The following is a 66,305-nucleotide window of genomic DNA, read 5'->3' as shown; positions in this document are numbered from 1 at the left end:
GCCAAAAAGATCATCAAGGACAACAACCATCCAAGCCACTGCCTGTTCACCCCGCTTTAATCCAGAAGGCGAGGTCAGTACAGGTGCATCAAAGCTAGGACCGAGAGACTAAAAAACAGCTTCTATCTCAAGACCATCAGACTGTTAAACAGCCATCACTAGCATCTTAGAGGCTGCTGCCCTATATATATAGACTTGAAATCACTGGCCACTTTAATAATTGGATCACTAGTCACTTTAATAATGTTTACATATTTTGCATTACTCATCTCATATGTACATACTGTTTTCTTTCCTATTCTACTGTATCTTCTTAGTCTATGCCACTCTGACATTACTCATCTCATATGTATATACTGTATTCCGACTATTCCCAAACTGGGGTGTGCGCAATGCCGTCGGGGTTACGCCAAATAAAAATGAAATGAAACCTTCACTCTTGTGCAGACATTTAGAAACGCAACATGCCAATTTGAAAAATAAGCCACGGTAGTTTTTTGAGAATTAAGACAACTTTCGAGTAGTAAGACATGTATAAAAGCAACAGATACCATTAATAAGAAGGGTCTCGAAGCGTCTTATATGGTGAGCTACCGAGTGGCTAGGACAGACAAGCCACATACTATTGTAGAGGATTTAATTCTTCCTGCTGCTGGGACAATGCTGGGGGAAAAGGCCAAAGAAACTATACAGACAATGGCTCCATCAAACAACACTATTTCATGACGCATCAGTGACATGGCAGATGTTTTGAAACAATTACTGCTTCGCATATAAGCCAGTGAATTATATGCGTTACAGCTGGATGAGTCAACAGACGTGGCGGGCCTGGCACAGCTCCTGGTATATGTCTGTTATGTTTATGGGGGGTCAATTAAGGAAGACATCCTCTTCTGCAAACCACTGGAAACCAGAACAACAGGACAGCTTTGTGACATTAAATGGACTTTGGTGGTAAAGATGTTTTGGTATTGTACTGATGGAGCAAAAGCCATGACAGGGAGATATAGTGGAGTGGTAATGAGCGTGCAAGCAGTTGCTCCCGACGCCACTTGGGTACACTGCAGCATCCACCGTGAGGCTCTTGCTGCCAAGGGAATGTCTGACAGCTTGAAATATGTTTTGGACACTACAGTGAAAATGGTTAACTTTGTTAAATTAAGGCCCCTGAACTGTCGTTTATTTTCGGCATTATGCAATGATACGGGCAGCGACCATTTAATGCTTTTACAACATACAGAAGTGCGCTGGTTATTAAGGGCCAAAGTATTGACACGTTTTTTTTAAATTGAGAGACGAGCTTAAAGTTGTCTTTACTGACCATAATTTTCACTTGTCTGACCGCTTGCATGATGAGGAGTTTCTCACACGACTGGCCTATCTGGGTGATGTTTTTTCTCGCCTGAATGATCTGAATCTAGGATTACAGGGACTCTCCGCAACTATATTCAATGTGCGGGACAAAATTGAGGCAATGATTAAGAAGTTGGAGCTCTTCTCTGTCTGCATTAACAAGGACAACACACAGGTCTTTCCATCATTGTATGATTTTTTGTGTGAAAACTCAAGCTTACAGACAATGTCGAATGTGATTTAGCGAAGCACCTGAGTGAGTTGGGTGCGCAATTACACAGGTACTTTCCTGAAACGGATGACACAAACAAATGGATTCGTTATCCCTTTCATGCCCTGCCTCCAGTCCACTTACCGATATCTGAACAAGAGAGTCTCATCGAAATTGCAACAAGCGATTCTGTGAAAATGTAATTTAATCAGAAGCCACCGGCAGATTTCTGGATAGGGCTGTGCTCAGAGTATCCTGCCTTGGCAAATCGTGCTGTCAAGACAATGATGCCCTTTGCGACCACGTACCTATGTGAGAGTGGATTCTCGGTACACACTAGCATGAAAACAAAATACAGGCACAGTCTGTGTGTGGGAAATGATTTAAGACTGAGACTCTCTCCAATACAACCCAACATTGCAGAGTTATGTGCATCCTTTGAAGAACACCCTTCTCATTAACCTGTGGTGAGCTATTCTCAATTTTTGATGAACAAATAATGTTTTATATGTAAGATGGTTAAATAAAGAGCTAGATTATTGATTATTATATTATTATTTGTGCTCTGGTCCAATAAGAGCTCTTTGTCACTTCCCACGAGCCGGGTTGTGACAAAAACTCACACTCATTCTTATGTTTAATAAATGTATTGTATAGTGTGTGTTTGGCAGGCTTACAATGATGGCAAAAAACAACATTTGAGAGTGCGCTGACCCTGGTGCAAGAGGGGGTACAGCTGGAGGTTGAATGTTTGAAGGGGTACTGGACTATAACAAGTTTGGGAAGCACTGCTGTATTCTATACAGATGTAGATGTACAGAAGGAGTGTAATTTGATCATTTGTATAAAGATAAGCATTATATATTGTTAGATTACAGGAGTAACTCTGGTAGGTTTGAAACAGTCTTCCTCACCTCAAGTTCAACTGTCGGAGTCAGTTGGAGCACCAGGGCCACACTGCCTTCATATCATAGGCCTGCAGTAGCTAAAGCTTAATAACAGCCACACCAAACCTTCCCAAACATTTCTTACCTTCATTAGGGTAATATCAGAAGTAAGTCAAGACGTTGTTTAAAGGGAAAATATGAGCAGAAGAGCGAATGTAACCAGGAGGAAAACTCACTACTCTCCCCACAGCAACAACAACAACAAAAAGATTTGACAACCCTCACTTATTTTGGACCACCCCTTCCCCCGCAGGAAATTTCAATCTGTCTTTTACTGCGCCCAACTGAACTATAGTATAAATCCATTACACTTTGTGATATAAAATGGGAAAAGGGGAAATGAGGAAAAATAAAATCATATTTTGAATTACCCTTCCAACTAACTCTACACTAATTAAAAACCCACTACCCCATTCCACTACTTTGACCCTATCAATCAATCAATGAATCAAATGTATTTATGAAGCCCTTTTTACATCAGCCGATGTCACAAAGTGCTGTACAGAAACCCAGCCTAAAACCCCAAACAGCAAGCAATGCAGGTGTAGAAGCACAGACCCGATCTGCTCCTGCACCAACTCTTCTGAAGTCAAATCTCGTATACCCAAATTCTACCACAACAATTATTTTCTGTGATTTACGTTCCATTTCTGCAGTTCAGTTGATAACCATTGCTAAGAAGCCAATCTTACTGAAGCATATATCACTCGTTAGCCTTTCCCTCTGTGCTGGTACAGATCTACTACCCACTGGGATCCTCTCAGGAACCCTTGACCCAATTATTTATATATAATATATTTTTTAACCTTTATTTAACTAGGCCAGTCAGTTAACAACAAATTCTTACTTACAATGACGATGTCCTACCCATCTTCCTCTACTTTCTTCACTGCCTCAGCATACAGCTTCTGCACTACTCTGACTCTTGCCACCTCAACCTGCCTCTCTCACACCAGACAATTCCAATCCCCAGCAACATGGGCACCCCTACAGTTGGCATACACTTTATCCACCAAAACAACACAATCCTCTGTCCAATGCCTTTTATTTTTAACCTTTAATTAACTAGGCAAGTCAGATAAGAACAAATTGTTATTTACAATGACGGCCTACCCCGGCCAAACCCAGACGACGCTGGGCCAAGTGTGCGCCGCCCTATGGGACTCCCAATCACGGCCTGGATTACTGGGTTCGTTTTTGGAATTATCGGACAGTGAAACTAAAATAGATTGGTAGCTAGCTGATTTATTTATTTCCCAAATAATTTGGTGCTAGCTTAACCAGACGGCTGTAGTAAGTAAGTAAGTAAAGTAGAGCATTTGTGTGACGTCACGTGCTCAAGAAAGCTCAACCAATCACCCAATGGGTTATTTACGACTCATGAATATTCATGAAATAATTGTATTTTTATTTTAAACAATAAAGTCTTGTTAACTTTCAAACCCACCCCAGTGCCTGGACCCACTCCAGTGCCTTGACCCACCCCAGTGCCTGGATCCACCCCAGTGCCTGGACCCACCCCTGTGGCTGGACCCACCCCAGTGCCTGGACCCACCCCAGTGCCTGGACCCACCCTAGTGCCTGGACCCACCCCAGTGCCTGGACCCACCCTAGTGCCTGGACCCACCCCAGTGCCTGGACCCACCCCAGTGCCTGGACCCACCCCAGTGCCTGGACTTTGATTTTTTTTATGCCACTTAGCACCCATTTGTGGTTATAATTTTTCCTTTTTCTTTTCAAACATGAAGGAAAATCACACAGCTAAAAACGTCACCATCACCTCACAGAGAACACCTCACAGAGAACACCTCACAGAGAACACCGCACAGAGAACACCGCACAGAGAACACCTCACAGAGAACACCGCACAGAGAACACCGCACAGAGAACACCTCACAGAGAACACCTCACAGAGAACACCTCACAGAGAACACCTCACAGAGAACACCTCACAGAGAACACCTCACAGAGAACACCTCAGAGAACACCTCAGAGAACACCTCAGAGAACACCGCACAGAGAACACCTCACAGAGAACACCACACAGAGAACACCTCACAGAGAACACCACACAGAGAACACCTCACAGAGAACACCTCAGAGAACACCTCAGAGAACACCGCACAGAGAACACCGCACAGAGAACACCGCACAGAGAACACCTCACAGAGAACACCTCACAGAGAACACCTCAGAGAACACCTCAGAGAACACCGCACAGAGAACACCGCACAGAGAACACCTCACAGAGAACACCACACAGAGAACACCTCACAGAGAACACCACACAGAGAACACCTCACAGAGAACACCACACAGAGAACACCTCACAGAGAACACCTCACAGAGAACACCTCAGAGAACACCTCAGAGAACACCGCACAGAGAACACCGCACAGAGAACACCGCACAGAGAACACCGCACAGAGAACACCTCACAGAGAACACTTCACAGAGAACACCTCAGAGAACACCTCACAGAGAACACCTCACAGAGAACACCTCACAGAGAACACCTCACAGAGAACACTTCACAGAGAACACTTCACAGAGAACACCTCACAGAGAACACTTCACAGAGAACACTTCACAGAGAACACCTCAGAGAACACCTCACAGAGAACACCTCACAGAGAACACCTCACAGAGAACACTTCACAGAGAACACCTCACAGAGAACACCAGACAGATATGTTTTTACATGTATTTATATTTTCAATATATTTTCATTTATTTCTTAATTTATTTAATATTTTAAAAAACAGTTATGTATTATATTTTTTCTTATTGAATTAATTTAATACATTTTTTTGGTAACCTTTACTTAATTAGGCAAGTCAGTTAAGAACAAATTCTTATTTACAATGACGGCCTACACCGGCTAAACCCAGACGATGCTGGGTTCCTTGGGCTCCTGAGTGGCGCAGTGGTCTAAGGCACTGCATCTCAGTGCAAGAGGCATCACTACAGTCTCTGGTTCAAATCCAGGCTGTATCACATCTGGCTGTGATTGGGAGTCCCATAGGGCGGCGCACAATTGGCCCAGCGTCGTCTGGGTTTGGCCGGGGTAGGCCGTCATTGTAAATAAGAATTTGTTCTTAACTGACTTGCCTAGTTAAATAACGGTTCAATTTGAAAAATATATATATAAATAAATTGTGCGCCGCCCTATGGGAGTCCCAGTAACGGCCAGATGTGATATAGCCAGGGACTGTAGTGACTCCTCTTGCACTGAGATGCAGTGCCTTAGACCGCTGTGCCACTCGGGAGCCCAAACACAATCCTCACTCCTGCTCTGACTCTATTTGAAGGACCTGATCAAAGCCATTGATTATTAAATAATTAGGTTCATGATATCATTAGTTACTGTACGCTATTGCAGATATTTATGTTTAATTCATTGACACAACACAGCACATTATCTTTACTTTATTGAAGCTACCTGATGGTGCTAAGAAACCTGATGACTGGCAGCAGTAGCATACCTACATCATGTGAAGACAGTCAGTGTGATCTTCCGCACAAGGTATTTGATTGAATAAATAATCATTGCAACAACTTGCTTCTCTACTCTATCAATTCAACAAACCGTTCAGTACCTACTTGGAAATTCACCAGTTTTACGTCCTGTCTGTCTTCACACTCCAGTACAGTAGGTGGCGGTAATGCGCATTTCAATTGGTTTGCAAACATTACAAAAAAAAATACAACCCTAAATTAGAATCAAAAAGGTGAAGAACAAAATAGGAAGTAGTTGACGAGAAGCTAGCTAGCATGGTTAATATTTAGCTAGCTGCTTCACTTCAGAATACTGTACTAACTAATTAACAATATGTTTAACGGAGTGAAGCTGTCTTGCCATTGACTACATTTTTGTTGGTACGTAGGTAGGACAATATGAGCGGAGAGAGGGAAACGTTGTTGGATGGAATCGAACAGAGTTTGTGGAATTTAACCGAGAACAATTTACGTTACCTGTGTGAACGTTGTGGAATAGCTGGCCAAGATGGCTCCGACGTTAAAGGGAAGAATTATCGCTCGTTGCGTCGTAAAATAGAAGAATATTGTGAAAGTGATGATTTAATGAAATTAGAGGACCAGGGAATGTCTTGGTTACTCCAACTGCAAAACGACATCAAAACAATACAGCAAGATGCTAGCCCCAGCCAGTCAGCGCAAGTGGACACACTGGACGGCACCGAACCAAGCAGAACCAAGAACGAGGGGGGCGCTGAGAGGTTGACAGACCCAGCTCCAGAGAGACACATACCACCAGAACGGAGGGAGAAAGTGAGTGACGTGAGTATTAAATCCCAGTCACAGAGACTTCACAGTTACTTGCCAGATAATTATAGTAGATCGGAAACAGATACAGATTAGCTCAGCTTCAGCAGCCTAGAATCGCAGGCTATTTAGCCCGATCTAGGATCAGTTTAGCCTTTTCGGATCATAACAAATGAATTATGTAGATAGGGGGGTGGGACCTGATCCTAGATCAGCACCCACACTCTGAGACGCTTTATTAATATATAGGCCCAGATCCTTATCACTTTGTTAAGACTACACTGACACACTCTCTATTTTGTATCATAGGACTCAGAAGACCCATCTAGACAGTCCCCAGCCAGTTCTTCGGAGCCCCAGCGCTCGGCGTCATCACCGGGTCCTGACAGGAACCATGGTGACCAGAGGTCAAAACTGGGTAGTCTGCGGATAGTTCTACAAAAAGTTGTCGTCGTCAAGGACGAGGAAGATGACTGGGATTGTTGTGTTACAGGTAAGTGATTAAATGTGTTAAGATGAGATGTACTTTAATGTCCATTAACTTAGAGCACTTTGTGTTAGTTGTTGTGTTAGTGCTGGATTGAACGAAAGACTGCACAGTCTGTAGGTAATTAAGCAAGCCTAGGTGCAGGAGCCTATCTCTTGTTTCTGTAACGGAAGGCAGCTTGATGTACAAGCCTTGGGACAGAATGTACAAGTACACCCACTGGACAGGAGACTATTTCCCCCAGGGCCAAATGAAGAATAACAACATGAGCTGGACTCACTTGCCTCTGTTCCTTATTCTCTCCTGTCTCTGTCCCACAGGTAAGAGTCCCAACCAACCATCTGCCAGTGAATATAGTCCCTCTTCATCGGAAGAACCAGAACATTCCGAATCTGAAGATCCTGAACATTCCGAATACGAAGATCCTGAACATTCCGAAGCAGAAGATCCTGAACATTCCGAAGCAGAAGAACCTGAACAACGACGAGTGAAACGCAAAACTAAGACTCACAGCTGCCTAGCGTGTGGGAGGAAGTTTGTCTCCTTGTACACACTAAGGAGACACCAGAACAGGACACACGCAGGAGAGGAGACAGACAACAGGACACACACAGGAGAGGAGACAGACAACAGGACACACACAGGAGAGGAGACAGACAACAGGACACACACAGGAGAGGAGACAGACAACAGGACACACACAGGAGAGGAGACGGAGAAGAGTAAAGGACAGAGTCCCGCTTCAGGAGAACCTGAACAACAGAAGAGGAAATGGGGAGTCAGGAAGACCCACTCCTGCCCCGAGTGTGGGAGACACTGCCCATCCTTATCAGCACTGAAGGTCCACCAGAGAATTCACACTGGAGAGAAGCCTTACCTCTGCTCTGAGTGTGGGAAAGGCTTCACTTATCAAAGTAGCTTGAGATTACACCAGAAGAAAGACTCAGCTGACAAGGTGACCTGCTGCTGTGGACAAGAGTTCTCCTCAAAGTGCGTTCTGGAGGTTCACTTGAAGACAGACACTGGAGCCAAGCCTTACACCTGCTGTGTGTGTGGCAAGAGGTTCGGTAAAAAAGAACGGCTAAAGGAACACCAGCGATCCCACACAGGAGAGATGCCTTACTCTTGCTCTTTCTGTGGCAAGGGTTACTACCACAAACCGGCTTGGAAAGCCCACGAGCGAACACACACCGAGGAGAAGCCCCTGTGCTCTGTGTGTGGACGGACCTTCTCTAATAAGACTACATTAAAAGTCCACCAACGAACACACACAGGAGAGAAGCCTTTCCTCTGCTCTGAGTGTGGCAAGGGCTTCCTCAGTAAAGCATACCTGACGACCCACCAGCGATTCAACTGTTCTGGGGGAGAGGAACGACGGCGAGCAAAGAGATTTCACAAGTGTCCGGACTGTGGGAAGGAGTTCACACAAGCAAACAAACTGGAGAGACACATGAGAACACACACAGGAGAGAGGCCTTACCAGTGCTCTGTGTGTGGGATGACGTTCAACCAGAAAGGGAATCTCAAAACGCATTTTAAAGTGCACACAGGTGAGTGTCCTCTACCATTAATACATCCTGATGGACTACTAGCAAGCTGTCAGTGATCAAAACCATGTTGTTTTAAAAACAATAATCTCATCCACACCTTAACAATAACATTGTTGCATGTTGCATTGGTTGAGTCCCGAATGGCACTCTATTCATCTATAGTGCACTACTTTTGACCAGGGCCCATATGGGCCCACTGAGTGTCCGTGTGTCTGTCTATACAGGAGGGGATCCCAGTTTAGTGGCTGACATGGAGACTCCCTCTGAACAACCTCGGGACAACAGACGTAAAGCTGGGAGACCACAACGCTGCCTCCATCAGCATGACGAGGAGGGAACCCAAAACCTACCGGCACCACAAACCCACCACCTCCCGGCACCACAGAAGGAGGAAACCCACCACCTCCCGGCACCACAGAGGGAGGGAACCCACCACCTCCCGGCACCGCAGAGGGAGGGAACCCACCACCTCCCGGCACCGCAGAGGGAGGGAACCCACCACCACCTCCCGGCACCACAGAAGGATGGAACAAACCACCACCTCCCGGCACCACAGAGGGAGGAAACGTCCCACCACCTCCTGGCACCACAGAAACCCACCATGTCCCCCAGGGGAGAAAAACACTATCTCTGCCCTGAATGTGGCAAGACTTACACCCGGGAATACGACCTCCGGGTCCACCTCAGAACGCACACAGGAGAGAGACCGTACCAGTGTGATGAATGCGGAAAGACCTTTGTTCGGAAACAAGGGCTCCGTCAACACCGGCGGTCACATGCTCCCAAGCCCATGGGACCGACCCGTCAGTTAGGCCGGCCCGTCAGCATGGGCTCCAGTAGCAGAAGACCTAACCAATCACCCAGGATGGGAAGCTCTAAGCAGCAGTTGTCCAGGGTTGATAAACCCATGCCTCCGTTCTCTAGTGTAGAGAGGCCCATGCCGTTCCATACAGTGGAGAGACCCATGCCTTTACATCGAGTGGAAAGACCGATGCCGTTACCAGACATGGAGAGAGAACACTGGCAGTACTGGCACCTTTAAACTCCATGGCTATGTCTGCATCCTATTCCTTATATAATGCACTACTTTTGACCAGGGCTCATGGGGTTCTGGACAAATGTAGTGCACTATAAATGGAATAGGGTGCCATTTTGGACACACAATGTCTCCCATGACTAAACAGAACTGTTCTTCTTGCTTCCGTGTGTGTGTGTGTGTGTGTGTGTGTGTGTGTGTGTGTGTGTGTGTGTGTGTGTGTGTGTGTGTGTGTGTGTGTGTGTGTGTGTGTGTGTGTGTGTGTGTGTTGTTGTTGTTGCTTCCTCATTTATGATCAGTATAATAATTGTTACCACTGTGCAAGATAATCTTGCCAACTGTAGTTATAGTAATGTACATATTTTTAATCAACAAAAATTAAGCGATTGCTTTTTTGTCCATTCTAGTGTTTAAAAAAGAAATAAAAAATATCTTATTTTACTTATTGAAGCTGTAATGATACAAAACAAATCCACAGTGACGTACATGTCATAATGCCAGTATCAAACGTTGGCCTTTTTGTATATGCCTTAGAACATTTTGATTTCATTGACAGTATAAGCAGAGATGGCTAAGTTGTAAGATATGTCATCTGTTGTCTTTAGACTTCAGCCCGGATGGTGGTGATGTGTGTGTGTTGCTTCCTCGTCTGTGATCAGTACAATAAAGTCTGCTGTATTGTGTAAGATAAGCATTCCGACTATAGTTGTCATCCTGTGCATATTTTAATCAACAAAAATTAAGTGTTTGCATTTTAGCCCTTGTGTTTTTTATATCTTATGTTACTTATTGAAGCTGTCATGAGACTAAGAAATCCACAGTGACTTGCATGTCATAATACCATGGACCAATAAATTAACATTGGGAGGGGGGAAAAACGTATTTCTCTCTTTATTACCTTGATCTATAAAAACATTTGACTTCAGAAACGGTCAGAGAACTACGTTGCAAGAGACTTGTCCTCTATTGTCTTTGTTCTCCAGACCGCATAGGGGCGCTAAAGCACAAACAAAAGACAACCTCATACCAGAAGTAAAAAGCCAAACGGAGTTCGACAGTTTACCGAACTTCACTTATAACATCTCATCGTTCAAAACACTTTTGCAGAAAAATGTAATGAAAGGAAGACCGCAGCTTTTGATTAAATAGCCTCGGGCGTTGGTATTTCCCAGCCTCCATCCAACGAGACTCGAGGTTACGACCAACAACATTGCCAGTCATCATTGTACATTTGAAACTAAATGAGCTTTGTAATTAGTTAGCTCGGGGATTCATTGCATATGCTATGGACGAGGTAAGACTCTGAATGTGTGCTAGCCACATCTCTTTTCTGCAGTCTGCACGGCGGTTGCGATACCAAATGTTGTGGCTAGCTAGCAAATCAAGTTGCTCAGTATTCTATAGAGTACAGTGAATGGTAGCAACATCAGTAACGTTACTAGCTAACTGTGTCGTAGCTCGCTGATATGATGTCGTTTTCTAGTAAGGTAACGTAGCTAGTTAACTGGCCAGCTAGCTAGATGAATGACAATACAATCAACAGTAGCTGGTGTGTTTTGGTTTGCATTGATTGATATCAAATCAAATGTTATTGGTCATATACACATATTTAAAATATTCTATTGCGGGTGTAGCGAAATGCTTGTGTTCCTGGCTCCAACAGTGCATTAGTCTCTAAAACTCTAAAAGTAAATTAATGGAATTAAGAAATATATAAATATTAGGACGAGCAATGTCGGAGTGGCATAGACTAAAATACAGTAGAATAGAAAACAGTATGTACATATGAGTAAAGCAGTATGTAAACATTTTTAAAGTAACTAGTGTTCCATTATTAAAGTGACCAGTGATTCCATGTCTATGTACATTGGGCAGCAGCCTGTAAGGTGCAGGGTTGAGTAACCAGGTGGAAGTTATCTAGTGATGGCTATTTAACAGTCTGATGGCCTTGAGATAGAAGCTGTTTTTCAGCCTACCTGTCCAACTTTGATGCACCTGTACTGATTTCGCCTTCTGGATGATATGGGGGTGAACAGGCTGTGGCTCGGGTGGTTGATGTCCTTGATGATATTTTTGGCCTTCCTGTGACATCGGGTGTTGTAGGTGACCTGGAGAGCAGGCAGTGTGACCCTGGTGATGTGTTGGGCAGACCGCACCACCCTCTGGAGAGCCCTGCGGTTGCGGGCGGTGCAGTTTCGGTACCAGGCGGTGATACAGCTCGACAGGATGCTCTCAATTGTGCATCTGTAAAAGTTTGTGAGGGTCTTCGGGGCCAAGACACATTTCTTCAGCCTCCTGAGGTTGAAGAGGCGCTGTTGTGCCTTCTTCACCACGCTGTCTGTGTGGGTGGACCATTTCAGATCGTCAGGGATGTGTACGCCGAGGAACTTGAAGCTTTCCACCTTCTCCACTGATAGTTCCTAAACCAGTTATACTTAGCTGGAAAGGTTTATTTCAAAGAGAAGTTGTCTTTTTCCATAACAAGCAAACAAAAATTGCCTTGCTATTTAGGATGGTGTCATATTGCTAAATCTACATATTAATAGTGTAACTAGCTAGTGTGCTGTTAAAACTGCACTGTCACTCTTCATCATATAGGATTCTGAAGACCCGTCCAGCCCGTCTCCATCCTGCTCCACTGAACCCCAACCCATGGTGTCCCCGGGTCCTGACAACAACCATGGTGACCAGGAGGACAGTAACCATGGTGATCAGAAAGACACACCGCAGGGTCAGGAGAGGGTTACTGTGAGTCTGGACATCAACAGTGAAACACCAACATTTAATATCGTAGTCAAAGAAGAAGAAGACTGGGAACTTGATAATACAGGTGGGTAGCTGGAGCCAGGCTCACTTGAGATGGGTCCCAAAGGGTATGCTATTCCCTTTATATATAGTGCACTACTGTAGACCAGAATGGCACCCTATTCCCTATATAGTGCACTACTGTAGACCAGAATGGCACCCTATTCCCTATATAGTGCACTACTGTAGACCAGAATGGAACCCTATTCCCTATATAGTGCACTACTGTTGACCAGAATGGCATGCTATTCCCTATCTAGTCCACTACTTTTGACCAGAACCCTATGGCTATGGTCAAAATTAGTGCACTTTATAGGGTGCCATTTGGGGAGCTTTCTTGGATAGCTTTGCCATAAATTCTATAACAGGAGAAGCACAGGAGATGTTGTAAAATAAGGGAGAGACCCTCTACATCAGGAGAACCTGAGTCTGACTCAGTCTCACTGACTATATCTGTCCTGTCTCATCCCCACAGGAGAGAGTCCCAGCCATCACTCTGCAGCCGGGGAGAGACCCTCTACATCAGGAGAACCTGAGTCTGGCTCAGTCTCACTGACTATATCTGTCCTGTCTCATCCCCACAGGAGAGAGTCCCAGCCATCACTCTGCAGCCGGGGAGAGACCCTCTACATCAGGAGAACCTGAACAACACCAGATAAAACGCAGAACGAGGAAGAAAAAGACCCACCCATGCCCAGATTGTGGGAAACACTGCCAGACATTATCGGCACTACAAATACACATGAGAACCCACACAGGAGAGAAGCCTTACGCTTGCTTTGTGTGTGAGAAAACGTTCATTATTAGACAAGCTTTGAAAACACACCAGCGAACACACACAGGAGAGAAGCCTTATACCTGCTCTGAGTGTGGGAAGGGCTTCGCTCATCAATGTAGTTTGAGATACCACCAAAAGAGGAATTCTGAACAGATTAAAACAGACCCAAATGAGAAGATAACCTGCTGCTGTGGACAAGAGTTCTCCTCAAAGTGCGTTCTGGAGGTTCACTTGAAGACAGACACTGGAGCCAAGCCTTACACCTGCTGTGTGTGTGGCAAGAGGTTCAATAAAGAATCATTAAAAGAACACCAGCGATCCCACACAGGAGAGATGCCTTACTCTTGCTCTTTCTGTGGCAAGGGTTACTACCACAAACCGGCTTGGAAAGCCCACGAGCGAACACACACTGAGGAGAAGCCCCTGTGCTCTGTGTGTGGACGGACCTGCTCTAGTAAGTATACGTTAAAAGTCCACCAGCGAACACACACAGGAGAGATGCCTTTCCTCTGCTCTGAGTGTGGCAAGGGCTTCATCAGTAAAGGACTCCTGATGACCCACGAGCGATTCAACTGTTCTGGGGGAGAGGAACGACGGCGAGCAAAGAGATTTCACAAGTGTCCAGACTGTGGGAAGGAGTTCACACAAGCAAACAAACTGGAGAGACACATGAGAACACACACAGGAGAGAGGCCTTACCAGTGCTCTGTGTGTGGGATGACGTTCAACCAGAAAGGGAATCTCAAAACGCATTTTAAAGTGCACACAGGTGAGTGTCCTCTACCATTAATACCTCCTGATGGACTACTAGCAAGCTGTCAGTGATCAAAACCATGTTGTTTTAAAAACAATCTCATCCACACCTTAACAATAACATTGTTGCATTGTGTCTGTCTCTCCTTTCTCTCTGTCTGTTTGTCATGCAGGCAGGGATCCCAGTTTCCTGCCTGACATGGACATGAGGACGACTTCTTCAGAAGCAGTGAAACAACTTCCGGACAACAGACATAATGTTGGGAAACCACAACGATGCCTGAATCAGATTGGCAAGGAGGGAACCCACAACCTTCCGGCACCACAAACCCACAACCTACCGGCACCACAAACCCACAACCATCCGGCACCACAAACCCACCACCTCCCGGCACCGCAAACCCACCACCTCCCGGCACCACAGAGGGAGGGAAGCCACCACCTCCCGGCACCGCAGAGGGAGGGAAGCCACCACCTCCCGGCACCGCAGAGGGAGGGAAGCCACCACCTCCCGGCACCGCAGAGGGAGGGAAGCCACCACCTCCCGGCACCGCAGAGGGAGGGAAGCCACCACCTCCCGGCACCGCAGAGGGAGGGAAGCCACCACCTCCCGGCACCGCAGAGGGAGGGAAGCCACCACCTCCCGGCACCGCAGAGGGAGGGAAGCCACCACCTCCCGGCACCGCAGAGGGAAGGAAGCCACTACCTCCCGGCACCGCAGAGGGAAGGAAGCCACCACCTTCCGGCACCACAGAAACCCACCATGTCCCCCAGGGGAGAAAAACACTATCTCTGCCCTGAATGTGGCAAGACTTACACCAGGGAATACGACCTCCGGGTCCACCTCAGAACGCACACAGGAGAGAGACCGTACAAGTGCTATGACTGCGGGAAGGCCTACGTCCGGAAAAACAATCTCCAACAACACCGGCGGTCACATGCTCCCAAGCCCATGGGACCGACCCGCCATTTAGGCAGACCACCCAGGGTGGGCTCTAGTAGTGGAAGGTCCAACCAATCACCCAGGGTAGGAAGAGCTAAGCAAAAAATACATACATCAATGTAAATATGAGAGACTCATGCCCTTACCGCAGATGGAGAGAGGACACTGGCAGTACTGGCACCTTTAAACATGGGGCTGAGTCCATATCTTCATCCCAAATGGCACCCTATTCCCTATATAGTGCACTACTTTTGACCAGGGCCCATATGGGAACCTTGAGGGCTCTGCTGAAATGTAGTGCATTATATAGGGAATAGGGTGCTATTTTGGACACCCACCATGCCTCTTATGACTACAGAATCGTTCTTCTTTCTGGTGTGTGCGCGCGTCTGTATGCGCGCACGTATTTGTGTGTGTTGTAGAGGTCGGCCGATTAATCGGAATGGCCGATTAATTAGGGACGATTTCAAGTTTTCATAACAATCGGAAATCGGTATTTTTGGATGCCGATTTGGCAGATTTTTTTATTTTTTAAATTTTTTTTAGACCTTTTATTTAACTAGGCAAGTCAGTTAAGAACACATTCTTATTTTCAGTGACGGCCTAGGAACGGTGGGTTAACTGCCTTGTTCAGGGGCAAAACGACAGATTTTTACCTTGTCAAATCGGGGATTCAATCTTGCAACCTTACGGTTAACTAGTCCAACGCTCTAACCACCTGCTTTACATTGCGCGAAGCAGTAAGAAGCCAAGGTAAGTTGCTAGCTAGCATTAAACTTATCTTATAAAAAACAATCAATCAATCATAATCACTAGTTAACTACACATGGTTGATGATATTACTAGTTTATCTAGCCTGTCCTGCGTTGCATATAATCGCTTAGGTACACGTTGCTTCAACGTGTACCTAACCATAAACATCAATGCCTTTCTTAAAATCAATACACAGAAGTATATATTTTTAAACCTGCATATTTAGCTAAAAGAAATCCAGGTTAGCAGGCAATATTAACCAGGTGAAATTGTGTCATTTTGCGTTCATTGCACACAGTCAGGGTATATGCAACAGTTTGGGCCGCCTGGCTCGTTGCAAACTAATTTGCCAGAATTTTACGTAATTATGACATAACATTGAAGGTTGTGCAATGTAACAGCAATATTTAGACATAGGGATGCCACCCATTAGATAAAATACGGAATGGTTCCGTATTTCACTGACAGGAAAAACGTTTTGTTTTCGAGATGATAGTTTCCGGATTCGACCATATTAATGACCTAAGGCTCATATTTCTGTGTGTTATTATGTTATAATTAAGTCTATGATTTGATAGAGCAGTCTGACTGAGCGATGGTAGGCAGCAGCAGGCTCGTAAGAATTCATTCAAACAGCCCTTCGCAATGCATTGCGCTGTTTATGACTTCAAGCCTATCAACTCCCAAGATGAGGCTGGTGTAACCGATGTGAAATGGCTAGCTAGTTAGCCGGGTGCGCGCTAATAGCGTTTCAAACGTCACTCGCTCTGAGACTTGGAGTAGTTGTTTCCCTTGCTCTACATGGGTAACGCTGCTTCGAGGGTGGCTGTTGTCGATGTGTTCCTGGTTTGAGCCCAGGTAGGAGCGAGGAGAGGGACGGAAGCTATACTGTTACACTGGCAATACTAAAGTGCCTATAAGAACATCCAATAGTCAAAGGTATATGAAATACAAATCTTATAGAGAGAAATAGTCCTATAATTTCTTTAACTACAACCTAAAACTTCTTACCTGGGAATATTGAAGACTCATGTTAAAAGGAACCACCAGCTTTCATATGTTCTCATGTACTGAGCAAGGAACTTAAACGTTAGCTTTTTTACATGGCACATATTGCACTTTTACTTTCTTCTCCAACACTTTGTTTTTGCATTATTTAAACCAAATTGAACATGATTCATTATTTATTTGAGGCTAAATTGATTTTGTTGATGTATTATATTAAGTTAAAATAAGTGTTCATTCAGTATTGTTGTAATTGTCATTATTACAAATAAATACACGGTTTTTTAAAATCGGCCGATTAATCGGTATCGGCCTTTTTTGGTCCTCCAATAATCGGTATCGGCGTTGAAAAATCATAATCGGTCGACCTCTAGTGTGTTGTGATCAGTATAATACAGTCCACTGTGTTGTATAAGATAATCATACTATGTTATCCGATGTATTTTATTTCTTGTTTATTTTATCTTATTTTACTTATTGAAGCTATCATGATACTAAGCAATTACATGCATTTCATATAACGCCATGGTCCAATAAATGAACATTTGGGCAAAAACGTTTCTCTCCTTTTTTTTGTTATTTATTTTTTTATTTTGTATTTAAAAAAAATATATATTTTTTTTTATTAATTTTTTTTTTATTAACAGTAACATGCAAAACATAACATAACAGCCAGAGGGAATCCAAAGAAATTAGAGAAAAATTAAATAAAACTATTCCACATTATATCAAACCAAATACAGACATATATCGAATACATTTTTTTGACATTTTGTTTTGTATACATTTTAAAGACTCTAAGTACTGTTCCAAATCAGATTTAAAAAAAATAGGAAAAGGGGCTTTTTTTTTCATAAATTTTGATTTGTGTATGAAACATTTTCCTAATAAAATAAAGAGATTTATGACATACTCACGTTCAATTGAGGAATCAGTGTAGTAAAATAATGTCAAACTTAGTAATTTCAATGGTTGTAAGCAATTTGAGGCCAATATATAGTTTTACGTCAGTCCAGAACACTTCACTATATAAACAATTACAGAATAAGTGTAAAATAGATTCAGTTTCTAGTTCACAAAAACTGCATTCACTGGTAACGTCAAATATATATTTAGAAATCAAGCTATTACACGGATAGAATCTATGGATTATCTTAAAGGAGATCTCCTTTACTTTATTGGTCACCATAAATCTGTGTGGAGTGAGCCAAGCACGGCGCCAGTTTACATCAAACGATGAAGCCCAACAAAATATCGCAGAGGGAATAGACTTCCTGTAGAAAATATCCCTTATTAAACGATTGTTGAATTTCGTATCTAGTAGACCAATGCCATTCAACTGAATATTGCTTACAATCGGAGATATTCCAAAATATGCATTATTCTGAAGTAAAGTTTTTATCCCACTAGGTATAGCTTTAATAACAGTGTCATATTCCTTGCTTGAAACCTCAAAGTTGTATATTTCCATAAATTCTCTCCGTGTAAATAGATTCCCACTGTTATTAACTAATTGGCTGACAAGAACAATGTTTTTCGAGAACCATTTATGGTTAAATAACATCTTATTTCTATGTAATATCGACCCATTGTTCCATATAAAACATTCATGAGGTGAAAAGTTGTGTTTATACAACAAAGCCCAGCACATTAAAGCCTGCTTGTGAAAAACCGCCAGTTTCACAGGAAGTTTACCCACAATATATGGACATTGTAGTAAAAAATTAAGCCCTCCGAACTTCTGAAAAACAAAATGAGGTATAATATTCCAGAAACGGAGGACTTTTTATGTACCTTTTAATCCAGTTGACCTTTGATATCTGATTGAAGAGAGTGAAATCTAAGACATTTAGACCGCCATCACAAACCCTGTTGGTGATAACATCACTTTTTATCTTATGTGGCTTGTTTTTCCATATGAAGTTGTACAAAAGCCTAAGGTACAGCAAGTGGATTTGGGAATGTCAATAGATGAAAAAAGATAGGATGCACGAGATAGCCCCTCAGCTTTGGATAAAAGCACCCTTCCTTGAAGACTTAAATCCCTCCCTAACCATGAGGATAATTGTTTTGTTGTTGACAGATTCAGTTACAGGGTTCAAATTAAGATCATTCACAGCCTTAAGATTTTTGGTGATCTTTACACCGAGGTAGGTTACAGTATCTTTTTCAGAGATGTTACAATATGCTGGATTGACAGCTCCTTTCAAAACAAACAACTCACATTTGGAAAGATTTAAAGTCAAGCCTGAGATTTTGGAGAACTGCTTCACGATATCCAATGCTAATCTAGCTTCAGATACATTTTTCAAAAAAAGTGAGGTGTTATCCGCCAGTTGGGATATCTTGATCTTTCTGGACTGGAATGTAATGCCTTCAAATGGACTTTTATGAACTAATGAGCATAACATTTGAGATACTAACAAAAATAAAAAAGGTGAAATTGGACAACCTTGTCGTATTCCTTTGTAAATGTTAAACCTCGAGGATGTTCCATGACAGAGTTTGATACAGCTATTGCCACCATTATACAGAGTTCTAATAGCTGTTTTTCTCTCCTTTATTACCGTTATCCAGGGCACGACACACTAACGTCACAGATGCGCGACTCTTTCGGCGGCAGGAAGAAAGCCATCGCGATCTGCCCCCATTCAACATGGCCTATATTTACGTTTTTATTACTTCTAAACAAAATAACTTTTTGAGGTTCTTATAGGCTTACAATGATGTTTTGATTATTGCTTGAACAGTCGCTAAGATTATATTTGGTTGTGAACTTTGCAAAATAACTATTTTGGATATAGCAGTTGTTAGCTAGAATGCTAACGCTCATTGATTATAGCCTGTTGCAAAAGCTAGCCAAGGAGCCATTTTACTGGTTGAAGTTGAAGTGTTTAAGTATAATGCAGTTGATTTGTGATGACACAAACATTATATTAAGCAGGACATTCATACGAGCCTTAAAATCCAAGTATAATCCAATGGTAGTGTGAAATGCACTCATAAGCAACATGTAAATAGAGGCTTTTTTTGCTGGCATTCTATAAGAACTCCCCCTTGTTCTTCCACCAACTTGCGCACATCGCCCTCGTGCGGCAATGTTTGCAAACAGAAAGGGGTCTATAAAACGTTTGATTTCCGAAGCGGTCAGATAGCTACAGGTAACTGACAGAATAAAGGAAACTGGTTTCAGCCAGGGCTCTCCAACCTTGTTCCTGGAGAGCAACCCTCCTATATGTTTCTCTCCAACTCCAGTTGTAACTAACCAGATTCAGCTCATCAATCAGCTAATTATTAGAATCAGCTCATCAACCAGCTAATTATTAGAATCAGGTGCGCTACATGAAGGTTGTAGCAAAAACCTACAGGATGGAACAGTGTTGGAGAGGCCTGGTGTAAACCTACAGGACAGAACAGTGTTGGAGAGCCCTGGTTTATACCTACAGGACGGTAGCTCCCCAGGAACAGTGTTGGAGAGCCCTGGTTTAAACCTACAAGACCGTAGCTCCCCAGGAACAGTGTTGGAGATCCCTGGATTAAACCTACAGGACCGTAGCTCCCCAGGAACAGTGTTGGAGAGTCCTGGTGTAAACCTACAGGACCGTAGCTCCCCAGGAACAGTGTTGGAGAGTCCTGGTGTAAACCTACAGGACCGTAGCTCCCCAGGAACAGTGTTGGAGAGTCCTGGTGTAAACCTACAGGACCGTAGCTCCCCAGGAACAGTGTTGGAGAGTCCTGGTGTAAACCTACAGGACCGTAGCTCCCCAGGAACAGTGTTGGAGTGCCCTGGTTTAAACCTACAGGACGGTAGCTCCACAGGAACAGTGTTGGAGAGTCCTGGTTTAAACCTACAGGATGGTAGCTCCCCAGGAACAGGGTTGGAGATCCCTGGATTAAACCTACAGGATGGTAGCTCCCTAGGAACAGTGTTGGAGAGTCCTGGTGTAAACCTACAGGACCGTAGCTCCCCAGGAACAGTGTTGGAGAGTCCTGGTGTAAACCTACAAGACCGTAGCTCCCCAGGAACAGTGTTGGAGAGTCCTGGTGTAAACCTACAGGATGGTAGCTCCCCAGGAACAGGGTTGGAGAGCCCTGGTTATAACCTACAGGATGGTAGCTCCCCAGGAACAGGGTTGGAGAGCCCTGGTTTAGGGTGATCACTCAAATTGGCTGTAATGAGGGACGAGTGTTTGCAGGTATTTGTTTTTTTCCTTTCAATTAAGATAGAGATCCTTACTAATGAGTGACCTTTTATTCGCCAATCAAGTACAAGGGTGGAGCGAAAACCTGCAGACACCCGGCCCTCCGCAGAATGAGTTTGCACGTGCTCTAAGGCAGCGTTTCCCAAAACCATGCCAGGAAAATGCATCCTACACCATAACATAATTTGTATCCCTCATTTACTCAAGAGTTTCACTCTAACACTCAGACATATTTTACATGTGTTTAGTGAGTCTGCCAGATCAGAGGCAGTAGGAATGACCAGGGATGTTATCTTGATACATGTGTGTATTGAAACATATTCCTGTCTTGCTAGCATTCGAAATGTAATGAGTAGTTTTGGGTGTCAGGGAAAATGTATGGAGTAAAAAGTACATTATTTGGAGTAAAAGGTGGTCAAAAATGTAAAGTATAGATACCCCCCAAAACTACTTGTGTAGTACTTCAAAGTATTTTGACTTAAGTACGTTGCACCACTGCAAGAGATCTGTAATCTATTGCCTTTAACTTCCAGACCGCATGTCGGCGCTAATGCACATTCAAAAGACAATCTAAACCGGAAGTAGGAAGCCAAGGAGAGTTTGACAGTTTATTTACCAGTTTATTTAAATGTACATTGTAACGTTAGCATAGCTATTTGTAAAAAGAATACAGTAACTTTAGATTAAATATTCTCAGGTGTTGGTATTTCCCAGCCTACACCCAACGAGACGCGAGGTTACGACCAACAACATTGGCAGTCATCATAAGTTAAAACTAAACTAGATGTATATCTAATTTATCAGTTAGCTAGCTAGCTCAGGGATTGAGTTACAATGGAAGAGGTAGTCATCTGAACGTGTGCTAGCCACATCGCTTTTCTGCTCTGCAAACTGCTCGTTTGTTGCTATACCAAATGGTGCGGCTAGCTTGCAAGTCAAGTTGCTCAGTATTTTGTAGAGTACAATGCATGCTAGCAACAGCAGTACTAGCTAGCTACGTTGTTGTTGCTTGATGATGTGATTTTGTTTTGTAGTAGGTATGTAACGTCAGCTAACATAAGCTAACTGACCAGCGCTAGCTAGCCAGGTGAATGAAAATCCAATGAAAATTAGCTGCTGTAATTTTGTTTGCATTGATTGATCGCTTTTAAACCAGGTATATTTAGTTGGAACGGTCTCATTACTGAGAAATTGTCATTTCTATAACAAGCAGAGACATTGCCTTGCTGTTAAGTATGGTGTCATATTGCTGAGTCCATCTTTCATAATGAAGCTTGTTGTGAAAACTGCGCTGTCACTCTTCATCATAGGACTCTGAAGACCCGTCCAGTTCGTCTTCATCCTGCACCACTGAACCCCAACCCACTGTGTCCGGTGACCAGGAGGACAGTATCCATGGTGATCAGAAAGACACACCGCAGGGTCAGGAGAGGGTTACTGTGAGTCTGGACATCAACAGTGAAACACCAACATTTAATATCGTAGTCAAAGAAGAAGAAGACTGGGAACTAGATAATACAGGTGGGTAGCTGGAGCCAGGCTCACTTGAGATGGGTCCCAAAGGGCACCCTATGGTCCATGAGGCTCTAATCAAAAGTGGTGCACAATATAGGGAATAGGGTGGCATGATTTGGGACTCAGTCTTGTGTGTTGCCATAAATCTGAGAATGGGAGTAGCACGGGAGGTGGTGTAAAACAATGGAGAAACCCAGTAGGTATGTACAATATACTTAGACTCAGTCCCAGCCATCACTCTGCAGCCGGGGAGAGACCCTCTACATCAGGAGAACCTGAGTCTGACTCAGTCTCACTGACTATATCTGTCCTGTCTCATCCCCACAGGAGAGAGTCCCAGCCATCACTCTGCAGCCGGGGAGAGACCCTCTACATCAGGAGAACCTGAACAACACCAGATAAAACGCAGAACGAGGCAGAAAAAGACCCACCCATGCCCAGATTGTGGGAAACACTGCCAGACATTATCGGCACTACAAATACACATGAGAACCCACACAGGAGAGAAGCCTTATACCTGCTCTGAGTGTGGGAGAGGCTTCACTCATCAATGTAGTTTGAGATACCACCACCAGAAGAAACATTCTGAACAGATTAAAACAGACCCGGATGACAAGATTGGCTGCTGTTGTGGACAAGAGTTCTCTTCAAAGAATGTTCTGGAGGTTCACTTGAAGACAAACACTGGAGACAAGCCTTACACCTGCTGTGTGTGTGAGAAGACCTTTACTCATAAAGCATTACTGAAAGTACACCAGCGATCCCACACAGGAGAGAAGCCTTTCTCTTGCGCTCTGTGTGAGAAGAGTTTTACTCAAAAAGGAAATTTGACAACGCACGAGAAGTCGCACGCTGGAGAGAAACATCCTTGCTCAGTCTGTGGAAAGAGTTTCACTCAGAAAGGCTATCTGAAGATTCATCAGCGGCTTCACTGTTCTGAAGGGGAGTTGAGTCCCTCTGCATCAAGAGAACTTGAACACCAACAGAGGAGAGCTAAGGAGACTCACAGATGCCCAGACTGTGGGAAGGAGTTCCCTCAAACATATTACCTGGACAGACACATGAGAACACACACAGGAGAAAAGCCTTACCAGTGCTCTGTGTGTGGGATGAGTTTCACGCAGAAAGGAAATTTAAAAACGCATCAGAAAGTGCACACAGGTGAGAACACTTTATGCTGTCATTGATTTATTATTATTGATTAATCATGATTGATGACGACAGCCTACACTCCTAACAGCTTAACATTTAGCACGTTGCATGTAAAACATTAATGGAAGTGGTAGGACCCTGGTTTGCAAGCTACAAATAGTGTGTGGGCTACAGAGTGAGAAAAAAAAAAATGAAATGGCATTAAATGACATTAAAACAACTAGGAAATAAGGTATCTGAAACAGCTCAGATTTGCACACTGTTTCTATCCCACAGGAGATTATCCCAGCTCCTGGTCCACTGGTGAGGGGAGTCCCTGTACATCGGGAGAAGCTGAACAACACCAGGAGAACCACACGACCGTCACATCTCACGGCTGCCTAGTGTGTGGCGAGGAATACACTAACCTCCCAGAACTACACAAACACATGAGATCTCACTCGGGAGAAAAGCGTCTCATCTGCCCTGTGTGTGGCAAGACTTACCCCAGAGAATTTGACCTCAAAGTCCACCTCAGAACACATACAGGAGAGAAACCCCACGAGTGCATCGAATGCGGCAAGAGCTTTGTCCGTAAACAAGGGCTCCGGCAGCACCAGCGGACACATGATGCCAAGCCCATCGGACCGACCCGCCAGTTAGGCAGGCCAAAGCAGTTGGCCACCATGGACAGGCCAAAGCAGTTAACCAGGGCTCAGATGTCCAAGAAAGTGCCTAAGATGGAGAGTGATACAGAGATGCAGGACTGCCAATACTATGACAATTAACCACGACTTTGTCTCTTAGTAGGTAGAGTTCTTCTTCTCGCTGAAGCTGTGTCTGTGTTGTCGCCATCTCTGATCAGTAAGATAATCATGCTAACTCTCACTCATCTCATCAATCAACATATGATCAACAAAAAGGGGGGGGGGGGGAGGTGTCTTTTTTTGTTAATTTTTCATCAATGCTGTGATGGTGCTAAGAAATCAACCGTGACTTGTAGCCCACTTGTGAAATGTTCCTCACTGAGAATAACCACGTCATGATTAATAAAGTAGCATTCTGGTTATGACTCCTGTTGTCTTTCCCTCCAGCTCAGATGGTGGCAGTAATGTCCAGGCAGGAGAGGACCTAAAGGACACAAGGAAGTAGTAATCTAGCTAGCTAAGCTAACGTTGGATAAGCGGTTGTTTACGTTCTCACTTCACTGACTGACGTAACTTTTCTTTGAGCTGAACGCAACAGGGAAAGAACAACATTTTGTTCTTCGTAGCAAAGCCAGCAACGGTGGATTAACGCAGGCACAGCGTCATTCTCGAGATAATTTCGAGTCCATTCACAATGCATGAGGTTAGCTAACGTCAGCCAGGTAGCTAACTAGTTGGCGCCATAGAGATCCTATTAAAATATCCTATTAAATTACAAGACGGGCTATGCCATAAACCCTCAAAGTCCCATAGTGGAGCCAAAATGGCAGCCATCTTGGTCAGGGAGAAATACAAAACCAGTCTAATTGATATGAACGGCAGTAGGTGATGCATTTCTTGCTTTTACTGATGCAGGAAAATAAAAGTAAGGCATGTGATGTATCATAAATTACATTCAATCTAAAATATTGGTCATATAATTATAAATACCTGTTATACAGGTTTTATACAAATGTTCTGTATAAATAGTCTCTAAAATAAATGCAAACAGACCATAAATTACTCCGATTTCTTTTCTTGGAAAGCTGTGACTGCTATTATATCATACAAAATTAGTACTTGTTGCATTTACAAGTTGTCTAGTTAATTTAAACAATTGATGTAATCATTCCTGTAAAACTGCCTGGCTAGCGAGCTAACACATACAGTGCAGATAAATTCTTCACATTAGGTGAGATTCTACATGTTATTCTGGGTGTAACTCACAGAGATCCTATTCAATTAGATTAGGTGAGATTCTACAAGTTATTCTGGGTGTAACTCACAGAGATCCTATTCAATTAGATTAGGTGAGATTCTACATGTTATTCTGGGTGTAAGAACCTGTGACGGAAACCATGACTGCTAAACTGTAAGTCAGGGTTGGGGTCAATTTAAATTGAAGGTAGTCAATTCAGGAAGTGATTTGAATGGAAAATGGAAAAACGTTTTATTTTTCAATTTATTGAGAAGTCATTGAAAATAGATGCTTTTTCTTTCAATTATTGAATTGGAATGTCAGTTTACTTCCTGATTTGATTGACTTAAACTCAAATTGACCCCAACCCAGGTTTAAGTGGTTTTGAGTGACTGAAAGTCTGGTTTATCACACTTAGTTTAGCACAGCTCAACATTAGTAATGTTACATCATGGAACACTTCACATCAAAGAAACAACTGTACTGGTACCCCCTGTATACAGCCTCGCTATTGTTATTTTACTGCTGCTCTTTAATTATTTGTTACTTTTATTTATTTTTTTGTGGTATTTTTTCTTAAAACTGCATTGTTGGTTAAGGGCTGTAGTACCTGTAGTATTTGGCGCATGTGACAAATAACATTTGATTTGACACTGGCAGCACTACCATCTCTACCCTCTTTCAGAAGTGTGCACTTGGTCACGACCCCTCATGCATTTAAAGCCATTGGATTGGTGCAAGCATGGCTAGAGGGAGTTTCCACCATATTCCTTTTACATCAATCCACTCCTTTAAATACATGAGGGGGAGTGTACGAGTGCACAAGGGTAGAGAATCCGAATGTAACCACTGGCCTTTGACTGAGTACTCGTAAACTCACACAGAGTGTTACTTTCCTGCAGAAGAGCTTCCTGGTTTGTACCCTGTTGAGGAGAATCCCTCTACAATAAGATTACCTGGCCACCACCAAGGGGCGGTAAAGAGATCTCACCACTGTTCAACGTGTGGAAAATAACTGCTCATATAAACTAAGGTTAGTGAAGCCTCACTGTTGCTCTGTGTGTGGGAGGGGATTCACACGGAAAGGAAATCTGAAAACGCACAAAGGTTAGAAGAAGCCTTACCCCAACCCTGGACAATGGAAAGACTTGACATCTTACATTTTATGTAAAAATAATAATAATCTCATGCTGATTGAAGTTATTCTGAGGCAGACTATGAAATTTGTCAGTTTGATGTAAAAAGCAAACTTGATCTCAGCTTCAACCTCTTCCATGCAGGACTGAATCCCAGGTTGTAGTCTGCTGGTGAGGAGAGTCCCTCTACATCAGGAGAACCTGAACAGCACCAGGAGTACAACACAGCTAGGAAGACTCACCTACCAGCTCCACAGATAGACATGAGAACTCATTAAGGAGAGAACCAGTCTCACCAATGCTCTGTGGGAAGCAATTCACTGAGAAAAGGACAATTAGAAGACCACTAGTTAGTGCATATTAAAGAGAAGCCTTACCTCTTCCCTGACTGTGGGAAGAGATTTGTCAGTGGAAGCTACATTCAAATGGGCTTAGAAGTCACGAGAGAACTCACACTAGAGAAAGACCCTACAGCTGCCCTGTGTGTAGAAAGAGTTTCAAGCAACAAAATCAAGTACCAAAGCATTTATAGACACACTGCCCCATCTGTGGAAAAACGTATGGTTCAGAAGATTCTCTCAAAGACCACTTAAGAGTTTACACAGGAGAGAGACCTTACCTTTGTGCTGAATGTTATTCACCTTTATTTAACCAGGTAGGCCAGTTGAGAACAAGTTCTCATTTACAACTGTGACCTGGCCACTTAAATAATGTTTACATACTGTTTTACCCACTTTGTATGTATATTCTAGCCAAGGCTAATGCTATATTACTACTGCTATACACAGCTTTTCTATTAATATACTGTCTATACACACCTCAACATATATACATTGACATTCCAGACCCGGACATTGCTCGTTCTCATATTTCTTAATTTCCACATTTTTATTTTGGGTGTTTTGTGTTTTGTAGTGTTTGGTATTACTGCACGAGCTAGAAACATAAGCATTTCACTGCACCTGCGAAAACATCTGCAGAATATGTGCACGCGACCAATACAATTTGATTTGATTTGATTTACTAAGGCGCACCAAGAAGACGACATCAACCAAACACGGAAGTAGTAATGCAGCTAGCTGATGTTAACTAATCAGTTTATTTATCGCACTTCAAAGTATTGTAGCTAGTTCCATACAGCTAATATCACCAGATATAATTTATTATACGGTTATGGTAACGTTAAGTATTATTCACTGGCTGGACTAGTTCACGTATGGAACTATGAAACGCGGGATTTCCACCTCTGCCAGTTAAGGAGCTACAATACTAGCCAGTTGTAGCAGCGCGCTATCGTTAGCTAACATTTCTCCCTCACAGCACAGCAAGAGACTGGAATAACTCTGGCACAACAACATATTCTTTGAGATATTTGAAGCCCATTCACAATGCATGAGGTGAGAAGACAACCTCTAACTTATTAGTTTGCTAACGTTAACTAGCTAGCTAAATTAGCTAACGCGTTAGCTATGCAACTTCACTTGTCAGAGTTGAATAAGTCGATAAGTTGTCAGGACGGTTAGCTAGTTATCTCAAAATAATACGTTATCAACCCTAACTAGGCTAGTTGTTAGGACTGTGACAAAGCTTAATATTCATTCTTGATACATTTTGTGATGTGCTCTCTCACCTTGGCTTTTTTATAGTTTGATGAACACCAACAGTCAAAATGGCGGGGTCCAGACTGTAACCATGGTGACCAGCAGAGCAGCAAGCGACTCCAGGGTCCCGAGATGGTCCAAAGTTTTGACATTGTATTCAAAGAGGAGCCAGAAGATGATCATGAACCTTGGGGTCAGAGTAATACTGGTGAGTGTGCAATGCCTTTCAATAGTTGTCCCATGTAGCTGGACACAGAGAGAATAACCTGACGAAGACCAAGGTTTACGTCCCAAATGACAACCCTTTAGTGCAATACATTGATGCTATATAGGGAACAGAGTGCCATTTGGAATGCATATCATCTTTGTGGAAACTGCTTTTGTATCACCAAGAGCATTAATGGGTCAGCTGTAGCAGCAACCAGTGAGCAGACAGAGATGGCTTTATTAGTTCATGCTGATAGTCCAATAAGATCCCACTTGAGAAAAAGCTCCACCTGTCCTCTGACATGTCAGGTGGAAACATCCCCATACTGCCTACACCAATCAGATCTCAACAAGTGTGTAGGGTCTATTTGAAACTGGGCCTCTAATGATGTTCCCACTGGAGCAAGATGGACCGGACTCTGCCTATATCGCCACAGTAGAGACAGGAGAGAGTTGCAGCCTTCACTCTGACAGTGAGGAGGTTCTACCTCAGGAGAACCTGAACAACAGGACACAAACAACAACAAACACAAATCCAAGAAGACACATGGCTGCAGAGAGTGTGGAAAGGAGTTCCCTACCTCGTATAAACTATGCAGACACTAACAGATCCACCAAGGGGTGAAACCTTACCGATGTTCTGCATCCAGGAAGAACTTGAAGCTACACCAGGTAGTGCACACAGGAGAGAAACCTCACTCCTGCCCTGTCTGTGGCATGGGCTTGACTCAGCAGGAAGATATGACTGTCCACAAGGTAGGTAGGTAGGTAGGAAGAGGAAAGGGAGGAGGAAGTAGGTGGATTGATACATTCTGAAGGAGAATTAGGTCATTGGGACTTCTTCAGCTCGGTAAGTAGTGGTGAAAGGATGCCTTTAAACATAAAAGATAGGCCCCAAATGGCACCCTATTCCCGACATGGTGCACTACTTTACCCTAATATACATCCCTAATGGCACCCTATTCCCTACATAGTGCACTACTTTACCCTAATATACATCCCTAATGGCACCCTATTCCCTATATGGTGTACTACTTTACCCTAAGATACATCCCTAATGGCACCCTTTTCCCTACGTAGTGCACTACTTTACCCTAATACACATCCTTAATGGCACCCTATTCCCTACATAGTGCACTACTTTACCCTAATATTGATCCCTAATGGCACCCTATTCCCTACATAGTGCACTACTTTTGACTAGGGCCCATAGGGTTCTGGTCAAAAGTAGTGCACTATAAAGGGAATAGGGAGTCATTTGGGATCGACGCAACAAAACTACCATAGTTATTGACCTATTTGCTCTATTAGTAAATCCATATAATTTTCCCCCACAGGAATGAGTCCTGCCTCCAGCCTCGGCAGTGAGGAGACTACCTCTACATCAGGAGAACCTGAGCAACACCAGGAGAATCATCAGACAGCCACGTCGTCTCACCGGGAGAATCATCAGACAGCCACATCGTCTCACCAGGAGAATCATCAGACAGCCACGTCGTCTCACCGGGAGAATCATCAGACAGCCACGTCGTCTCACCGGGAGAATCATCAGACAGCCACGTCGTCTCACCGGGAGAATCATCAGACAGCCACGTCGTCTCACCGGGAGAATCATCAGACAGCCACGTCGTCTCACCGGGAGAATCATCAGACAGCCACGTCGTCTCACCGGGAGAATCATCAGACAGCCACGTCGTCTCACCGCTGCTGTGCCTGTGGACAGGAGTTCCCTGGTGCCTATGACCTCATGCTACACCAGAGGACTCACTATGTAAGGAACAGGGTGCCATGTGGGACACATACCATGACTGTAAAGAGAGAGTGTGGTCACACTGAGGAGGAGGAGGAAGGAGAGGAAGTTGGTGGATTTATTAAATGTGAAGAAGCAGCTACTTGGGATCCTCCTCAACTCGGTAAGGGGCTGGGATATGATGCCATTAAAGAACACAAAGGTTAGTCCTAAATGGCACCCTATCCCCTACATAGTGCACTACTTTTGACCAGAGCCCGCATAGGGAAATGGGTGGCATTTGGGACACTATACTATACTACCATAGGGGTTGGGTTAAATGCGGAAGACACATTTCAGTTGAAGGCATTCAGTTGTACAACTGACTAGGTATCCCCCTTTCCCTTTCCTTTCCGTTTCCATAGTAATGGACCTACAGGTAACTGCTAAAAAAGAGGAAACACCAACATAAAGTGTTTTAATTGGCCGTTGGGCCACAAGCCAGAACATATTTAATGTGCCTTGGCATGAATTCTACAAGGGTCTGCAACTCTCTTGGAGGTGGGCCACCATGAGACAGAACAGCTTATATGTGCCTTGGCATAGATTCTACAAGTGTCTGGAACTCTATTGGAGGGATGCGACACCATTCCATTCTTCTACGATAAATTCCATCATTTGGTGTTTTGTTGATGGTGGTGGGAAAACGCTGGCTCTGGCCCCGCTCCAGAATCTCCCATAAGTGTTTAATTGGGTTGAGATCTGGTGACTGAGACGGCCATGACATATGGTTTACATCGTTTTCATGCTCATCAAACCATTCAGTGACCACTCATGCCTAGTGGATGGGGGCATTGTCATCCTGGAAGAGACCACTCCCATCCGGATAGAAATGATTCACCAAAGGTTGATGGTGATCAGTCAGAATGGCGGTGTATTTATTGGTGTTTATCTTGTCCTCTAAGGGGTTCATTGGACCTAACCCATGCCAGGAAAATGCACCTCCACAACATAACAGAGCAGCCAGAATACTCATTTACTCAAGTGTTTCCTTTATTTTGGCAGTTACCTGTATGTCTAACAGAGCAGCCAGAATCCTAATTGACTCAAGTGCTTCCTTTATTTTGGCAGTTACCTGTATATGCTCTATTACTAAATCCTTATTATTTTCCTCCACAGGAATGAGTCCTGCCTCCAGCCACGGCAGTGAGGAGACTACCTCTACATCAGGAGAACCTGAGCAACACCAGGAGAATCATCAGACAGCCACGTCGTCTCACCGCTGCTTTGGCTGTGGACAGAAGTTCCCTGCTGCCTGTGACCTCATGTTACACCAGAGGACACACATAGAGAGAGGCTTCTACAAGTCTGTTTGTGGAGAGCTGTTCTACCAGAAAGAGTTACTCAAAACACATCATCAGAAAGTTGACACAGGTGAAAAGCCACAGAGATCCTTTTAAATAATGAGATTCTTGTGTGTGAGCAGCCATGTTGGAAACCATGACTGCCAGAGTGTAGCCAAAGTGATTTGAGTGACTGACAATATGGTTTATCACACTAAGTTTACCACAGCTCAACATTAGTGATGTTGCATGTAAAACTCAACTACAATACCAGTCAAAAGTTTGGACATACCTACTCATTCAAGGGCTTTTCTTTATTTTTACTATTTTCTACATTGTAGAATAATAGTGAAGACATGAAAACTATGAAATAACACTCATGGAATCATGTAGTAACCAAAAAAGTGTTAAAGAAATCAATGTTTTATATTTGAGATTCTTCAAAGTAACCACCCTTTGACTTGATGACAGCTTTGCACACTCTTGACATTCTCTCAACCAGCTTCACCTGGAATGCTTATCCTGACAGTCTTGAAGGAGTTCCCACATATGCTGAACAATTGTTGGCTGCTTTTCCTTCACTCTGTGGTCCAACTCATCCCAAACCATCTCAATATGGTTGAGGTTGGGTGATTGTGGAGGCCAGGTCATCAGATGCAACACTCCATCACTCTCCTTTTTGGTCAAATAGCCCTTACACAGCCTGGAGGTGTGTTGGGTCATTGTCCTGTTGAAAAGCAAGTGATTGTCCCACTAAGCGCAAGCCATTGCGTATCGCTGCAGAATGCTGTGGTAGCCATGCTGGTTAAGTGTGCCTTGAATACTAAATAAATCACAGACATTTTCCCCAGCAAAGCACCCCTACACCATCACACCACCTCCTCCATGCTTCCCGGTGGGAAATACACATGAGGAGATCATCCGTTCACCTACAATGCGTCTCACAAAGACACAGTGGTTGGAACCAAAAATTTCAAATTTGGACTCATCAGACCAAAGGACAGATTTCCACCGGTCTAATATCCATTGCTCGTGTTTCTTGGCCCAAGTAAGTCTCTTCCTATTATTGGTGTCCTTTAGCAGTAGTTTCTTTGCAGCAATTCGACCATGAAGGCCTGATTCACACAGTCTCCTCTGAACAGTTGATGTTGAGATGTGTCTGTTACTTGAACTCTGTGAAGCATTTATTTGGGCTGCAATCTGAGGTGCAGTTAACTATAATGAACTTATCCTCTGCAGCAGAGGTAACTCTGGGTCTTCCTTTCCTGTGGCGGTCCTCATGAGAGCCAGTTTCATCATAGAGCTTGATGGTTTTTAGGACTGCACTTGTAGAAACTGTCATCAAGGTAAAGTGTGGCTACTTTGAAGAATCTCAAATCTCAAATATATTAGGATTTTATTTTACACTTTTTGATTACTACATGATTCCATATGTGTTATTTCATAGTTTTGATGTCTTCACTATTATTCTACAATGTAGAAAATAGTAAAAATAATGAAAAACCCTTGAATGAATAGGTGTGTCCAAACTTTTGACTGGTACTGTACATTGCAGATGTTGCATTGCATCAGCCAATGGTTACGTGCCATGTCATCAACTGCACAGTCGGGCATCAGATTGCCGTATCGTATGACGTGGTTTGATGATAATATTTATGTTAAACACCTATCCATGTGTCGTGAGGTCTGGCATGCGTCTGCAATGCCAGTGATAACTCACATTTAAAAAAACAAAAACACGTTGGACTTTTACTAGTAAACCGACCCATGCTAGCATACTAAATAGTATGTGGAAATAAAAAAAAGTGTTATAGTATGTCTTCACTATTGATTATCAGTTGTGGTCAGACACGTGAGTCAGGAAAACGCGTGAATTCTACTAGAACAGACGCCGAAATGAGTGTGCCGTTTTACGTATGTAGTAGACTAGTATGGTATTCGGACACGACCACTGTCTTTTTTTCCTGCGTCAGGAATACCTGTACAACACCAGAAGAATCCCAAAGCTAAGAAGTCTCATGACTGTGTAGTGTGTGGAAAACAACTATTGGAAGCAATGAAGCTGAAGAGGCACATGAGAACACACACAGGAGAGAAACCTCACGGTTGCTCTGTGTGCGGCAGGGGATTCACACAGAAAGGAAATCTGAAAACACACATGAAAACACACAGAGGTGAGAAGAAGTCTTATATTACTGTCCCAGTAATAACTATGCATAGCAGTAACTATGGAAATGTTTGTCAGCTTGAGTTTATTGTGAAAGAAATATACTTCAGACATTACACGTTTTGAAATTTTAACAGTTTTATCAGATTTTTTTAAATGTTGAGTAGTTCTGAAAAGAGAAAAATGTATGTCCTAGTAAGTGTTTGACTGCATTTCCATTGGACTTTCTTACTTCTTCATGAAGAACATGCTGGTTTGACTGTCTTCACATTATCTCACACCATGTCTTCCACGCAGGGTTGAACCCCAAATTGTGGTCCACTGGAGAGGACAGTCCCTCTACATCAGGAGAACCTGAACAACACCAGAAGAACCACACAGCTAAGACATTTCATAATTGCATAGATTGTGGGGAGATATGCCAAACTCTACCAGCACTAAAAAAACACATGAAAACTCACACCGGAAAGAAGCTGTCTTACCAATGCTCCCTTTGCGGGGCAGAATTCACTGAGAAAGGGCAAATCCAAGACCACCAGTTAAAGCATGTTGGAGAGAAGCCTTACTCCTGCCCTGACTGTGGGAAATGTTTCGTCAATGAAAGCTACATTAAAATTCACCAGCGAACACACACTGGAGAGAGACCCTACAGCTGCCTTGTGTGTGGAAAGAGTTTCATGAAAAAAGCATACTTAAAAAGTCATTTACTGACACACACTGGAGAGAAGCCATACCTTTGCTCCATCTGTGGGAAGACATACAGTAGAGAAGGAACTTTCAAAATCCACCAGAGAGTTCACACAGGAGAGAAACCATACCTGTGCACTGAATGTGGGAAGCGTTTCAGCTGTAGAGCAAACCTTTATTCACACAAGAAGAGACATGCTGGCAAACCCATAGGACCTAAACGGCAGTTAGGCAGACCGAAGCAACTGCCAAACTGACAATGGGACAGGAAAAATGTACTTGTGTAGTGTCTCTCCTGATCACCAGCAAAATAGTTATGTTCATCTTGATTATGCATTTCCCATAAACGGACATAAACAATAGAATATTAAGGAATGCAGCTGTGGATGTCTGAAAAACTGAAATATGTAAGCACAGGACCTAAACAGCAGTTATGCAGACCCAAGAAACTGCCATGAGGACGGTGCTTTTTAAATTAACTTAAGCAGTGACTTCATTTTATGTAAGACATCACAGCACGGTTGAAAAATATATATGGGCCACGGAAATCAAGAGAGGGGGGTCTACAGAGAGAGGTGGGATTAAAAAATGAATGATCTGTAATTGTTAGGAAACACCACATATCATGTGTACAGGACATGTCTTAGAGTGGGGTTGTGGAGAGGAGTGGCTAACCAGCATCAACAAAGCCGGAGCAAACTGGACGCCAGGGGACAGTGAGGTGCGTTGCTGAGGCTGCGGATCTGACTGGCTCTCCGACTCTGACTGACTGGCTCCCTCCGAGACCAGGAACGCTTCCTCCGCTCTCAGTACCATCTGTTCTGTTTCAACTCTGACGACCCTCCACCCTTCAGCTCCCATCCATGCAGATTTGTATGTTTTTTTGGGTTCAAACTTGTAAGTGCTGATATTTAGCTTTTAACTGCCAAGTTTTATTGCTATGTAACTGTTATGAAAGTCGTATTGTCAATTTGTTTTGTATTTAAATGCCACTTTAAACGTGTACAAGACACTGCAACAACATTTCCCCACAGGGACAATCAAGCCAGTAAAGTAAAGTAGGGTCTACATGTAATAATAACAGAGTGGTGAGGTGGAGCTCCACCTACATGTAGTAATAATAACAGAGTGGTGAGGTGGAGCTCCACCTACATGTAATAATAATAACAGAGTGGTGAGGTGGAGCTCCACCTACATGTAATAATAATAACAGAGTGGTGAGGTGGAGCTCCACCTACATGTAGTAATAATAACAGAGTGGTGAGGAGGAGCTCCACCTACATGTAATAATAATAACAGAGTGATGAGGAAGAGCTCCACCTACATGTAATAATAACAGAGTGGTGAGGTGGAGCTCCACCTACATGTAATAATAACAGAGTGGTGAGGTGGAGCTCCACCTACATGTAATAATAATAACAGAGTGGTGAGGAAGAGCTCCACCTACATGTAATAATAACAGAGTGGTGAGGAGGAGCTCCACCTACATGTAATAATAACAGAGTGGTGAGGTGGAGCTCCACCTACATGTAATAATAATAACAGAGTGGTGAGGAGGAGCTCCACCTACATGTAATAATAATAACAGAGTGATGAGGAGGAGCTCCACCTACATGTAATAATAATAACAGAGTGATGAGGAGGAGCTCCACCTACATGTAATAATAATAACAACAGAGTGATGAGGAGGAGCTCCACCTACATGTAATAATAATAACAGAGTGATGAGGAGGAGCTCCACCTACATGTAATAATAATACCAGAGTGGTGAGGAGGAGCTCCACCTACATGTAATAATAATAACAGAGTGATGAGGAAGAGCTCCACCTACATGTAATAATAATAACAGAGTGATGAGGAGGAGCTCCACCTACATGTAATAATAATAACAGAGTGATGAGGAAGAGCTCCACCTACATGTAATAATAATAACAGAGTGATGAGGAGGAGCTCCACCTACATGTAATAATAATAACAGAGTGGAGAGGAGGAGCTCCACCTACATGTAATAATAATAACAGAGTGATGAGGAGGAGCTCCACCTACATGTAATAATAATAACAGAGTGATGAGGAAGAGCTCCACCTACATGTAATAATAATAACAGAGTGATGAGGAGGAGCTCCACCTACATGTAATAATAATACCAGAGTGGTGAGGAGGAGCTCCACCTACATGTAATAATAATAACAGAGTGATGAGGAGGAGCTCCACCTACATGTAATAATAATAACAGAGTGATGAGGAGGAGCTCCACCTACATGTAATAATAATACCAGAGTGGTGAGGAGGAGCTCCACCTACATGTAATAATAATAACAGAGTGATGAGGAGGAGCTCCACCTACATGTAATAATAATAACAGAGTGATGAGGAGGAGCTCCACCTACATGTTGTAATAATAACAGAGTGATGAGGAAGAGCTCCACCTACATGTAATAATAATAACAGAGTGGTGAGGATTAGCTCCACCTACATGTAGTAATAATAACAGAGTGATGAGGAGGAGCTCTACCTACATGTAATAATAATAACAGAGTGATGAGGTGGAGCTCCACCTACATGTAATAATAACAGAGTGATGAGGAGGAGCTCCACCTACATGTAATAATAACAGAGTGGTGAGGAGGAGCTCCACCTACATGTAATAATAATAACAGAGTGATGAGGAGGAGCTCCACCTACATGTAATAATAATAGAGTGGTGAGGAGGAGCTCCACCTACATGTAATAATAATAACAGAGTGATGAGGAGGAGCTCCACCTACATGTAATAATAATAACAGAGTGGTCAGGAGGAGCTCCACCTACATGTAATAATAATAGAGTGATGAGGAAGAGCTCCACCTACATGTAATAATAATAACAGAGTGATGAGGAGGAGCTCCACCTACATGTAATAATAATAACAGAGTGGTGAGGAGGAGCTCCACCTACATGTAATAATAATAACAGAGTGGTGAGGAGGAGCTCCACCTACATGTAGTAATAATAACAGAGTGATGAGGAGGAGCTCTACCTACATGTAATAATAATAACAGAGTGGTGAGGAGGAGCTCCACCTACATGTAATAATAACAGAGTGATGAGGAGGAGCTCCACCTACATGTAATAATAATAACAGAGTGATGAGGAGGAGCTCCACCTACATGTAATAATAATAACAGAGTGATGAGGAGGAGCTCCACCTACATGTAATAATAACAGAGTGATGAGGAGGAGCTCCACCTACATGTAGTAATAACAGAGTGGTGAGGAGGAGCTCCAGCTACATGTAATAATAATACCAGAGTGATGAGGAAGAGCTCCACCTACATGTAATAATAATAACAGAGTGGTGAGGAGGAGCTCCACCTACATGTAATAATAATAACAGAGTGGAGAGGAGGAGCTCCACCTACATGTAATAATAATAACAGAGTGGAGAGGAGGAGCTCCACCTACATGTAATAATAACAACAGAGTGGTGAGGAGGAGCTCCACCTACATGTAATAATAATAACAGAGTGATGAGGAGGAGCTCCACCTACATGTAATAATAACAACAGAGTGGTGAGGAGGAGCTCCACCTACATGTAATAATAATAACAGAGTGATGAGGAGGAGCTCCACCTACATGTAGTAATAATAATACCAGAGTGAGTAGAGGTAGGAGCTCCACCTACATGTAATAATAACAGACGTGATGAGGAGGAGCTCCACCTACATGTAGATAATAATAATACACAGAGTGGTGAGGAGGAGCTCCACCTACATGTAGTAATAATAACAACAGAGTGGTGAGGAGGAGCTCCACCTACATGTAATAATAATAATAACAGAGTGGTGAGGAGGAGCTCCACCTACATGTAGTAATAATAACAGAGTGGTGAGGAGGAGCTCCACCTACATGTAATAATAACAGACTGATGAGGAGGAGCTCCACCTACATGTAGTAATAATAATACCAGAGTGGTGAGGAGGAGCTCCACCTACATGTAGTAATAATAACAACAGAGTGGTGAGGAGGAGCTCCACCTACATGTAATAATAATAATAACAGAGTGGTGAGGAGGAGCTCCACCTACATGTAGTAATAATAATACCAGAGTGGTGAGGAGGAGCTCCACCTACATGTAATAATAACAGAGTGATGAGGAGGAGCTCCACCTACATGTAATAATAACAGAGTGGTGAGGAGGAGCTCCACCTACATGTAGTAATAATAACAGAGTGATGAGGAGGAGCTCCACCTACATGTTGTAATAATAACAGAGTGATGAGGAGGAGCTCCACCTACATGTAATAATAATAACAGAGTGGTGAGGAGGAGCTCCACCTACATGTAATAATAATAACAGAGTGATGAGGAGGAGCTCCACCTACATGTAATAATAATAACAGAGTGGAGAGGAGGAGCTCCACCTACATGTAATAATAATAACAGAGTGGAGAGGAGGAGCTCCACCTACATGTAATAATAATAACAGAGTGGTGAGGAGGAGCTCCACCTACATGTAATAATAATAACAGAGTGATGAGGAGGAGCTCCACCTACTTGTAATAATAACAGAGTGGTGAGGAGGAGCTCCAGCTACATGTAATAATAATAACAGAGTGATGAGGAGGAGCTCCACCTACATGTAATAATAACAACAGAGTGATGAGGTGGAGCTCCACCTACATGTAATAATAACAGACTGATGAGGAGGAGCTCCACCTACATGTAGTAATAATAATACCAGAGTGGTGAGGAGGAGCTCCACCTACATGTAGTAATAATAACAACAGAGTGGTGAGGAGGAGCTCCACCTACATGTAATAATAATAATAACAGAGTGGTGAGGAGGAGCTCCACCTACATGTAGTAATAATAATAACAGAGTGGTGAGGAGGAGCTCCACCTACATGTAATAATAACAGACTGATGAGGAGGAGCTCCACCTACATGTAGTAATAATAATACCAGAGTGGTGAGGAGGAGCTCCACCTACATGTAGTAATAATAACAACAGAGTGGTGAGGAGGAGCTCCACCTACATGTAATAATAATAATAACAGAGTGGTGAGGAGGAGCTCCACCTACATGTAGTAATAATAATACCAGAGTGGTGAGGAGGAGCTCCACCTACATGTAATAATAACAGAGTGATGAGGAGGAGCTCCACCTACATGTAATAATAACAGAGTGGTGAGGAGGAGCTCCACCTACATGTTGTAATAATAACAGAGTGATGAGGAGGAGCTCCACCTACTTGTAATAATAACAGAGTGATGAGGAGGAGCTCCACCTACATGTAGTAATAATAACAGAGTGATGAGGAGGAGCTCCACCTACATGTAATAATAAGAACAGAGTGATGAGGAGGAGCTCCACCTACATGTAATAATAACAGAGTGGTGAGGAGGAGCTCCACCTACATGTTGTAATAATAACAGAGTGATGAGGTGGAGCTCCACCTACATGTTGTAATAATAACAGAGTGATGAGGAGGAGCTCCACCTACATGTAATAATAATAACAGAGTGGTGAGGAGGAGCTCCACCTACATGTAATAATAATAACAGAGTGATGAGGAGGAGCTCCACCTACATGTAATAATAATAATAACAGAGTGATGAGGAGGAGCTCCACCTACATGTATAAATAGAGTGAAGAGGTGGAGCTCCACCTACATGTAATAATAATAATAACAGAGTGATGAGGAGGAGCTCCACCTACATGTAAAAATAACAACAGAGTGATGAGGAGGAGCTCCACCTACATGTAATAATAATAACAGAGTGATGAGGAGGAGCTCCACCTAAATGTAATAATAATAACAGAGTGATGAGGAGGAGCTCCACCTACATGTAATAATAGAGTGAAGAGGTGGAGCTCCACCTACATGTTGTAATAATAACAGAGTGATGAGGAGGAGCTCCACCTACATGTAATAATAATAACAGAGTGATGAGGAGGAGCTCCACCTACATGTAGTAATAATAATAATAACAGAGTGATGAGGAGGAGCTCCACCTACATGTAATAATAATAACAGAGTGGTGAGGTGGAGCTCCACCTACATGTAATAATAACAGAGTGGTGAGGAGGAGCTCCACCTACATGTAATAATAATAATAACAGAGTGGTGAGGAGGAGCTCCACCTACATGTAGTAATAATAATACCAGAGTGGTGAGGAGGAGCTCCACCTACATGTAATAATAATAACAGAGTGATGAGGAGGAGCTCCACCTACATGTAATAATAATAACAGAGTGATGAGGTGGAGCTCCACCTACATGTTGTAATAATAACAGAGTGATGAGGAGGAGCTCCACCTACATGTAGTAATAATAACAGAGTGGTGAGGAGGAGCTCCACCTACATGTAATAATAATAACAGAGTGGTGAGGAGGAGCTCCACCTACATGTAATAATAATAACAGAGTGATGAGGAGGAGCTCCACCTACATGTAATAATAATAACAGAGTGATGAGGAGGAGCTCCACCTACATGTAATAATAATAACAGAGTGATGAGGAGGAGCTCCACCTACATGTAATAATAACAGAGTGATGAGGAGGAGCTCCACCTACATGTACGGTGAGAGGTGGAGCCCACCTACATGAATAACAGAGTGATGAGGAGGAGCTCCAGCTACATGTAATAATAACAGAGTGGTGAGGAGGAGCTCCACCTACATGTTGTAATAATAACAGAGTGATGAGGTGGAGCTCCACCTACATGTTGTAATAATAACAGAGTGATGAGGAGGAGCTCCACCTACATGTAATAATAATAACAGAGTGGTGAGGAGGAGCTCCACCTACATGTAATAATAATAACAGAGTGATGAGGAGGAGCTCCACCTACATGTAATAATAATAATAACAGAGTGATGAGGAGGAGCTCCACCTACATGTATAAATAGAGTGAAGAGGTGGAGCTCCACCTACATGTAATAATAATAATAACAGAGTGATGAGGAGGAGCTCCACCTACATGTAAAAATAACAACAGAGTGATGAGGAGGAGCTCCACCTACATGTAATAATAATAACAGAGTGATGAGGAGGAGCTCCACCTAAATGTAATAATAATAACAGAGTGATGAGGAGGAGCTCCACCTACATGTAATAATAGAGTGAAGAGGTGGAGCTCCACCTACATGTTGTAATAATAACAGAGTGATGAGGAGGAGCTCCACCTACATGTAATAATAATAACAGAGTGATGAGGAGGAGCTCCACCTACATGTAGTAATAATAATAACAGAGTGATGAGGAGGAGCTCCACCTACATGTAATAATAATAACAGAGTGGTGAGGTGGAGCTCCACCTACATGTAATAATAATAATAACAGAGTGATGAGGAGGAGCTCCACCTACATGTAATAATAATAACAGAGTGGTGAGGTGGAGCTCCACCTACATGTTGTAATAATAACAGAGTGATGAGGAGGAGCTCCACCTACATGTAATAATAATAACAGAGTGATGAGGAGGAGCTCCACCTACATGTAGTAATAATAATAACAGAGTGATGAGGAGGAGCTCCACCTAAATGTAATAATAATAACAGAGTGATGAGGAGGAGCTCCACCTACATGTAATAATAGAGTGAAGAGGTGGAGCTCCACCTACATGTTGTAATAATAACAGAGTGATGAGGAGGAGCTCCACCTACATGTAATAATAATAACAGAGTGGTGAGGTGGAGCTCCACCTACATGTAATAATAACAGAGTGGTGAGGAGGAGCTCCACCTACATGTAATAATAATAATAACAGAGTGGTGAGGAGGAGCTCCACCTACATGTAGTAATAATAATACCAGAGTGGTGAGGAGGAGCTCCACCTACATGTAGTAATAATAACAGAGTGATGAGGAGGAGCTCCACCTACATGTAATAATAACAGAGTGATGAGGTGGAGCTCCACCTACATGTGTAATAATAACAGAGTGATGAGGAGGAGCTCCACCTACATGTAGTAATAATAACAGAGTGATGAGGAGGAGCTCCACCTACATGTGTAATAATAACAGAGTGATGAGGAGGAGCTCCACCTACATGTAATAATAATAACAGAGTGATGAGGAGGAGCTCCACCTACATGTAATAATAATACCAGAGTGATGAGGAAGAGCTCCACCTACATGTAATAATAACAGAGTGATGAGGAAGAGCTCCACCTACATGTAATAATAATAACAACAGAGTGATGAGGAGGAGCTCCACCTACATGTAAAAAAATAACAACAGAGTGGTGAGGAGGAGCTCCACCTACATGTAATAATAATAACAGAGTGATGAGGAAGAGCTCCACCTACATGTAATAATAACAGACTGATGAGGAGCTCCACCTACATGTAATAATAATAGAGTGATGAGGAGGAGCTCCACCTACATGTAGTAATAATAGATTGATGAGGAGGAGCTCCACTTACATGTAATAATAATAATAACAGTTGTGAGGAGGTGGAGCTCCACCTACATGTAATAATAATAGAGTGATGAGGAGGAGCTCCACCTACATGTAATAATATTAACAGAGTGGTGAGGAGGAGCTCCACCTACATGTAATAATAATATGATGAGGAGGAGCTCCACCTACATGTAATAATAATAACAAAGTGATGAGGAGGAGCTCCACCTACATGTAATAATAATAACAGAGTGAAGAGGAGGAGCTCTACCTACATGTAATAATAACAGAGTGGTGAGGAGGAGCTCCACCTACATGTAATAATAATAACAACAGAGTGATGAGGAGGAGCTCCACCTACATGTAATAATAATAACAGAGTGATGAGGAGGAGCTCCACCTACATGTAATAATAATAACAGAGTGATGAGGAGGAGCTCCACCTACATGTAATAATAACAGAGTGGTGAGGAGGAGCTCCACCTACATGTAATAATAATAACCAGAGTGATGAGGAGGAGCTCCACCTACATGTAATAATAATAACAGAGTGATGAGGAGGAGCTCCACCTACATGTAATAATAATAACAGAGTGATGAGGAGGAGCTCCACCTACATGTAATAATAACAGAGTGGTGAGGAGGAGCTCCACCTACATGTAATAATAATAACAGAGTGGTGAGGAGGAGCTCCACCTACATGTAATAATAATAACAGTGGTGAGGAGGAGCTCCACCTATATGTAATAATAATAACAGAGTGGTGAGGAGGAGCTCCACCTACATGTAATAATAATAACAGAGTGGTGAGGTGGAGCTCCACCTATATGTAGTAATAATAATAACAGAGTGGTGAGGAGGAGCTCCACCTACATGTAATAATAATAACAGAGTGGTGAAGTGGAGCTCCACCTACATATAATAATAATAGAGTGATGAGGAGCTCCACCTACATGTAATAATAACAGAGTGGTGAGGAGGAGCTCCACCTACATGTAATAATAATAGAGTGATGAGGAGGAGCTCCACCTACATGTAGTAATAATAGATTGATGAGGAGGAGCTCCACCTACATGTAATAATAATATGATGAGGAGGAGCTCCACCTACATGTAATAATAATAACAGAATGGTGAGGAGGAGCTCCACCTACATGTTATAATAACAGAGTGATGAGGTGGAGCTCCACCTACATGTAATAATAATAATAATAACAGAGTGATGAGGACCTATATGTAATAATAATAACAAAGTGATGAGGAGGAGCTCCACCTATATGTAATAATAATAACAGAGTGATGAGGAGGAGCTCTACCTACATGTAATAATAACAGAGTGATGAGGTGGAGCTCCACCTACATGTAGTAATAATAACAGTGATGAGGAGGAGCTCCACCTACATGTAGTAATAATAACAGAGTGATGAGGAGGAGCTCCACCTACATGTAATAATAATAACAGAGTGGTGAGGTGGAGCTCCACCTACATGTAATAATAATAACAGAGTGATGAGGAGGAGCTCCACCTACTTGTAATAATAACAGAGTGATGAGGTGGAGCTCCACCTACATGTAGTAATAATAACAGAGTGATGAGGAGGAGCTCCACCTACATGTAGTAATAATAACAGAGTGATGAGGAGGAGCTCCACCTACATGTAATAATAATAACAGAGTGATGAGGAGGAGCTCCACCTACATGTAATAATAATACCAGAGTGATGTGGAGGAGCTCCACCTACATGTAATAATAACAGAGTGATGAGGAGGAGCTCCACCTACATGTAATAATAATACCAGAGTGATGAGGAAGAGCTCCACCTACATGTAATAATAATACCAGAGTGATGAGGAAGAGCTACACCTGTATGTAGTAATAATAACAGAGTGGTGAGGAGGAGCTCCACCTACATGTAATAATAATAACAGAGTGGTGAGGTGGAGCTCCACCTATATGTAGTAATAATAATAACAGAGTGGTGAGGAGGAGCTCCACCTACATGTAATAATAATAACAGAGTGGTGAGGTGGAGCTCCACCTACATGTAATAATAATAGAGTGATGAGGAGCTCCACCTACATGTAATAATAATAACAGAGTGATGAGGAGGAGATCCACCTACATGTAATAATAACAGAGTGGTGAGGAGGAGCTCCACCTACATGTAATAATAATAGAGTGATGAGGAGGAGCTCCACCTACTTGTAATAATAACAGAGTGATGAGGTGGAGCTCCACCTACATGTAGTAATAATAACAGAGTGATGAGGAGGAGCTCCACCTACATGTAGTAATAATAACAGAGTGATGAGGAGGAGCTCCACCTACATGTAATAATAATAACAGAGTGATGAGGAGGAGCTCCACCTACATGTAATAATAATACCAGAGTGATGTGGAGGAGCTCCACCTACATGTAATAATAACAGAGTGATGAGGAGGAGCTCCACCTACATGTAATAATAATACCAGAGTGATGAGGAAGAGCTCCACCTACATGTAATAATAATACCAGAGTGATGAGGAAGAGCTACACCTGTATGTAGTAATAATAACAGAGTGGTGAGGAGGAGCTCCACCTACATGTAATAATAATAACAGAGTGGTGAGGTGGAGCTCCACCTATATGTAGTAATAATAATAACAGAGTGGTGAGGAGGAGCTCCACCTACATGTAATAATAATAACAGAGTGGTGAGGTGGAGCTCCACCTACATGTAATAATAATAGAGTGATGAGGAGCTCCACCTACATGTAATAATAATAACAGAGTGATGAGGAGGAGATCCACCTACATGTAATAATAACAGAGTGGTGAGGAGGAGCTCCACCTACATGTAATAATAATAGAGTGATGAGGAGGAGCTCCACCTACATGTAGTAATAATAGATTGATGAGGAGGAGCTCCACCTACATGTAATAATAATAATAACAGTTGTGAGGAGGTGGAGCTCCACCTACATGTAATAATAATAGAGTGATGAGGAGGAGCTCCACCTACATGTAATAATATTAACAGAGTGGTGAGGAGGAGCTCCACCTACATGTAATAATAATATGATGAGGAGGAGCTCCACCTACATGTAATAATAATAACAAAGTGATGAGGAGGAGCTCCACCTACATGTAATAATAATAACAGAGTGATGAGGAGGAGCTCCACCTACATGTAATAATAATAACAGAGTGGTGAGGAGGAGCTCCAGCTACATGTAATAATAATACCAGAGTGATGAGGAAGAGCTCCACCTACATGTAATAATAACAGAGTGATGAGGAAGAGCTCCACCTACATGTAATAATAATAACAACAGAGTGATGAGGAGGAGCTCCACCTACTTGTAATAATAACAGAGTGATGAGGTGGAGCTCCACCTACATGTAGTAATAATAACAGAGTGATGAGGAGGAGCTCCACCTACATGTAGTAATAATAACAGAGTGATGAGGAGGAGCTCCACCTACATGTAGTAATAATAACAGAGTGATGAGGAGGAGCTCCACCTACATGTAGTAATAATAACAGAGTGATGAGGAGGAGCTCCACCTACATGTAATAATAATAACAGAGTGATGAGGAGGAGCTCCACCTACATGTAATAATAATACCAGAGTGATGAGGAAGAGCTCCACCTACATGTAATAATAACAGAGTGATGAGGAAGAGCTCCACCTACATGTAATAATAATAACAACAGAGTGATGAGGAGGAGCTCCACCTACATGTAAAAAAATAACAACAGAGTGGTGAGGAGGAGCTCCACCTACATGTAATAATAATAACAGAGTGATGAGGAAGAGCTCCACCTACATGTAATAATAACAGACTGATGAGGAGCTCCACCTACATGTAATAATAATAGAGTGATGAGGAGGAGCTCCACCTACATGTAGTAATAATAGATTGATGAGGAGGAGCTCCACTTACATGTAATAATAATAATAACAGTTGTGAGGAGGTGGAGCTCCACCTACATGTAATAATAATAGAGTGATGAGGAGGAGCTCCACCTACATGTAATAATATTAACAGAGTGGTGAGGAGGAGCTCCACCTACATGTAATAATAATATGATGAGGAGGAGCTCTACCTACATGTAATAATAATAACAGAGTGATGAGGAGGAGCTCTACCTACATGTAATAATAATAACAGAGTGATGAGGAGGAGCTCCACCTACATGTAATAATAATAACAGAGTGGTGAGGAGGAGCTCCAGCTACATGTAATAATAATACCAGAGTGATGAGGAAGAGCTCCACCTACATGTAATAATAACAGAGTGATGAGGAAGAGCTCCACCTACATGTAATAATAATAACAACAGAGTGATGAGGAGGAGCTCCACCTACTTGTAATAATAACAGAGTGATGAGGTGGAGCTCCACCTACATGTAGTAATAATAACAGAGTGATGAGGAGGAGCTCCACCTACATGTAGTAATAATAACAGAGTGATGAGGAGGAGCTCCACCTACATGTAGTAATAATAACAGAGTGATGAGGAGGAGCTCCACCTACATGTAGTAATAATAACAGAGTGATGAGGAGGAGCTCCACCTACATGTAATAATAATAACAGAGTGATGAGGAGGAGCTCCACCTACATGTAATAATAATACCAGAGTGATGAGGAAGAGCTCCACCTACATGTAATAATAACAGAGTGATGAGGAAGAGCTCCACCTACATGTAATAATAATAACAACAGAGTGATGAGGAGGAGCTCCACCTACATGTAAAAAAATAACAACAGAGTGGTGAGGAGGAGCTCCACCTACATGTAATAATAATAACAGAGTGATGAGGAAGAGCTCCACCTACATGTAATAATAACAGACTGATGAGGAGCTCCACCTACATGTAATAATAATAGAGTGATGAGGAGGAGCTCCACCTACATGTAGTAATAATAGATTGATGAGGAGGAGCTCCACTTACATGTAATAATAATAATAACAGTTGTGAGGAGGTGGAGCTCCACCTACATGTAATAATAATAGAGTGATGAGGAGGAGCTCCACCTACATGTAATAATATTAACAGAGTGGTGAGGAGGAGCTCCACCTACATGTAATAATAATATGATGAGGAGGAGCTCCACCTACATGTAATAATAATAACAAAGTGATGAGGAGGAGCTCCACCTACATGTAATAATAATAACAGAGTGAAGAGGAGGAGCTCTACCTACATGTAATAATAACAGAGTGGTGAGGAGGAGCTCCACCTACATGTAATAATAATAACAACAGAGTGATGAGGAGGAGCTCCACCTACATGTAATAATAATAACAGAGTGATGAGGAGGAGCTCCACCTACATGTAATAATAATAACAGAGTGATGAGGAGGAGCTCCACCTACATGTAATAATAACAGAGTGGTGAGGAGGAGCTCCACCTACATGTAATAATAATAACAGAGTGGTGAGGAGGAGCTCCACCTACATGTAATAATAATAACAGTGGTGAGGAGGAGCTCCACCTATATGTAATAATAATAACAGAGTGGTGAGGAGGAGCTCCACCTACATGTAATAATAATAACAGAGTGGTGAGGTGGAGCTCCACCTATATGTAGTAATAATAATAACAGAGTGGTGAGGAGGAGCTCCACCTACATGTAATAATAATAACAGAGTGGTGAAGTGGAGCTCCACCTACATGTAATAATAATAGAGTGATGAGGAGCTCCACCTACATGTAATAATAACAGAGTGGTGAGGAGGAGCTCCACCTACATGTAATAATAATAGAGTGATGAGGAGGAGCTCCACCTACATGTAGTAATAATAGATTGATGAGGAGGAGCTCCACCTACATGTAATAATAATATGATGAGGAGGAGCTCCACCTACATGTAATAATAATAACAGAATGGTGAGGAGGAGCTCCACCTACATGTAATAATAATAACAGAGTGATGAGGAGGAGCTCCACCTACATGTTATAATAACAGAGTGATGAGGTGGAGCTCCACCTACATGTAATAATAATAATAATAACAGAGTGATGAGGACCTATATGTAATAATAATAACAAAGTGATGAGGAGGAGCTCCACCTATATGTAATAATAATAACAGAGTGATGAGGAGGAGCTCTACCTACATGTAATAATAACAGAGTGGTGAGGAGGAGCTCCACCTACTTGTAATAATAACAGAGTGATGAGGTGGAGCTCCACCTACATGTAGTAATAATAACAGTGATGAGGAGGAGCTCCACCTACATGTAGTAATAATAACAGAGTGATGAGGAGGAGCTCCACCTACATGTAATAATAATAACAGAGTGGTGAGGTGGAGCTCCACCTACATGTAATAATAATAACAGAGTGATGAGGAGGAGCTCCACCTACTTGTAATAATAACAGAGTGATGAGGTGGAGCTCCACCTACATGTAGTAATAATAACAGAGTGATGAGGAGGAGCTCCACCTACATGTAGTAATAATAACAGAGTGATGAGGAGGAGCTCCACCTACATGTAATAATAATAACAGAGTGATGAGGAGGAGCTCCACCTACATGTAATAATAATACCAGAGTGATGTGGAGGAGCTCCACCTACATATAATAATAACAGAGTGATGAGGAGGAGCTCCACCTACATGTAATAATAATACCAGAGTGATGAGGAAGAGCTCCACCTACATGTAATAATAATACCAGAGTGATGAGGAAGAGCTACACCTATATGTAGTAATAATAACAGAGTGGTGAGGAGGAGCTCCACCTACATGTAAAAAAATAATAACAGAGTGGTGAGGTGGAGCTCCACCTATATGTAGTAATAATAATAACAGAGTGGTGAGGAGGAGCTCCACCTACATGTAATAATAATAACAGAGTGGTGAGGTGGAGCTCCACCTACATGTAATAATAATAGAGTGATGAGGAGCTCCACCTACATGTAATAATAATAACAGAGTGATGAGGAGGAGATCCACCTACATGTAATAATAACAGAGTGGTGAGGAGGAGCTCCACCTACATGTAATAATAATAGAGTGATGAGGAGGAGCTCCACCTACATGTAGTAATAATAGATTGATGAGGAGGAGCTCCACCTACATGTAATAATAACAGAGTGGTGAGGAGGAGCTCCACCTACATGTAATAATAACAGAGTGGTGAGGATTAGCTCCACCTACATGTAATAATAATAACAGAGTGATGAGGAGGAGCTCCACCTACATGTAATAATAATAACAGAGTGGTGAGGAGGAGCTCTACCTACATGTAATAATAATAACAGAGTGATGAGGAGGAGCTCCACCTACATGTAATAATAATAACAGAGTGATGAGGTGGAGCTCCACCTACATGTAGTAATAATAACAGAGTGGTGAGGAGGAGCTCCACCTACTTGTAATAATAACAGAGTGATGAGGTGGAGCTCCACCTACATGTAGTAATAATAACAGAGTGATGAGGAGGAGCTCCACCTACATGTAATAATAATAACAGAGTGATGAGGAGGAGCTCCACCTACATGTAATAATAATACCAGAGTGATGAGGAAGAGCTCCACCTACATGTAATAATAAGAGTGATGAGGAAGAGCTCCACCTACATGTAATAATAATAACAACAGAGTGATGAGGAGGAGCTCCACCTACATGTAATAATAACAGACTGATGAGGAGCTCCACCTACATGTAATAATAATAGAGTGATGAGGAGGAGCTCCACCTACATGTAGTAATAATAGATTGATGAGGAGGAGCTCCACCTACATGTAATAATAATAATAACAGTTGTGAGGAGGTGGAGCTCCACCTACATGTAATAATAATAGAGTGATGAGGAGGAGCTCCACCTACATGTAATAATATTAACAGAGTGGTGAGGAGGAGCTCCACCTACATGTAATAATAATATGATGAGGAGGAGCTCCACCTACATGTAATAATAACAGAGTGATGAGGAAGAGCTCCACCTACATGTAATAATAATAACAACAGAGTGATGAGGAGGAGCTCCACCTAAATGTAAAAATAACAACAGAGTGATGAGGAGGAGCTCCACCTACATGTAATAATAATACCAGAGTGATGAGGAAGAGCTCCACCTACATGTAATAATAACAGAGTGATGAGGAAGAGCTCCACCTACATGTAATAATAATAACAACAGAGTGATGAGGAGGAGCTCCACCTAAATGTAAAAATAACAACAGAGTGATGAGGAGGAGCTCCACCTACATGTAATAATAATAACAGAGTGATGAGGAGGAGCTCCACCTACATGTAATAATAATAACAGAGTGGTGAGGAGGAGCTCCACCTACATGTAATAATAATAACAGAGTGATGAGGAAGAGCTCCACCTACATGTAATAATAATAGAGTGGTGAGGAGCTCCACCTACATGTAATAATAATACCAGAGTGATGAGGAAGAGCTCCACCTACATGTAATAATAACAGAGTGATGTGGAAGAGCTCCACCTACATGTAATAATAATAATAACAACAGAGTGGTGAGGAGGAGCTCCTCCTGTTCTTCTTGCGCTTCGCCAAGCTGTTGTTAAGGAAGTTGTCAAGGAAGTGTGTTTTTGTTTATACATGACCTCCTACCCCCACATACCTTCAACCAATCATGTCAATGTGGAGTTATACGGAGCCCTCTGCATTGTTACAACATTTGAGAGGCGCACGGCGATGCGGTGCGCTCAATTTAGTCTCCGGAGGCTCCGCAATTGCGTCACACCCTCCACACGGAGCCTCCGAACAGCATTGCTGGATCAAGCAAATATCAGCTATTTCTGTCCGACAGTAATTTAGCCATTCATAGTCATGACTGGTTTGAGCTACAGAGTCTTCAGAAAGTATTCTCACCCCTTGACTTATTCAACATTTTGTTGTGTTATAGCCTGAAATTAAAGTTGATTCAATTGATATTTTCTGTCATTGGCCTACACACAATACTCCATAATGTCAAAATGGAATTATGCTTTCGACATTTTTACAAATGAATGAAAAGCTGAAATGTCTTGAGTCAGTTAAGTGTTCAGCCCCTTTGTTATGACAAGCCTAAATAAGTTCAGGAGTAAAAATGTGCTTAACAAGTCACATAATAAGTTGCATGGACTCTGTGTGCAATAATAGTGTTTAACATGATTTTTGAATGACTACCTCATCTCTGTACCCCACACATACAATTACCTGTAAGGTCCCTCAGTCCAGCAGTGAATTTCAAACACAGATTCAACCACAAAGACCAGGGAGGTTTTCCAATGACTCGCAAAGAAAGGCACTTATTGGCAGATGGGTAAAAAAACTTTGAGCATGGTAAAGTTATTAATTACATTTGCAAATATGGTTTACTACATTTCCTATGATACATAACAGGACATAAACAAATGGATTTAAAGGAATACCTATATTTGCAACCAAGCTTTAACTTCCTGACTGATGTCTTGAGATGTTGCTTCAATATATCCATATCATTTTCTTTCCTCATGATGCCATCTATTTTGTGAAGTGCACCAGTCCCTCCCTCAGCAAAGCACCCCCACAACATGATGCTGCCACCCCTGTGCTTCACGGTTGGGATGGTGTTCTTGGGCTTGCAAGGCTCCCCCTTTTTCCTCCAAACATAACGATGGTCATTATAGCCAAACAGTTCTATTTTTGTTTCATCAGACCAGAGGACATTTCTCCAAAAAGTACGATCTTTGTCCCCATGTGCTGTTGCAAACCGTAGTCTGGCTTTTTTATGGCGGTTTTGGAGCAGTGGCTTCTTCCTTGCTGAACAGCCTTTCTGGATATGTAGATATAGGACTTGTTTTACTGTGGATATAGATACTTTTGTACCTGTTTCCTCCAGCATCTTCACAAGGTCCATTGCTGTTCTGGGATTGATTTGCACTTTTCGCACCAAAGTAAGTTCATCTCTAGGAGACAGAACGCGTCTCCTTCCTGAGCGGTATGATGGCTGCGTGGTCCCATGGTGTTTATTCTTGGGTACAATTGTTTGTACAGATGAATATGGTACCTTCAGGCGTTTGGAAATTACTCCCAAGGATAAACCAGACTTGTGGAGGGCTGCAATTTTTTTTCTGGGATCTTGGCTGATTTCTTTTGATTTTCCCATGATGTCAAGCGAGAGTTTGAAGGTAGGCCTTGAAATACATCTACAGGTACACCTCCAATTGACTCAAATGATGTCAATTAGCCTATCAGAAGCTTCTAAAGCCATGACATCATTTTCTGGAGTTATCCATGCTGTTTAAAGGCACAGTCAACTTAGTGTATGTAAACTTCTGACCCACTGGAATTGTGATACAGTGAATTATAAGTGAAATAATCTGTCTGTAAACAATTGTTGGAAAAATTACTTGCACAAAGTAGATGTCCTAACCGACTTGCCTAAACTATAGTTTGTTAACAAGAAATTTGTGGAGTGGTTGAAAACCGATTTTTAATGACTCCAACCTAAGTGTATGTAAACTTCCGACTTCAACTGTATCTGTCCCTGCCAAATGAATCACGACCACCTGACTCTTCATCTGTATCTGTCCCTACCAAATGAATCACGACCACCTGACTCTTCATCTGTACCTGTCCCTACCAAATGAATCACGACCACCTGACTCTTCATCTGTATCTGTCCCAACCAAATGAATCACGACCACCTGACTCTTCATCTGTATCTGTCCCTGTCAAATGAATCAAGACCACCTGACTCTTCATCTGTACCTGTCCCTACCAAATGAATCACGACCACCTGACTCTTCATCTGTATCTGTCCCTGTCAAATGAATCACGACCACCTGACTCTTCATATGCATCTGTCAAACATTGTTTTGTTTTATTCTTACCAAATAAATAACTACTGGTAGGAGACATCTTCTTCAGATGTTATATTTCCCCATCACTTGTTCGTCTGTCTGTTACGTGTTCCGTTCCTGATATACTTTACAAGAACGAAACTACGGCCCTTCTGCACAAAGCTTGTTGGTCATAAAGAATTACTTCAACAACATTGTTTACTGTCACCATTTTATTAACTCTGGTTGAGGTTCAGCTATAAACGCAAACCACCCTTTAAAATGGACAACATATCTTTAGATCCAGGTTATGTGTGTAAATCCGGTCCATTACTACTACTACCCATACTACCTCTTCTACTACTACCCATACTACCTGTTCTACTACTACCCATACTACCTGTTCTACTACTACCCATACTACCTGTTCTACTACTACCCATACTACCTCTACTACTACTACCCATACTACCTGTTCTACTACTACCCATACTACCTCTACTACTACTACCCATACTACCTGTTCTACTACTACCCATACTACCTGTTCTACTACTACCCATACTACCTCTACTACTACCCATACTACCTCTACTACTACTACTACCCATACTACCTGTTCTACTACTACCCATACTACCTGTTCTACTACTACCCATACTACCTCTACTACTACTACCCATACTACCTGTTCTACTACTACCCATACTACCTGTTCTACTACTACCCATACTACCTGTTCTACTACTACCCATACTACCTCTACTACTACCCATACTACCTGTTCTACTACTACCCATACTACCTGTTCTACTACTACCCATACTACCTCTACTACTACTACCCATACTACCTGTTCTACTACTACCCATACTACCTCTACTACTACTACCCATACTACCTCTACTACTACTACCCATACTACCTGTTCTACTACTACCCATACTACCTCTTCTTCTACTACCCATACTACCTCTACTACTACTACCCATACTACCTGTTCTGCTACTACCCATACTACCTCTACTACTACTACCCATACTACCTCTACTACTACTACCCATACTACCTGTTCTACTACTACCCATACTACCTGTTCTACTACTACCCATACTACCTCTACTACTACCCATACTACCTGTTCTACTACTTGTTATTGACTCGACTCTTATTGATGATATGTACTGTATTGTTGAGGGAGCTAGCACATTCACATCTCCCTGCATCTTTTATACCTGCTGTAAACTGTGTATGTGACCAATACAATTTGATTTAACTGTCAATCGTTAATACAAAAACTCCTAGGCAAGAATGTGAGCAGAGTATAATAATTGATGTTTGAAACAGACAAAGTGCAATACCTTTCCCAGTGATATATATACAGGAAGCACCACCATGGAATTCTACCCACAGGAGTCATTTAGAATGTTTGAAGACGAGCCTTTCAGAACCTGGAATCCGGACAAACCTGATCCAATACTTTATCCAATGGTCCAGTGAGAGGAAGTCAGTTGTATCGAGTTCTACTTCATGGGCGGGTGTCCCGATTCTCCACAAGTGTGCAAATTTGCACACTTTGGGAGAATCTCAATTGCCTTCGATTCCTCGCGTCCTCTCTCCTCACCTCCTTCTCAAACCCCATTGGATAAGAAAGTCAGAGCCGGAGGGGACCTCTGACCTTCTCATCCAATGGGTTTTTGAGAAGCCGACGCGAGAAATTGATGTTCTCCTATTCTCTAATGGATTTGACAATGGTGGAAGCTCTCTCCAGCCAATGCTTGTAACAATCCCATGCTTTTAAATCCATGTCAGGGACGGTGCCACTCATGGAAAAGTGTGGAGAAACAGGACTTTTTTGTTCAGTTGTAGAGTTCTATTTCCATCGGTTTGTCTTTTGTGTCCCTCATGTCATCTGGTCCCAAATCCCTCCCCAGATCTGTCAACATGGAAAGGTGAGGGCCAAAGGGTGCGTGATAGGTAGGGGTTTGGACGGGGGTTCTAAGTCTAGGGTTCTGTTCCAATACTTAGAGATGCACAGTAGAGCTGCGGGCGATATGGTCACAAATCTCCATATCGCCATAAATTGCCTGAACTGATGTGGATAACAACATATAGAACAATACGTTTATAACATCAACGTGCACCACAGTTTTAATCAATTATCCTTTTAAAAATACTACTACTAGTCTGATGGCTGTAGCCATGAATTGTCCCATTAACAATCACCCATATTAACAAACTAATTTCATTTCAAACGTTCTTCTATAGGGTTATTTATCGTAATGAATGACAGAGCAAAACACCCTGCAATTAGTGATTGGTACGTTCGCTGTAGATCATTTGGGGTTTAATGTCCCAGCTCTAGTACATAGCCTGTAGTCTTGTGGTAACACAGCTGGATGCTCTATGTACAGTGGGGGAAAAAAGTATTTGATTCCCTGCTGATTTTGTACATTTGCCCACTGACAAAGAAATGATCAGTCTATAATTTTAATGGTAGGTTTATTTGAACAGTGAGAGACAGAATAACAACAAAAAAATCCAGAAAAACGCATGTCAAAAATGTTATAAAATTATTTGCATTTCAATGAGGGAAATAAGTATTTGACCCCTCTGCAAAACATGACTTAGTACTTGGTGGCAAAACCCTTGTTGGCAATCACAGAGGTCAGACGTTTCTTGTAGTTGGCCACCAGGTTTGCACACATCTCAGGAGGGATTTTGTCCCACATTACTTTGCAGATCTTCTCCAAGTCATTAAGGTTTTGAGGCTGACGTTTGGCAACTCGAACCTTCAGCTCCCTCCACAGATTTTCTATGGGATTAAGGTCTGGAGACTGGCTAGGCCACTCCAGGACCTTAATGTGCTTCTTCTCGAGCCACTCCTTTGTTGCCTTGGCCGTGTGTTTTGGGTCATTGTCATGCTGGAATACCCATCCACGACCCATTTTCAATGCCCTGGCTGAGGGAAGGAGGTTCTCACCCAAGATTTGACGGTACATGGCCCTGTCCATCGTCCCTTTGATGCGGTGAAGTTGTCCTGTCCCCTTAGCAGAAAAACACCCCCAAAGCATAATGTTTCCACCTCCATGTTTGACGGTGGGGATGGTGTTCTTGGGGTCATAGGCAGCATTCCTCCTCCTCCAAACACAGCGAGTTGAGTTGATGCCAAAGAGCTCCATTTTGGTCTCATCTGACCACAACACTTTCACCCAGTTGTCCTCTGAATCATTCAGATATTCATTGGCAAACTTCAGACGGGCATGTATATGTGCTTTCTTGAGCAGGGGGACCTTGCGGGCGCTGCAGGATTTCAGTCCTTCACGGCGTAGTGTGTTACCAATTGTTTTCTTGGTGACTATGGTCCCAGCTGCCTTGAGATCATTGACAAGATCCTCCCGTGTAGTTCTGGGCTGATTCCTCACCGTTCTCATGATCATTGCAACTCCACGAGGTGAGATCTTGCATGGAGCCCCAGGCCGAGGAAGATTGACAGTTCTTTTGTGTTTCTTCCATTTGCGAATAATCGCACCAACTGTTGTCACCTTCTCACCAAGCTGCTTGGCGATGGTCTTGTAGCCCATTCCAGCCTTGTGTAGGTCTGCAATCTTGTCCCTGACATCCTTGGAGAGCTCTTTGGTCTTGGCCATGGTGGAGAGTTTGGAATCTGATTGATTGCTTCTGTGGACAGGTGTCTTTTATACAGGTAACAAGCTGAGATTAGGAGCACTCCCTTTAAGAGTGTGCTCCTAATCTCAGCTCGTTACCTGTATAAAAGACACCTGGGAGCCAGAAATCTTTCTGATTGAGAGGGGGTCAAATACTTATTTCCCTCATTAAAATGCAAATCAATTTATAACATTTTTGACATGGATTTTTTTGTTGTTATTCTGTCTCTCACTGTTCAAATAAACCTACCATTAAAATTATAGACTGATCATTTCTTTGTCAGTGGGCAAATGTACAAAATCAGCAGGGGATCAAATACTTTTTTCCCTCACTGTATGCCTCAACCTCCCCACTGGAGACCAGGGTTCAATACCTGCATCTACTCTTCACTGTCTTCCCTGCTCATCTGTCTCCCCCGCTACTTCTAACTTGTCTCCATTAAAAACAATTACAACATCAAATATACCACCCCTAAAAATCACATCCTTCCCATCTTGTTTCCTTGAAGTAGTAAACACATCTATAAGGGATTGGACAGGTGTAAACCAGGTTACAATGGTGTCTGATGTGGGTAGGGATAAGGGATTAGCTGATTGTGTGGTAGGTAGGGATTAGGGAGTCTTGGGACAGAGACAGGCTGAGTTTGCCTGTGTGTCTCCTGATGTTTCTTCAGACTGCTCAACTGGCCAAGGCTTTATCGCACAGTGTGATTATGGCTATGTGTCTCCTGATGTTTTTTCAGACTGCTCAACTGGGCAAAGGCTTTATCACACACGCGGCACTGGAACGGTTTCTCTCCTGTGTGGGTCCGCCGGTGGTTTTTCAAGACATTCCCATCACGAAACCTCCTCCCGCAGTCAGGGCATTGGTACGGCTTCTCTCCAGTGTGGATTCGAAGGTGAAGAGTGCAGTGGCTCTTACTTGTGAAGCTCTTGTCACAGTAAGTACAGCGGTAAGGCTTTTCACCAGCATGAATCCGGAGATGAAGTTTTAAACTCCCTGTCAGAGAGAAACTCTTCCCACACTGAGGGCAAAGGTAAGGCCTCTCTCCAGTGTGTTTCCTCTGGTGGACTAGTAAATTACGTTTAGTGGAGAAGGTCTTGTCGCACTGTGGGCAGTGGACACGGCTGTTGTGGGTCTTCTGCAGGTGATCCTTTAGAAGAGCCTTGGTAGAGAACTTCTCCCCACAGTGGGGGCATGGAAGAGGGCCTTGGTGCATACGGACTGGACCCAGTGTCTCCCCCTTGTGGTTCTTCAGGTGGTGCTGCTTTAGCGAGATTGTATGACGAAACTTCATCCCGCACACTGAGCAGTGATAGGGTTTCTCTCCTGTGTGAGTTCTCATGTGTCTCTGTAAGAGTCCAGATTGAGTAAAATCCTTACCGCAACGAGGGCAGACGTACGGTTTCTCCCCAGTATGGATTCTCAGGTGTATTTTAAGATTGTCAGCATATCTGAATCCCCTTCCACATTCAGAGCACACGTGTGGATTCTTCAGAGGATCATTTGGCGGGTGTCGTGTTTTTATGTGTGATTCCAGTCTTTCTGCAGTTATGAAACTCTTCTTACATTGACCACAACGGTGAGGGTGTTCTGTGTGAACAATTTCCTGGTGATGTTTCAGGCTTATTTTTACACGGAAATTCTTCCCACAATCCAAGCAATGGAAAGGTTTCTCACCTGTGTGGGTTCTGATGTGTTTCTGTAAGTTACCAGAATCATTGTAGTCCTTCCCACAATGATGGCAGACGTACGGTTTCTCCCCAGTATGAGTTCTGAGGTGTCTCTTAAGACTGCCAGCCTCACTGAATCCCTTTCCGCATGTAGAACACACGTGTGGTTTCTCTCCAGTCAAGTTATCTCTGTATTTCTTCAGGTATTGTAGGTGTAGTTTTAGACTTCTTGCTGTGGTAAAATTCTTCCCACAGTGATCACAGATATGGGAGCCATCTCCTGAGAGGGGTTCCTTACGTTGCTTAGCATTAGGCGTGCTGCGAAGCTTCTCTTTTGTGTGTTTTCTCTGTTGTAGTCTCTGTTCGCGTGAGGTAGCAAAGCTCATCCCACAGTCGTCAGAGGAGAAATGGTAAGGTTTCTCTCCTGTATGGATGCTCTTCGGAGGGACAACGACCTCCTCTCCTGGGTGAGCTCTTTTGATGTGTTTCTTCAAGCCTCCAGATTCAATAAAATCCTTCCCACAACGAGGGCAGTGGAAAGGTTTCTCACCTGTGTGAGTTCTGATGTGTCTCTTTAAGGTTCCAGATTCTGTGAAACCCTTCCCACACTGATAACAAACGTAAGGTTTCTCCCCAGTATGAGTTCTCCAATGTATCTTAAGACTGTAAGCCTGAGAGAATCCCTTTCCGCATTCAGAGCACACGTGTGATTTCTCTGCAGTGACGGAATCACTGAATCTCTTCAGGTTCTGTATGTGTAGTTGTAGACTTCTTGCTGTGGTAAAATTCTTCCCACAGTGATCACAGATATGGGAGCTAGGTCTGTCTCCTGAGAGGGTTTTGTGTTGTTCAGCATTAGACGAGCTGTGGGGTTTCTCTCCAGTCTGTGTTGTCTTGTGTATTATATGGCTACTCTGCCCCTGTGTTTTCCTGCAGTCGACTAGCCGCACGGACACCTTCTTCTGACCCTGCAGTAAGGTACTACTGGGAAAGGCACGACCTGGGGACTCTGAGAAAGGGGAGGGGGGTGGGGGAGGCTTGTCCTGGAAATCATAAAAAAAGAGAGAATTAATCAGGGTGGGTAATACTCTCCTTCGTGTCAAGGAATTTTCACTCTCAAAAGGTGATCTCAAAAGTCTTTCCTTGATTCCTCTCACCATTGATTACTTTGAATCCTTTTCAAAAAACATTGGAAGAGATATTCCAAGAGGATGAACCTTGAATCTTCTCCTCCAATGCATTTATAGAAGGAGGTCAAGGAATCATTTTCTGACTGGGAAAATAAATACTCACCTCTCTTACTCTCTGCTCTGGAGTGTGCCTCTCTGGATCTGACTCTGCCTCCAGCCCATCGCTAGCCAACCAATCCTTGTCCTCCACGTCCCAGTCTTTGTCGCAGTCTGCAGCGTCATCATCGGATTGGCTGGAACTAAAGTGCTCCGCCTTCAGTCCATTGCTAGGCAACCAATCGCTGTCCTCCTTGTCGCATTCTTCTTCATAGTCTACAGCATCATCATCATCATCGGACTGGCTGGGACTAATTTCTGCATCGCTAGCAATCTCCAGCATCCTTCTGATGTCCTCTTTCAGTTGGACTAACCATGACACTCCCTGCTCCTCCGATTTCATTGAATCAGTATTGTCCCACATTTCCTCCATGATTCTACGGCGTAATAAGCGATGATTCATCCCTTTAATTTCCGATCCATCGTTGCCATGACGTTCACACAGGTAACGTAAATTGTCCTCGGTTAAAGTGAATAAACTCTGTTCAATTTCATCAATCAACGTTTCCTTCTCTGAACTGAGTGGATTCATATTGTCCTGCTCTTGTGGCAACAACGACAATGCAGTCAATGGCAGGACCATAGAGTACCTGTAAAAAAAGATGAATACATCAAAACACTCATCTGTAATTTCATGTCCTCATTAGCTGGTATTTAAAACACGTCACCAGGCGTTGTGAGATCTGGCAGCCGTCTACAAAGAAGCCTGGAACGAGACCATCGCTCTGTTAGCCGTTTAGCTAGTTAGCTGGCTACTTAGCTTAGCTAGCTATTCTGTTCACGTTGTGTAGGTGAGCCAAATCAGTTCAATCGATTTACAGATCCTGGAAATACACATTCACAGCTTGAACGTGTAGCACAGTTAGGAAAATAAACCTCATATTACACTATACAATAAACACTACAACAGATCTAGCTAGATAGCGGTGTTCAAAGCAGCTAGACGTCAGCGTAGCTAGATAAGCATGTGCTAACCTAGCTAGCTACCCATGTGGACCTAACCATCTAGCAGCTATATTGCTGACTATGCCTATCTACAAAGCGAATATAAATTGTCTATATATGCATTTATAATATACCTGGCTGCTTTTAATAGCTCTGATCATATAGTCTGTGATTTTCCTTCTGATGTTTACATTTTGACCACAATTCTACTGGCAGCAGATCGATGACGTCGCATTCTGCTTCTTCTTCTTCTTTGGGATGTAACGCCGGTTGGCATCCAGTATGTTGCATTACCGACACCAACTGGACTTTAATATAAATCCATGATACTTTGTGATACAAAATGGGAAAAGTGGAAAATAGTCAAATCAAATATTTTAAAAACACCCTTCCTACTAACCCTACATTTATTCATAATCGCAGGGCCCTCCAGAGTGTGGTGTGTTCTGCACAACGCATCACCGGGGGCAAACTACCTGCCCTCCAGGACACCTACAGCACCCGATGTCACAGGAAGGCCAAAAAGATCATCAAGGACAACAACCATCCGAGCCACTGCCTGTTCACCCCGCTTTAATCCAGAAGGCAAGGTCAGTACAGGTGCATCAAAGCGGGGACCGAGAGACTGAAAAAGAGCTTCTATCTCAAGGCCATCAGACTGTTAAACAGTCATCACTAACACAGAGAGGCTGCTGCCTACATACAGACTTGAAATCATTGGCCACTGTAATAAATAGATTGCTAGTCACTTTAATAATGCCACTTTAATAATGCCACTTTAATAATGTTTACATGTCTTGCATTACTCATCTCATATGTATATACTGTATTCTATACTATCTATTGCATCTTGTCTATGCCGCTCTGGCATTGCTCATCCATATATTTATATGTATATATTCTTATTCCATTCCTTTACTTAGATTTGTGTGTATTGGGTAGTTGTTGTGGAATTGTTAGATTACATGCTAGATATTGCTGCACTGTCGGAACTAGAAGCACAAGCATTTCGCTACACTCACAATAACATCTGCTAACCAGGTGTATGTGACCAATAAAATTTGATTTGAATTGATTTTGAAACCATGTTATCAACAATCACATGTTTATTAGGTGGACATGATAAAGACAACACGAGGCATCATGTGGCATCATGCGATTCAAGTCAACACCAGTAAAACAATGAATATACAATATGGGAGTTTATACGAAATAACGACCTAATGCCTATATAGTGGACTACTTTTGGCCAGTGCTCATTGGGCTCTGGTCAAAAGCAGTGTCTTGCACAGGAAATGGGGTGCCATTTTGTGTTTTCTTTCTTAATTCCTTCCCTCTGTGAAAACCCCTTAGCTGTGGTATACTGGCCGTATACCACAAACCCTCAACATACCTTATTGATATCATAAACTGGTTACCAAGATAATTAGAACCCGTGATATACAGTCTGATATACCACGGCTTTCAGCCAATCAGCATCCAGGACCCGAAATACCCGGTTTGTAATTTAAAATAACTTTATATTCTCGTAGTGTTTTTCATTCAAGTTTAATTCATCCCGGGTTATATCACACAAAGATGGTTCAGTAGAGGTCTTTGAAGCAGTGCAGTTTCACTCTCTCTCTCTCTTTTGTGAAAATGCTTTCTGATTGCACAATATTTCAAAATCTAGGCCTAATCGCGGGAAAAACTCTGTATTGAAAGCAACCAGTGTTGTTACTGCTGGAGAGAAGAAGGATCAACCAGTGTTGTTACTGTTGAAGAGAAAAGGATCAACCAGTGTTGTTACTGTTGAAGAGAAAAGGATCAACCAGTGTTGTTACTGTTGAAGAGAAAAGGATCAACCAGTGTTGTTACTGTTGAAGAGAAAAGGATCAACCAGTGTTGTTACTGTTGAAGAGAAAAGGATCAACCAGTGTTGTTACTGTTGAAGAGAAAAGGATCAACCAGTGTTGTTACTGTTGAAGAGAAAAGAGCTTTCTGGTCTGAATTGTATTTAATATTGAACAAAGGGCACTCACGTCAGCCATTCAAAGTGGGTGCATAAGCCTATACACTAATGTCAAACCAAAAATGAATGTCAATCACTGGTTTAGTTTGCACATAAACATTTCTAGAATCATGCATTCGTGCTTGGACATGATGTTAGAATACACAATTTATTTGTTGAATCTTACCATTCTAGTAGGCCTATTCTAGAACACTTCCACTGACTCCATAAAATGAGGAGGCTTCTAATTTGTTCTATTGCTTGACCCAGCAGCAATTGTGATACGACCAAATCACGGGCTGGTGCCACCAACTGAAAATGTTAGTATGGAGTCCTCCCTGTAACTACGCTTTTAGAATAGAACATGTGAATTACAGGATCTTTAGACTGTGCTCTCACACTAGTCCCCAGTGTGGAAATACTACTACAACAACAAAATGCTATATTAAGTGAATGTTTTTAAAACGTTTAAAAATATTTCTGGGTGTTAAGAAGGGAAAGTAATCAAATTGTAATCAGATTACGTTACTCATTTAGAGTAATCCAGAGGATTACGTTAACAATTACTTCATTTTTCATGTAACTGTAATCAGTAACAGGTTACATTTTTTCAAGTAATCCGCCCAACCCTAATCCTAATCTTACTTCATTTGCACACACTATATATATACTTTTCTATTGTGTTATTGACTGTACGTTTGTTTATTCCATGTGTAACTCTGTGTTGTTGTTTGTGTCACACTGCTTTGCTTTATCTTGGCCAGGTCACAGTTGTAAATGAGAACTGTTCTCAACTGGCCACCTGGTTAAATAAAGGTTAAATAAATAAAAAAGTTAAACCTGTCTATAGGCAATATCAAAATGTGCAAAAGTAACCTAAATAGGTATAATTACCAGAGATTCTCATGTGGCCCATTATATTAGGCCATTGGTATTTAGAAAATAGATGTTGTGGTGGCAGCTGCAGAGATGTACTTGGGTGTACGAGGTTCTACTGCAGAAGGGTTAGAGGGTGCGTTGAACGAAAGAGTCCTGTCCTCCCAGACCGTCGGCCTGGTGTAGGATCAGTTAGGGTCTAAGTAGTTGAACGGGGTGGTGTATTTTATTTTACTTTATGTAGTAGTGGTATGGTGTAGGGATAGCTGGTGGTATGTAATAGTGGTATGGTGTAGGGATAGTTGGTGGTATGTAATAGTGGTATGGTGTAGGGATAGCTGGTGGTATGTAATAGTGGTATGGTGTAGGGATAGCTGGTGGTATGTAATAGTGGTATGGTGTAGGGATAGTTGGTGGTATGTAATAGTGGTATGGTGTAGGGATAGCTGGTGGTATGTAATAGTGGTATGGTGTAGGGATAGCTGGTGGTATGTAATAGTGGTATGGTGTAGGGATAGCTGGTGGTATGTAATAGTGGTATGGTGTAGGGATAGCTGGTGGTATGTAATAGTGGTATGGTGTAGGGATAGCTGGTGGTATGTAATAGTGGTATGGTGCAGGGATAGCTGGTGGTATGTAATAGTGGTATGGTGTAGGGATAGCTGGTGGTATGTAGTAGTGGTATGGTGTAGGGATAGCTGGTGGTATGTAATAGTGGTATGGTGTAGGGATAGTTGGTGGTATGTAATAGTGGTATGGTGTAGGGATAGCTGGTGGTATGTAATAGTGGTATGGTGTAGGGATAGCTGGTGGTATGTAATAGTGGTATGGTGTAGGGATAGCTGGTGGTATGTAATAGTGGTATGGTGTAGGGATAGATGGAGGTATGTAGTAGTGGTATGGTGTAGGGATAGTTGGTGGTATGTAATAGTGGTATGGTGTAGGGATAGCTGGTGGTATGTAATAGTGGTGTGGTGTAGGGATAGCTGGTGGTATGTAATAGTGGTGTGGTGTAGGGATAGCTGGTGGTATGTAATAGTGGTATGGTGTAGGGATAGTTGGTGGTATGTAATAGTGGTATGGTGTAGGGATAGCTGGTGGTATGTAATAGTGGTATGGTGTAGGGATAGCTGGTGGTATGTAATAGTGGTATGGTGTAGGGATAGCTGGTGGTATGTAATAGTGGTATGGTGTAGGGATAGTTGGTGGTATGTAATAGTGGTATGGTGCAGGGATAGTTGGTGGTATGTAATAGTGGTATGGTGTAGGGATAGCTGGTGGTATGTAATAGTGGTATGGTGTAGGGATAGCTGGTGGTATGTAATAGTGGTATGGTGTAGGGATAGCTGGTGGTATGTAATAGTGGTATGGTGTAGGGATAGTTGGTGGTATGTAATAGTGGTATGGTGCAGGGATAGTTGGAGGTATGTAATAGTGGTATGGTGTAGGGATAGTTGGTGGTATGTAATAGTGGTATGGTGTAGGGATAGTTGGTGGTATGTAATAGTGGTATGGTGTAGGGATAGCTGGTGGTATGTAATAGTGGTATGGTGTAGGGATAGTTGGAGGTATGTAATAGTGGTATGGTGTAGGGATAGTTGGAGGTATGTAATAGTGGTATGGTGTAGGGATAGTTGGTGGTATGTAATAGTGGTATGGTGTAGGGATAGTTGGTGGTATGTAATAGTGGTATGGTGTAGGGATAGCTGGTGGTATGTAATAGTGGTATGGTGCAGGGATAGTTGGTGGTATGTAATAGTGGTATGGTGCAGGGATAGTTGGTGGTATGTAATAGTGGTATGGTGTAGGGATAGATGGTGGTATGTAATAGTGGTATGGTGTAGGGATAGCTGGTGGTATGTAATAGTGGTATGGTGTAGGGATAGATGGAGGTATGTAATAGTGGTATGGTGCAGGGATAGTTGGAGGTATGTAATAGTGGTATGGTGCAGGGATAGTTGGAGGTATGTAATAGTGGTATGGTGCAGGGATAGTTGGAGGTATGTAATAGTGGTATGGTGTAGGGATAGTTGGTGGTGTGTAATAGTGGTATGGTGTAGGGATAGTTGGTGGTATGTAATAGTGGTATGGTGTAGGGATGTCTGGTGGTATGTAATAGTGGTATGGTGTAGGGATAGTTGGTGGTATGTAATAGTGATAGTTGATGGTATGTAGTAGTGGTATGGT

At 42.6% G+C, this 66,305-nt stretch overlaps 5 protein-coding genes across 11 annotated transcripts; 4 read left to right on the top strand and 1 right to left on the bottom strand.

Moving 5' to 3' along the window:
- The first annotated feature begins 6,248 nt into the window (after window positions 1–6,248).
- LOC106594097 (uncharacterized) lies at window positions 6,249–10,569 on the top strand. 2 transcript variants are annotated; one of them, XM_014185474.3, is made up of 4 exons: window positions 6,249–6,801; window positions 7,105–7,288; window positions 7,603–8,832; window positions 9,057–10,569. In XM_014185474.3, exons 1-4 carry the CDS (start codon window positions 6,409–6,411, stop codon window positions 9,872–9,874), a joined length of 2,625 nt encoding a protein of 874 aa, XP_014040949.3. In that variant the 5' UTR covers window positions 6,249–6,408; the 3' UTR covers window positions 9,875–10,569. The 2 variants fall into 2 exon arrangements, with proteins under 2 accessions (XP_014040949.3, XP_014040946.3); XM_014185471.3 differs by having other exon boundaries at window positions 6,249–6,810.
- Window positions 10,570–10,884: 315 nt separating this feature from the next.
- LOC106594105 (uncharacterized) lies at window positions 10,885–17,461 on the top strand. Of its 4 annotated transcripts, XM_082968680.1 has the most exons (5): window positions 10,885–11,162; window positions 11,972–12,315; window positions 12,467–12,698; window positions 13,258–14,220; window positions 14,378–17,461. In XM_082968680.1, exons 3-5 carry the CDS (start codon window positions 12,521–12,523, stop codon window positions 15,268–15,270), a joined length of 2,034 nt encoding a protein of 677 aa, XP_082824806.1. In that variant the 5' UTR covers window positions 10,885–11,162; window positions 11,972–12,315; window positions 12,467–12,520; the 3' UTR covers window positions 15,271–17,461. The 4 variants fall into 4 exon arrangements, with proteins under 4 accessions (XP_082824806.1, XP_082824801.1, XP_082824804.1 ...); XM_082968675.1 differs by lacking the exon at window positions 11,972–12,315; XM_082968678.1 differs by having other exon boundaries at window positions 11,972–12,698.
- Window positions 17,462–21,681: 4,220 nt separating this feature from the next.
- LOC106594089 (uncharacterized) lies at window positions 21,682–24,825 on the top strand. 3 transcript variants are annotated; one of them, XM_045710757.2, is made up of 4 exons: window positions 21,682–21,950; window positions 22,418–22,628; window positions 22,950–23,783; window positions 24,051–24,825. In XM_045710757.2, the coding sequence occupies exons 1-4, from the start codon at window positions 21,942–21,944 to the stop codon at window positions 24,539–24,541; spliced, it is 1,545 nt and encodes a 514-aa protein (XP_045566713.2). In that variant the 5' UTR covers window positions 21,682–21,941; the 3' UTR covers window positions 24,542–24,825. The 3 variants fall into 3 exon arrangements, 2 of the variants coding, with proteins under 2 accessions (XP_045566713.2, XP_045566723.2); XM_045710767.2 differs by having other exon boundaries at window positions 21,682–22,024; XR_014382564.1 differs by lacking the exon at window positions 21,682–21,950 and adding an exon at window positions 22,039–22,194.
- Window positions 24,826–27,101: 2,276 nt separating this feature from the next.
- On the top strand, window positions 27,102–35,517 carry LOC106594054 (uncharacterized). Its single transcript, XM_082967509.1, has 6 exons — window positions 27,102–28,170; window positions 28,420–28,582; window positions 29,919–30,494; window positions 31,490–31,744; window positions 33,627–33,827; window positions 34,118–35,517. The coding sequence occupies exons 1-6, from the start codon at window positions 28,162–28,164 to the stop codon at window positions 34,762–34,764; spliced, it is 1,851 nt and encodes a 616-aa protein (XP_082823635.1). The 5' UTR covers window positions 27,102–28,161; the 3' UTR covers window positions 34,765–35,517.
- A 22,525-nt stretch (window positions 35,518–58,042) lies between these two features.
- On the bottom strand, window positions 58,043–61,531 carry LOC106593981 (uncharacterized). The gene is made up of 3 exons (XM_045710676.2): window positions 61,387–61,531; window positions 60,315–60,897; window positions 58,043–60,064 (listed from the first exon to the last, which is right to left on the bottom strand). The coding sequence occupies exons 2-3, from the start codon at window positions 60,888–60,890 to the stop codon at window positions 58,043–58,045; spliced, it is 2,598 nt and encodes an 865-aa protein (XP_045566632.2). The 5' UTR covers window positions 60,891–60,897; window positions 61,387–61,531.
- Window positions 61,532–66,305: the final 4,774 nt, after the last annotated feature.

This window comes from Salmo salar, chromosome 02 (assembly GCF_965601325.2).
Source record: "Salmo salar chromosome 02, fSalSal1, whole genome shotgun sequence".
NCBI classification, from domain to species: domain Eukaryota; kingdom Metazoa; phylum Chordata; class Actinopteri; order Salmoniformes; family Salmonidae; genus Salmo; species Salmo salar.
This window is presented reverse-complemented; position numbering and strand designations above follow the sequence as displayed.

What these genes read in the sequence shown, in the direction of transcription:
- LOC106594097 (XM_014185471.3), top strand. Translation starts at nt 6,409, where the DNA reads ATGAGCGGAGAGAGGGAAACGTTGTTGGATGGAATCGAACAGAGTTTG. An exon ending in GGAGGGAGAAAGTGAGTGAC is followed by an intron (nt 6,811 to 7,104) that starts GTGAGTATTAAA and finishes TTTGTATCATAG; the next exon opens with GACTCAGAAGACCCATCTAG. An exon ending in GCATTTTAAAGTGCACACAG is followed by an intron (nt 8,833 to 9,056) that starts GTGAGTGTCCTC and finishes CTGTCTATACAG; the next exon opens with GAGGGGATCCCAGTTTAGTG.
- LOC106594105 (XM_082968675.1), top strand. An exon ending in CTGGGAACTTGATAATACAG is followed by an intron (nt 12,699 to 13,257) that starts GTGGGTAGCTGG and finishes TCATCCCCACAG; the next exon opens with GAGAGAGTCCCAGCCATCAC. An exon ending in GCATTTTAAAGTGCACACAG is followed by an intron (nt 14,221 to 14,377) that starts GTGAGTGTCCTC and finishes TTTGTCATGCAG; the next exon opens with GCAGGGATCCCAGTTTCCTG.
- LOC106594089 (XM_045710757.2), top strand. An exon ending in CTGGGAACTAGATAATACAG is followed by an intron (nt 22,629 to 22,949) that starts GTGGGTAGCTGG and finishes TCATCCCCACAG; the next exon opens with GAGAGAGTCCCAGCCATCAC. An exon ending in GCATCAGAAAGTGCACACAG is followed by an intron (nt 23,784 to 24,050) that starts GTGAGAACACTT and finishes TCTATCCCACAG; the next exon opens with GAGATTATCCCAGCTCCTGG.
- LOC106594054 (XM_082967509.1), top strand. An exon ending in TTGGGGTCAGAGTAATACTG is followed by an intron (nt 28,583 to 29,918) that starts GTGAGTGTGCAA and finishes TTTCCCCCACAG; the next exon opens with GAATGAGTCCTGCCTCCAGC. An exon ending in TTGGGATCCTCCTCAACTCG is followed by an intron (nt 30,495 to 31,489) that starts GTAAGGGGCTGG and finishes TTTCCTCCACAG; the next exon opens with GAATGAGTCCTGCCTCCAGC.
- LOC106593981 (XM_045710676.2), bottom strand. Translation starts at nt 60,890, where the DNA reads ATGGTCCTGCCATTGACTGCATTGTCGTTGTTGCCACAAGAGCAGGAC. An exon ending in CAGAGCAGAGAGTAAGAGAG is followed by an intron (nt 60,065 to 60,314) that starts GTGAGTATTTAT and finishes TATGATTTCCAG; the next exon opens with GACAAGCCTCCCCCACCCCC.